The 54972-nt window shown below is 37.3% G+C and overlaps 2 protein-coding genes across 2 annotated transcripts; both read right to left on the bottom strand.

Moving 5' to 3' along the window:
* Positions 1-4374: 4374 nt before the first annotated feature.
* LOC145781671 (solute carrier organic anion transporter family member 1C1-like) lies at positions 4375-28786 on the bottom strand. Its single transcript, XM_082593346.1, has 13 exons — positions 28718-28786; positions 27422-27576; positions 25699-25845; positions 25055-25245; positions 24491-24589; positions 22144-22289; positions 20911-20978; positions 11786-11952; positions 11209-11410; positions 10512-10662; positions 9510-9685; positions 8211-8370; positions 4375-5316 (listed from the first exon to the last, which is right to left on the bottom strand). The coding sequence occupies exons 1-13, from the start codon at positions 28784-28786 to the stop codon at positions 5065-5067; spliced, it is 1983 nt and encodes a 660-aa protein (XP_082449472.1). The 3' UTR covers positions 4375-5064.
* Positions 28787-29375: 589 nt separating this feature from the next.
* LOC145781670 (uncharacterized) lies at positions 29376-49369 on the bottom strand. The gene is made up of 22 exons (XM_082593345.1): positions 48719-49369; positions 47715-47822; positions 46648-46797; positions 44504-44629; positions 44027-44137; positions 43759-43896; positions 42970-43120; positions 42432-42560; positions 41789-41847; positions 41459-41549; positions 40631-40812; positions 40178-40268; positions 39472-39531; positions 39029-39102; positions 38498-38829; positions 38049-38160; positions 37592-37658; positions 37233-37336; positions 36944-37031; positions 36404-36539; positions 35801-36012; positions 29376-35335 (listed from the first exon to the last, which is right to left on the bottom strand). Exons 1-22 carry the CDS (start codon positions 49367-49369, stop codon positions 33006-33008), a joined length of 5502 nt encoding a protein of 1833 aa, XP_082449471.1. The 3' UTR covers positions 29376-33005.
* Positions 49370-54972: the final 5603 nt, after the last annotated feature.

The raw sequence follows: 54972 nt of genomic DNA, 5'->3' as shown, positions 1-54972 counted from the left end.
ATGACGTCAATAACGTAATTCAGTATCCGGATGAATTGAAGCGTAACTTCAAGTCGTCGTGGAAACAAAAAAAATTGAAAGGGTATGATTGATTGATTGATTGGTTTATTTTGTTGTGCAATATTATAACAGCAAAATCATTAAATGATGCAGCACGCTTAACGAACACAATTGAAACAAAGAAAAATAACAAATGTACACTGCATCTTTGAAGCAAGTAATTCACAACGGGAAGCTGCGAAGTGACCATGACGGCCTTCGAGTCAAGCAGCCACCCTCAGCCAAGTCGATGATAAACATTTAATAAACATTACACTAAAATATCTACACTTACAACAAAGAGTCAAGACAAAAACAAACTTGCATCCATGATATGCCAAAATTTCAAGTTCCAATATTAGGTGTTGATAGCAGAGACTGTGTTGATAGTCAACGATTAAAAGCTTAAAGAGTATCGGTCCACATTAGTAAATTACACTGCATTAACTTTAATTAATATTCTGCAATTAGATAGTTTTTATAAAGTTTTTTAAATGAGTCAAAAGATTTTTTTTTAATGTCTAGTGGGATTGAGTTCCATATTTTTACTCCACTATAGGCCTACTTGATGCTTTGTTGAAGTTTTGTAGTAGCATACAGAGGAACAAAGTAATTATCATTTTTGATTGAACATCTAGTTGAGCGATTATGAATATCAGCAACATGCATGTGAATATTGCCCATTACAACTAAACTTTAAGCTACGTTGAGCTAATTTATCTACAAAGTAGCCTACTTTTAAAAATTAGAACAAAAAATTTGGACATTGGTTGGTTGGTTTTAAATCTTTATGCTCGGATTGACAAAGCCTTGATAGGTTGTTTCTGGTAGTTTCGCATACTTGTAGAGGCTCTTGACGCAGGGCCGGTTACCGAGATTGACAGAGTGAAGTTTCCGATTGTTAATGGCAGTGGCGCCGCCAGACCTTCAACGTTGGGGGGGGAGGAATATTGACAGTGCAAGACAGTAGTATAGTCAAAAATTTTGAAAAGGGGGGTGTTGACAGCCGGCGGGCGAAGCCCGATGGCGTGTTCGCCGAAGGCGACACCTAGTGGCGGGGGGTCTGGGGGGCCTCCCCCAGAAAATTTTGAAAAATTACTTTCAGTTTGGTGCATTCTAAGAGCATTTTCAACAAAATTGTGGGTATGAATATTTCTTTAAAATGGTGCTGTCCGGTGGCAGAGCAAAAGGATAAGATCATGTTTTCTTCGGCATTTTTCGGAAATAAAGCTAAGTCTCTATGTTTTCTTGTTGCTAATTCCAGACTGAGATATTTGAATGTTTGGTATTGGCAAAACTCACTTTTTTAATGCAGTTTGGTTTAAAATTAGGCAAACTTTGTTTTAGAGACATAGGTTGATTGCTTTTTTTGCGAGATTATTACAGTTTTATTATTTATCAATTTTCTCCTTGGTTGATTCAAAAAACGATCTTATTCCGGTAAGTCACTAACTTTTATGCTCTGAAGTCAACTCAAAGTTTAGAAAATGTAACGTCATAGAGGTCATACATCTTGATGAGTGTCAAACAAAAAGCTTTGAGACAATGAAATTACTTTAGGCTATTTCTGATATATTCAAGTTTTGTATAACGAATAGCTGTTTAGATGTTAATCTAGATCGAACAAGCGATCTCAGCAGTTGTAGATGGCTTGCATCCTTGCACAGTTTAACGAGAAATTACATCATAGGCTAAAACTTTTCTTGTAAACAATGTATTAACATCCGTAAATTCAATTTGAAAGGTTGAAACCCCGAACCCCCCTCCCTTGGCTACGCCACTGGTGCAAGACATGCAAGACAGTGGTATATTATATATTTTCTCTTGTTTTCTACCAGGGCTGGAAAAAATGTTTAGCTTCCCGGGAATCTGTTTTTTAGAGAAAAAATTTCCCGCGGCTTACAATCACGATAATGAGAACCTTATATTTTACTGATCTCGGGGGCTGACGTAAACCTTAAAAGTCATGTCGACATATTCTTGATGCCCCCCTTATCGAAAATTGTTCTTTGTAATACCGCTTTGAAGGAAGATTACGACTATGAACAAAAGAATAAATTTTAAACTTTATATTTGTATTGAAAATACATGACGTAATGTCTTCCAACCTTATCATATTTTTTTCATAACGTAATATTTACCACCACCAAACCACTTTTGACGATCGAATTTGTTAATTTATTATTCGGTAAAATGTTTAGATGATGTCACGTCATTACGCCGATTTGAGATATAATTTCATTCATGACGTCGTATGGATGAAAAACTTTTACAAGTTTTATACTCTGCTGAGATTAAAGAAGAAACATAAATGATAAATATTGGAGAAATTGAGTCTCCTTTACAACTTAAGAATCGAACAACTCAAAACTGCTGAAACAAAACGTTTTGTTTAAGTGAAAGAATCACTGCAAGCAACTAATGCCAAAATGCGCGCGGAAGAAGTCATGGGAGTGTGAGGTATCAAAAATTTAACAGGTTGTTATTTTTCTACATCAATGTGACGTTAGTTAAAACTTTAAAAAGTCTAGCCTATATCTTTGCTTCTGTAGAAAATCTTTTTATCTACTGTACAATTTAGTCATCAAGGTTTTCCATAGTTTTTTTTAAAGAGAGAGCTTTTACCTCCCCCCCCCCCCCCCCCCCCTTGCAACTTGAGTTGACTTACTTGAGGTTGGGATCCAAATATTAAAAAAAATAATATTAATATGTATTAATAAAAAATAAAAAAATTAAAAAGATGATGCCCAAAACATTGGGGGGGGCAGCTGCCCCGCCTGCCCCCGCCTGCCCCCCCCCCCCCCTGCCGGCACCACTGTTGATGTCAATTATTCCATCCATTACGTGCCGATGAATGGAGAGCAGTCTTTAGAATGCGTTGCTCAAGCGCACACCACGAGAGTCGAACCAGAGCGGCTTAATCTTGAAGCTTCTTCGTCCGCGAAGACACGCTGTAACCAACTGAGCTAGTTCTAACCAACTGAGTTCGCTTTTTCTTTTCGATGATGGTCAATGAGACTGAGATCAAGCTTTTTTTAGTGTGGCCTTTGGTCAGTGTAGGCTACATGAGTGCGTAGATGGCTGGAGAGGCCTATTGGTGCGGTGAAACTTCTACTGCAGGAGGGCCAGGGTTGTTTGAGGCTCGGGCCTTGCGATGTTCTCGTTTTTTTTTTGCCAGCAGATAGCGTGCAATGTTTCTCAGCTGATTCTGCGCCTTTATAAATAAGACTGCGCCATGTTAGTCGTTCTGCGGCTAAGTCTAAGAAAGACAAAAGTAACGTGGTGGAATAAATACAAAAAAGCAAGCTTGCTTCAACACAAAAATACTGTAGCTTACAAAAGTCCTACAACACGCATGGCTCAGTAAACGTAGCAAATGCAAAACACACGAAAACAGCTGCTCAGTTGGTTAAGCGCTCGACTTGGTGCCCACAGAAACACAAGGTCAAGCAGCGATGGTTCGCCTCAGGTTGTTCGCTTGAGCCAAGGATATCTAAAGCAGAGGCTCCACGAAGGTGTTTATTACATCTGACAATTGAAGGGTTTTCGTTTTCCCTAAATAATCTTTGTTTATGATTGGTTTATCTTAGAGTTGGTCGTAAATCCAGAGGTGACTACCGTCTAGTCGACAGAAAAGTGTCGTAAATTTAGAGGTGGGTAGGTAGTAGGGCGCTACTTTTGTAGTTGTGGCCCGCGTTACTTTTGGTCCCTATAGCGCGCCACTTTTTATCGACTGGTAGCGAATAGCGGTAGTGGCCTACCGCTCTTAAAGCATAGCCTATTGTTGCGGTAGCGAGCTATTTTCAAAGTAACGGATGCCGATTTCTGCGTAAATTAGGTGTTTATTGATCTCATTACGTTTTCAAGCAAGCAAACCATTCTTTTTGTGGCAATCATGAAATTTCTAGCCTGCAATATTTTAACTTAACTAAATAGATTTTCTTCATGATACTTCATACTTCTTTATCATACGGTGGCAGTGGGCCAGTGGCACTCTCCTGAGATGGACCAGCCGGGACCATTAGGGTCAATCTTAACCAAATTCGAACAGGAGTATGCGGTGCTATGCACAAGAGGAATTTCGCTTTCTTGTTGGAAAACGCTGAGCGAAGGAACTAACTGTTGAGTCGTGCTGACCGTGTCACTCTTGCATGACCCATTTCCAAAACCACCAAATAAAATATTGGCTGTGGTAGCACTGGATGAAAGTGCACTGATCTGCCTTTCCATAAAAATTGTCTACTCTTGAAACATTCAAATTCAGTATTGCTAGATATGATGTTTCGTGCATCATTTAGCCAAACCACTGACTTTCCAAAATACACTTTTGCGGTTGTTTCCGTTTATTTAAAAACTGTCGTTGAACAATCCAGAGATAGGCTATTCTAAAATTCGGGGATTGGAAATTCGAATAGCCTAAATGTTAGGCATCAGTAGGGTCCAGTTGTTCAAGTTACTACGAGCACGGAAGAATGAGTAAATTTAAACACTAATTAGACTATAACGACTGAGCAGAAAGCAAATAAGAATTCATAGCCTAATAATAACATCGATTCTACGCTCGTTGGCGTATGTTGTTCTATTGGATTGTTTCACAAAGTAGGTTATAAGGTGAGTCCTATAAGGCTATAATAACATAGTTGTCTTAAAAAAATACATTAATAGCCTACTGCAGAAGTTCTAAACTTGAATCATCAACATTTATTACCTGGTCATTCAAAATTAATAATTAAAGCATTGGAACTGTAGTGTACAGCCTGCATAGTGCATATTGTCTTTACCAGTGGTTTTTTTATCTTAATTATTCTTTAGTTCAACTACTTGAAACAAAGTAGCCTAAAAGTTATCCAAGGCGGCAAACAAAATCCATTAAGGATAAAGCACGTAAGTTTGAAATCCAAATAATATCCAATCCTAGAGTTTATGGATGTCTAGAATAATCTTAAAAATCAACGCACAGTAGGCTATGTAATTGCAAGGATGCTTGTTTCATCTTGGTCGCCTATTTTTACCGTTTAGACGTCGTTATATTACGCTTTCTTTCATCAATAAATCAATTTCTTTATCTTCCAGCAGTGATGTTATTGTTGTTTTCTTCTGGTTATTCCTAACATTTCGTTGATTGTTGGAAATTGCCTTGGTTTGTTTTTCTTTTTCTTTCTTTGCCTCTTGACAAGCATATTTTTTATAGAATGTAAAAGCAATTATCGTAGCAACCACTTGGATTGAGCAAAGAAGTCCAAAAAAGCTGTATCGGTATTTTTCATTGTCATAAACCTGCATTGCATAAAACAAAATTATCAAACAACAGATAAGCCAATGCAATAAAAGATGAAGATAGGCAACAGCTAGTGTTGATTTTAGCTTAGTTAGATAAGCCCTCAACTTTGTACAAAAAAAAAAAAAGTCAAGATCAAGCGACGCTGGTTCTGCTCTCACGGTAGGGGAAGGTTTGGTTAGTTGAGCCGGGTAACGGTTGATCCATCCGGTTTTATCGCAACGTCGTGCATGATTAGTCAACCGTTTCATAACGAAAGTATGGAAAAACTTGAAGTCCATCAGCACATGTAGTTTTAGGGATTTTCTACAAGCAGAAAAATTGTGAAGCAGTTAAATGTAAAATGGTAGGTAAAAGTAGTTTTGAGAGAAATAAGAAATGTGTTATTTTTTCCTACGATGTTTCATCGTTGTCTTAATCGAAATTTGGGATAGGTAAGTGTAACTTACTCTTTGTTTTAGTAGTTCTCGTTGCTTGATTAGCCAGTTGGTTATTGGCAATTTTTCATGAATTTTGAGAATGGCGGCGATGTTAACAATTGAGCCACTTGCAATGTTCACGGTTGAGCCATGTCTTTGTCATAAGGAATGTAGTTTATGAACCGATGGTCCTTACGTAGGCTACTGCCCTAGTTTTGTTGTACCGTAGGGGAGAGTGGGGTTAGTTGGAAGGCGGGGTTAGTTGAAAAATGATCATTTTTTTAACTCTCGATAACTTTTTTAAATATTTACTGCCAACATGTGAAGTAGTTTATAAAAACACATAATCCATGTTAGTTTCGATTTGTTGAGTCAAGGTATAGCCTACGTGTTTGGCTGACAATTTTCTATTTTCTTACTTTCGAAGTAAAATTTTTGGCGTATTAAAAAACATCTTATGCGTCGATATCGTTAAAAATAGGCAGAAGTTTTTTGATGTGTGTCATCTGTAGGTGTTCAGCAACACTAAGACATAAACAAATTTTAGTCCAATGCGCCATGCTTGAATATTTTAGGAAAATAGTTTGTCATATGCTAATGGGGCTAGTTGGAAAATATTGGGTGGGGTTAGTTGGAAAGTGGTTTGATAACGGTATGACTATGTAGTACGATACGAGTATATCGTCGTGGTATGATAATAAGTAGTATAAGCTCCGATGTATTTGTTTTAAGCAGGCATACATTGTAAAATTTTAATTTGAATAACTTGGAAAGTGTTATATATACGGCATCACAAGTTTTAACAATGCGTTTATTAAAAAATGGTTTTACGATGATTAGGTGTAGAAGCAAGGTAGAAGTCATTGCATTTTGATTTTAAAGCAGGTAAACATATTTGCTTACAACCCCATGTAAATGTTTGTTGGTTGAAAAAAGAGTATCCATTCATTAGTAGGCATTAAACTGACGTTTTTCAACTAACCCCAGGCATGGAGTTAGTTGAAAAATCAATTGTATGTTTGTTTATTTTAAATTTTCATTAAAAGCTGAATTGACTCAATACTTATTTTTGGTTGTATGATAGAGGACACCATAGATGATAATTTAAGCCACTTCACGTTGTCAGGTTATGCATCAATTGTTTTAAATTTCAATTTAAAAAAAAAATCTTTTAGACTAGCCCCACTCTCCCCTAACTGTAATTGATGCGTAGAACTGGTGGCGTAGCCGGGGGGGCGGTTAACTTCCCCCCTTAAACTTCCATAAAAGTAATTCTTTCTGTAGGCCTAATGCGCCAGTTTGAGGGTAATTTTTTTAGCACTCCCCCATTATATTTTTCGATAGCAACGCCACTGGTTGCTAATGTTCGTTTTCTTCACAAACCTCGCGAAATCCTTTCAGAAAGGTAAAAGCATCTTCGTGCAAAGTTTGCTATTCAATGATTCTCAGTGTTTTCAGTAGTATAAATTTCTGTTCGTTCAGTTTTCACTGTTATTTCATTTTAAGACACTAGACACAATACATAGTTTAAACATTTTTTGATTGTTTATTTGCAAGATGTTTAAGAGAAGAGTTTATTGTGTTTGATGCAGATTGAGCTCTCTTTTGGGATATCTTTTGGAAGTGAAATAATAGCGGATCAACCGTGAACAATGAGTGGCTCAACCGTGAAATTTAGGGTATCATTTGAGCCGGCTGAGTGTCAATTTCAAAATGCCGATAGGAAATGATATGCATCGGGGTCAGTCGCAAACACAAACATGCTCACAAGAACCGCAAAAGACTGAAGTTTATCATAATGGATTCGGATTTTTGATAAAGTTTGTCGTTAAATTTTTATTGCAAAAACATCGATTTCTGGCTCAACTAACTAGACCTTCCCCTATAGGCTTAAGCAACGCATTTCAGGACTGCTCTCCATTCAGGGGTAGGCTACCTAGTAGCTTAGATGGATTAATTCACGGAAAACAACACTTCAACAAGGAAACTTCATTGCGTCGACCTCGGTGACCAACCCTGCTCCAGTTGTTCAAACCCCCTACAAGTATGCGAAACTGCCAAGAATAACCTATCAAATGATTTGTCAGTCCGAGGATAAAGATTCAAACCATCCAATCAATGCAATAAAGTTGATGAATTTAGGTTTAGCCCTGTAAAAATAGCAACTGATTAGAAATGACAAACTTTAAGATCATTGCAGTAAAAGCTTGACTCGTGCAGTATGGTAGTGTACCATTACTACCATAGACAAATAACCAAATACGCTACATGCTTTACGTAACCGTAAAATATCTTATTGATTGGATAAATTTGTATTTTTAGGCTGTGGAAGTAGACTATCAAAGTATTATTCGAAATAACAATTGTGAGTAGGCCTACCGTTAAATTGTAAAGCAGTCAAACACTAGTTACAAAAAGCTCGATATGCTTATTGTAATGTTTAACATAAACCCTTTTAGAAATTGAAAGCTTACACGACAAAGTGTTCTTTTACTGCATGCTCTTTGACTCCAATACAAACATGATTGATCAATCACATGTCCAAATACGATTGGACCTGGAATAAGTGCCAGCACCCGAAATGTAAAGAATCCCAATGCCATTCCAACAGATTTGTCTTTTGGCGTTAGGGTTCTGTTGCAAAACAACGTTGGTTTTAAAAACGTTTTAAATTTTTTAGTGAAGCACCATGGAAATAAGCCTACGATCATACAATAGACTAGAAATAAAAAGTATTTTGATGTAAATTCTTTCTTCTATGGTAGGCAGGGTAGGCTATAGGCTTTTTCTCTTAGCCTGTCGTATACACATGTCTGTAAAAATCAACCGTGCCTTAACGACTCAACGTGATGCAGACGGGGAAACCGGAAAACATGTTTAGTCTACAATAAGCTAACGAGGCTTTGATGAACCTAATATAAGGTCGTCACCGCATTGGCGGATTTAGATAAAAAAATTAGGGGTTTCGTAGTTTCGATAGAAACTAAATAACTAAATTTTATAGAACTAATATATAGAACGAGAGAACTAAATTTTATAATAGAAAATGGAAGATGTCCAAGTTGAGGTTCGATACAGCAGTCTGTTTTAATGGTGAGTCTGGAGAACTTGCCCATCAAAAAGGTTTTGCAAATTTTACCTTGTTTTGATCGTTTTTTTTTATTTATTTTGACAATAGACGCATTTTTGATTGAATATTGTATATGCATGCATATTATTTGCATATTGAACATAGACGCATACCCGATAGCTCAATTGGTTAGCGCGTCACTTCTGAAACGAAGAACCTTCAAGATCAAGCGGCGCTGGTTCGACTCTCGGGGTGTGCGCTTGAGCAACGCACGTTAAGGACTGCTCTCCATTCAGCGGCATCTAATGGATGGAATAGTTCCCCGGCAACAAGACTTCAACAATCGGAAACTTCACTCTGTGAATCTCGGTGACCGGGCCTGCGTCAGTGATTCAAAGCCTCTACAAGTATGCGAAACTGCCAGGATTAAGCTCTGCAAGAAGCATTCCCAGTCCGAGGATAAAGATTCAATCAATCAATTAACCATAATGATTAAACAAAAGATATTTCTTTAGACGTTGCAATTAAAACCATTGGTTTAAAGCTGAAATTAGCCTAAGGAAATTGTGAAAAATGAAGTTTCTTGGATATGCAAATTGCAAATGAATCTGATATGATCACAAACTATAAAGTGATCTCAGTTAAACCAACGAAAAACCTAAAGAAACTTCACCACAGTTGGCAAAGTCATAGCCTACTTTACCTCATTACAAGAATTGTTAATGGTGTAATGTGTAACCCTGCAAACCAGGCTGCGATGGCCATCAAAGCAACAGCCGTTACAAAAGGGCTGGCGCAATTACTTTGTTTACAGTGACCAAGAGTGACGGAGGTGTTTCTATGGCTATCTTCACCAACACAGAGGCACGAGGTATAACCCTGCAAGTAAACAGTTAAATAGCAATTACAATAAGTGAAATCAAAAAGATCAGCAACGTTTCAAGCTTCAATCTAAATATGCTTGAGACTTGAGGGGTTGCTGATCTTTTTATTTTCACTTGCTTTTTTTTGTCGTATCCAGGCTTATACCCAGTAGTTGAAGATTTAGATTAAGTGGACGGGAAGGCAAGGAAGCCAATCTTCGTGTCCACCTTCAGGCATGCCTTTAAGTGTCCTGTCAAAAACACAGCCACATGCTCTTGAGCGGTGTCGAACCGGCGACCTTTCGATTGCCGTTCAAGGGCTCTCACCACTCGGCTATGCAGCCGAATTGCTAAAATTATATAAGTCAGTTTGTATTCTTTGTGGATCCTTCTCTTGCTTTATGGGCCAATATGACAACAAGGCCTACAACAGTTCTTTTTCTAATAATTTTAATTACAATAGTTCATCCGTAACAGTAAAAATATATCAAATAATTCAAATGTCCTCCCCGTTAGCTCAGTGGTTACTCAAGGCTTAAGCTCAAGCGGCGCTAGTTCGACTCCCATCGGTGTGTGCGCTTGAGCAACGCATTTCAGGACTGCTCTCCATTCAGAGGTATTTAGTGAATAGAATAATTCCTCTGCAACAACACTTCAACAATCGGAAAACTTTATTCTGCCAATCTCTGTAACAGGCCCTGCGTCAAGAGCCTCTACAAGCATGCGAAATTACCAGGAATAACCTATCAAGGCTTTGTCAGTCCGAAGATAAAGATTCCAAGCCAAACCAAACAACCATTTCACTCGTTCAAAGGTGCTTCAAGTAGGCTACGTGTTCTTACGTTGACTTTGCCAAATTCGTTACTTGCGAAATCAGTGCACCCAGCGTGACAAGGAGTGAGATACGTGACATTATTAGGCCCGCAAACCGGCGTGTAGACGTCTTTACAGTTACAATTAGAATTGCAATTATCTTTCGATTCAACATCCAAACTGAAAAAAAAACGTTAATTGTTGATATCAAATCATTCAAAATGAGTTCTCGTTCTCCAAAGTATGTAATAACTCATGTTATGCTTGAAAAGCAGCTCCTGTTGTAGTAGCATACACTACTGTAATATCGTAGTTTAACTAAAGCAACCTTAGTGCTAAGATGTCTGTAATTTTGCTACCGTAACCTTATAGGTTAGACAATTTTGAAAAATGGAATAGCCTTAAAGCAATAGCATGTTATAACTTACAGTTAATTACTTAACTTAGAAAAACAAGTCAATACTTTAGCTGGACTGAAACTTTTTAATTCAAATTTTCAAAAAAATGATAGACTTGATTCTTTCAAAAAGCATTTGTTCAATTTAACTTAGTCACTAAAATGTATTCTTTTCCGCAATAGCCTACTTCATTCTGATCATGCAATAAATACAGAGCTCCGGAGTACGGATTCGAAGAACTCAGCCTTTCCGTCAAATTCAAAGATAAACTCGAAAAACAACCGTTTCTAAACTCGAAAAGAATCGATGTTTTTTAGGGGTAGCCTACCTTCCAGTTGGATATGGAACAGTCAAACCTGCAACTTCAGTCGCGTTGCAACGAACAAACATAATGGAAAGGAAAAGAATAAAGGAACTTCCAACTGAGATCAGCACTAAACGTGTAATTCCTCGAGTATCTAGTTTCCAACGTTTTATAAATAAACTTCCTGAAACAACTCCCAAAACCAAACAAGGAAGGCACGTAGTTCCTAAATATTTTTATACGTTACCTTAGGCCTAACATGGTTTGTTAAGTTATTATTAAAGCCTTAGGTAAGCTATGTAGGCTATTGCACAACGCAGCTTACAGTTTAAGCTAGCTTACATTACTTACTCGAATGAGATACTAGGCCTACTACTACCGTATTTGTTCGATTTTAATTCAGTTTCTGTTTATTTCTTATTTCCAGCCATCAAAGCGAAAATACAGTATTAGCCCACAGGCTAATTATAGCAACTCTGGTTGTTTGTACAGACAAAATGTTCGTTAAACAAAATAACTCCTTAATTTTTTTTTTATGTGAAAAGCATCGAACTTAATCGTAATCTTTCCTGTTGCAGAAGAACAAAGTAGGCTCACTCACCAATAAGAAAACTGGTCTCTGACGGCGATTTTCCAAAGGCAACTTCAAAATACTTCATCGAAAAAACGCTAAGTCCAGAAGCTCTGAAAGCTTCAACGGTCCACAAAGCAACAAGGATGAGATAACGCTTGTTCGCAAAAAGTCGCTTAAACACAGACAGCAAGTCTCTAAATAACAGTAAATAATAAGTTTAAATTGACTAATGTTGTCTTTACTTTGTCTGTAATGTACATTTAGATTCAAAAGTGTAGCCTAGGTTCTCCTATGCCTATCTACATACTGTAAGTACAATAAGCTACTTAGGCTTATGTAGCCTACAGTACTGTAGTCAAACAGAATACTGTACATCGTGCAGAAGGAGTTTCGAACGGTATTTAAAACTGTTTATTAAGTCTATAATGAATAAAAAATCATAGAAAGTATCTTGATGTGATGATCATGATGAATCATGAATTGAATAGGAACACCTTCACAGGTAGCCTAACATTTCGACAAAGTCAAGTATCCTACCAGTCAGGGGCGCCGGAAGCGGGCCCCCCCTGCCCTCAATTTTTCTGCAGATGGAGGGGCAGGGTGGGCAATTGTGCCCTTTTAAAGTCATGTAAGCTACTGCACATTTTGCAATATAACAACTTCTGCCATTCGCTTTTAGCCTAATTATAATCTTTCATTTTTGCCTCAAAATAATACGGCACAAAATTTTGCAACACAGTAGGCCTTCAGGCCTTAAAACTCGTTTTTTTTTCGGCAGCCATCGTGGCCTACCGGGAGCTCCTTCTCGGCGGCCAAATCTGCGTGCTTGGAGGCCAAAATACAAAATAAAAATAACGATAGCACAAGTAAATAGAATTAAACTTGCAACAATGCTAAAATGATCACTTAGCGTTGTTGAAGTCTGGGCCTAGGCGACGTCCTACAATAAAATCGTTGCACCACGCAATAACTGCTTTATCGGGATTGTAATCCAGTACTGCGGGACCATCTAACGCAGTGGTTCTTAAACTTTTTGAGACACGCCTCCCTTTTACAATTTTAACAAAATTCGCGGCCCACCTGGTTTCAAAATCATTAAACATTAAGCAGAACAGCAATTTATTTCCAGGTAAGTTGCATTAATGCGAAGAATGTAACTTTTTTGTGGATACCTTCAGTTCAATATGGTGTTTTCTCAAGGACAGTATCAAGGTTGGAAAATGAAGCTGCGTTTCCTTTTTGAACTCGTCGATGCCACAGCCTCAGTTTTGCTATGAAAGCATAGATGGCATCATAATTTTTTATGCGATTTGTATTCTTGCCCTGCAGGAGCAGATTTAAATTATCAAGGGCTTCGAAAATGTCCACGAAATAAGCCAACTCGACGATGCCAAATTCTGAAAGACGCTTTTACAACTTCCGCCGACAACGATTGGCGAAAGCACTCGCTACTTGCGATCTTCATTTTTTTAAAGAGTCGTTCTTGCATTGGAAAATAGCTAAAGGTTTACTTTGGTAGTCAAGGTGTTTTTTTTTCATGATGACGCTGCGAACGAGTTGGTCTCAAACCGTCGTTGCTCAGATTTTAAATGATGCATTGTAGCCAACAGGGTACAACTTGGTCATTTACTATAGCATTTATAAAGCCAAACTTCAGATAATTTTTGTCATACTTTTTCTTTTTCCCCACTCATTTTATGTCAATAGAACTGATTAATTAAAAATAAACCTAATTAAATCAATGCTAAAATTAAAAATATAATTTTCGCATGGTAGGCCTACTATCAGAGTTGGGGATATTGTTGTACTTCTAGCCTCTGTCACTTGTTGGTCAGTCGTTGCCATTATTGTTTTATTATTACAACTAAAGCTCGAGGCTGCTGTGTCAGAAAGCCGTTGTGTTACGAGGGTGTCGCGCAAACATTTAGCAACGTCTAAAACATTACAAAGAATACGAGATGTGACAACAACACGCTCTACAAACATACTGTGCCACTGCAACACAAAGTGTCACCTTCAACAATTGACTGTCCACAGTGTCCAGCGTAGTTGTGAAGCCATGTTTAGTTATAATTCATGCAGAGTTTTTCAATTTCTCGCGCCCCCTTGTGAGCCTCACACGCAGGGATGGAGGAACCATTTCAAAAGTAGGTGGGCCCTAAGGCGTAGTAGTCAAAGTTAATCAAACTTCTGGGGGGCGAAGCCCCCCAGACCCCCCTTAACATTGTTGCATTCCAAATACTTTAAATAGTTTATACCAGGGGTCGGCAAACTTTCTGTAGTACTGGGCCAAATCTACAAACTTCCGGTAACGTGCGGGCCGCATAAATTTCAACATATAAACATTATCCTTACATTATCCTTAAAATCATGGCGCACCTGCAACCCCTGTTCCTGTGTCTATTGCACAATGAGACGTGTTTGTTGCCGTTTCATATTTATTATCAAACACGTATTAAAACGCAATGCATTGTTTTTATTTACTTATCATTTATCAATGTGAAGGATGATGTTGTTTCTGTGTCATGGCCAAGGTGTTTAAATCAACTGACAACTTTGTTGATGATATTTGCAATACGTAACTTAATTCAAATGACGATCTGACAGGCGAGTGCGAAGTTTATTCTTTGCGTAATTCATTTTTGAAAAAAGCTGCTCACAGCAATATGTGCTTCCAAACATGCACATTACACGTTTTGCATTGTCATACAGATGAGGATAGGTGGATTTCTGGACATATTTTTTATAAAAGTTAGCAATTGGAACTGAATCGTATTTGGCCTTCAATATGTTGGATGATTGAAGTTCAATTATTTCCATTTGCATCTCATGTGGCATAGTATTGACATCCATTGAAAATGTAAGGCAAATAAATCGAATCTGTTTTTTTGATTTTTCAAATCGCAAAATCGAGATTCAAAGTTAGTTTCAGTGGAAACGATAAGTGATATGTACTTATCAGGGTTGGAAGGTTTACAAAGGCCAAAATTTGGAAAATGAGCAAAGTTGGAATTGATTAATTGAGTTTCCCAAAGACGTAGCTTGTTTACGAAGGCAGTAATATGATCATACATCTGATTAATAAATTGCTCCTTTCCTTGTAGTTGTACGTTTAGCTTGTTCATATGAGAAGTGAAATCAGTGAGAAAGGCTAAATCTGTTAACCAATCAGGATCACTAAGTTCATCAATGCCGAAACCTGCATTCTTTTGTTTCAAGAAAGTCACTATTTCCTTTCGCAAATCATAAAACCGTTGTAACATAGCATTGCGACTTAGCCATCTAACCTCGCAAAAATACACCAGATCTTGATGCACAGCATTCATCTCTTCAAGTAAACTTTTGAATTGGCTGTGGTTAAGCCCTCTTACCAAAACAAAGTTGATTATTTTAACAACAGTAGACATTGTTATGATATAAAATAAATTCATGCGTACATAATGATGAAACTTTAGTTTATGCACTAAAAGTAAGATCGTTGGAGGGCCGCAAAAAGTTTGTCCGCGGGCCGCATTTGGCCCGCGGGCCGCAGTTTGCCGACCCCTGGTTTATACATTGTGTTTTCATGATTGCCTTTTGTGCCAACCAGCGAAAAATTTCCGTTTTTAGGCCCGATTTGGCAAAACAAATTACAAAATTGTTAAATTGCTTTATAGCACTCTACAAAATATGGCGATGTACACACAAATAAAAAGGCAAAATACACACACAGTTATAGGTTAATACCAACTTGGGAGAAATAATCTGCAGCATTATACCGTAGGCCTACGTGCAGTCGTGCATGCACTGCATAATATGTAATGTTATCATTGTTTTAACCTTAGAGAACAATTAGATTGATTTATAGATTACTTCACCAATCACACGCAACCACACCCACATGTGCTGCTCATCAACAATTCGGCTCAACAGAAAAGTTTGAAGATTAGATTTCATCATTCACAGGCCAAAAAAATTTTTTTTTTAAAAGGCTCGGCATGTGAGAGTCATTTTAGGGTATTTCGAGGCCCCTGATTCCGAAAATGCACTTGCTTTTTTTTCGAATTGTCTTTAGTTTTTGAGATAGCCTACAGCAAAAACCTTTTTTTTGCAATTTTGAGCCGCTATAGATTTAACGTCGTATCGTTTATTACATAGACAAAACTGAAAGTAATCCCAGGCACATTTCTGAGTTTTATAAACGCTATTTGGAACCAATCACGTTGATTACACCCAAACAAACGGTTATTTAACGTTTACTGGCCTAGTAACAATCATAATACGACGTGAAGCAAGCTTTAGGATACAATATTAAGATGTAGAATATATAACTTGTGCTTTGCGTTAATATATTTGTTGACTTCAACAGTATCAGACTTACTAATTAAGCTTCTAAGTACAAACAACAAAATACATACTTTGTTTTGCTTAACAAACTAGACGAATAAGCAAAAAAAAGCCATCGATGAACAAACGCAATTCTTTATTATGGTAGGCCTACTATGCTGAGCAACACCCATCAAGGTACAAAGGCCATTTATATAATTACAGAATAGAAAGTTGTGTTCTTCAATAAAGTACCGTAGCTGCTTCAAATTTTATCCTTTTTTTTTTTTAAATTTTATCCTTGTTTCGGAAAAACGTAATCTTGGTTCGAAATTCAATTCCTGGTAGTTTCGAAATATCGAAAAAACTAAGTGCATTTTTGGAATCAGGGGCCCTGAAATGCTCTAAATTGACTCTCACCTTTTGTGCCAAAATTTTTTTGTTGGCCTGTGTAATCAAACTAGTGTGTATGAGTGAAGAGCTTTTTTTGGAACTCCTTCTCTAATTTGCCGTTTTCGCTACCTTTTCAAAGAAATTTGGCTTTCAAAAGTGGGTGGGCCAGGCTCACCCAGAAAATAAAGTAGGTGGGCCTAGGCCCACGAGGCCCACGTGGTTCCTCCATCCCTGCTCACACGCCCCCCAGTTTAAGAACCACGTTAGATTCTAACGACACTCGCACGAGTGTCTCCAATGTAGCTGATTTTAAAGAAGTTCGCCACTCCCCTAGAATTCTTTTTAGTAACGAAAAACAACGCTCGACATGTGTTGAAGATGACGGCGAGGTAATAAGTATTTCAATGATGCGAAGGACATTACTAAAAGAAGCATAATATTTGCGAAATATGATCAAAAAATGTTTTACCCTTAGATGTCAACTTACCTAGTTCTTCTTTTTAACAACGATTCAATGTCCGACAACATCGAATCGACATAAAAGCGACAATATTGCCAGCCGATGTAAATTAGCACTTCGGATTAACACTTTGTTAAAATAAACGTCGGGAATTACAAACAAGACTTACAGTGCTGGTGATCGCAGATGGATATATTCCATCAATACAAATATTCCCGTACAATACAACAGTGGCGATTATGACGCGCTGACCTAATTCTGCGTCACTCTTTGATACTACATATTTTCGACAGTTAATCCACGATCATTCTATTGCGAAATTAAATAATTGGCTAGAAGAGACCGGCGGCCAAACTTGGCCTATTGAGGAGGTAGCACCGGCGGTCATTTAAGTACTACTTAGCGGCCATGGCCGCCGGCTGCTTTAACCTGTTAAGTGCGTAAGACGACAATTGTCGTTTTCGTGATCGCAGCTATTCATGGCGCTTTTAATTTCGCTTTCCTCTATTCGCTTTGTCTGGAAGGCGCAATTATGACGTGTGAAGAAACATAGATGCATTGTTTACACTACAATAACGATTGCAGCCTGACGGAAATCATTAATCCCTAAATTACTTTATTACAAAATTTGGTAGCTTCTGCACTCACCTACAATATAACCACAATTACAAGAATAAAAAGATTTCATCCTAACTGTTTTTTTCTGAAATGGCTTCCTTCCGGTGTATAAAATTCGAAGCACATCATGCGCGTTCAGTCAGTGTGAAGTCATTTTGATGTAATGTTGCAAGCAGTTTCAGAAATATTTTGTGTTCGAAAACATATTTTGTAACGTATAGTCAACAAAGCAATAGGGTTTTGTGTTGCTGCTAATGTTAGAACAAGCGTCAGAAAATGATACAGTTTGAATATTTCCAAACTAAACTTACGTGTACTTTGCTCAGTGTCCTATAAATGCTTAGAAATTATTCTGTTCTGTGAACTGATGTATTTTTTTCTTCATAATAAACAAATAGTTCAATAATGTCACAATGGTGAAAAGAATAATCACTTGAGAGTAATGCGATTACACTAGAAAACAATAGTCCAGCCGGAGACTTCTCTGCAATAGTAGATGAAAAGGTAAAGCAATAGACACAAAAGGAAATTGAACAAAAGCGTATTGTGCTACGTCATGGGGGTTCCCCAATACCCTAGCAAGCAATAATGCGACGAAAAATACTGCGAGTGATCAAATACGCACAGTAAAGAGAGTTTCGAAAAATTAATTACGCACTTAACAGGTTAAGGCTTGACAGTAGGTTACATGATTATAACATAGCATGATGCCTTTCTTTGTATACCCACACTTTTCCTGTAATCTGGAAAAACCTAGTAAGTCAAATTTTTGGAAAAAATCAGTTAGGCCCTTATTTGGATTTAGTAGGTCTTTCCCCATCTGTTGATCCAGTTAAAGTGCAAGAAACGCTTCTCTGTTGGTAGATTTTCAACTGGAAGAACTTAGCAAGTCATGTGAGTGAGGTATAATGCTTTAGAAAAACCTTTGATTTCTCAAATTTGTGTTCAACAGACTTACTAGGTTTTTCCAGATTACAGGAGACTTGTAGGCTATTATTACTCAATACATAGTGAGCTGATAGATTAGCATTATCGCTATATCTTAACTTAAAACTTGAAAAAATTTGCTTTTTAGTAAACAAAAGTGCCCTTTTTTCTTAGTTCTGCCCCCCCCCCCAGTCAAAAATCATTCCGGCGCCCCTGCTACCAGTTGTGTACGGTTGCATGCGTAAGTAACCTAGTAAGTAGTAGCCTATACTGTTTATCAGAGCTGGAATAACAAAACCCTCTTAGCCTATCTTTCGTAATGCGCGCTTGAAGAAATGAATAGCCCATTTCTAAGAGCACCTGCTTGTTTGGTGACAGAAAAACCCCAACAAACTAACTTTACTTATACAGTATATGGAAATCTAACAAAGTAATATTATCAGATTCGGCAAGATTGTAGGTTAGGCTATAATTTATCGATAAAGCTTTAGCCATGTGATGGGCGACTTTTTCTGAAAAAGCACAAATAAGTAAAAGCATAAACACTAACCCGTAACCAGTGAAATCAACTAAGCTAACGCTGTCCAATTGCAGTATTTCAGAAAAGAACTTTTTAACATAAATTTTTTATCTTGCAAAACTACATACAGTAATATTTATTGAGAAATAAGCTTACTTACACCGTTAAACTGATTAAAAATCAGATCCGGTCAAATACCGCACTGTGCAAAATTTGTTTTGTAAACCAATGCCAAAAAATATCAAATCACTCTGAGTAGGCTATAAAAAGAGCCTAAAATGTAGAACTGCAACCTAGTCGATGGATCCTTGTATATTATTATTGTAACTGTCTCCGCCGCCAGTGTAGCCAAATCGTTTGGCATCCGCTGGCTTCGATCAGTCTTTCAACAAGGTTGATAGGATCTCCATTCTGTTTTGTCCTTTGCGATGTTTTGCAATCGATGGAGATGTGGTGTGCTGAGCAAGGATCCCAGGCCAGCTTTTCTGATGTCAGATCTCAGCAGTTGTAATAAGTTGGTACGATGACGTCCGGTTCGGCCTTGGTACTTTTTGCTGCCAATTATTGCAAATTCAAGGGCTTTCTGGGGAGGTGAGTCCTGGTGAAGTCTCAGAATGTGTCCAAACATGTTCCATCTCATGGTGGAGATCTTGCAAGACAATGGTTCACTGTTGCATATTTTGTAGAGGTTTTTGTTCGAGATAAGACTGTTTGGCCAAGTATGACCAGTTATGACACGTAAATGTCTTCGATGACAGGCATCCAATCTTTCAAGACTTGCTTTGGTAACAGACCAGCTATTACAGTTGTAGATCATAATTGGGATGCAGTACGCGTTGTACAATCTTAGTCGCAACTGTAATGGGATTCTCGATCTCTTGCTCCATAGTTTCCAGTGTGATCTGAAAGCGACATTGCCTAAATTGCAGCAAGATTTGACACCGGCAGTGCTGCACAACAATGATCCCAAAAGTTTGTGTGTACGCCATTTTTCGTTTCCTCAAATCGGTAGGCTATCAGCATCAGTTTCATTTGTGTCTGCAAGAAATATGTGGTGAATTCAGTTTTAGTCTCATTCATGAAAAGATTGTAGTTTTTCAGGTTCTTTGTTGCAATAGATTGTAGCATATCAAGTGGCTGTCTTTCCTCATCCAGAAACTCAACATCGTCTGCATACTCCATTTCCAAAGGCATGCATGTGTCAGATATAGGGGGGTTTGGTCTGGAGGACTGCTCTCGCACTGAGCTCAATGCTGCAGATAGGTAGCAGGTGAAGAGTATTGGGGAGAGGCTGTCTCCTTGAGGGGAACAAAAACCGATGGTTGTCTCAAAGTTTGCGGACATTTCGTTGTTAATGCGCACATACAGTTTCGTGCCAGCTAGCAGGGTGCGGGGTAGTCGCAGTTCATTTTCATCACAGCCAGCTTGGTCTAAAATTTGAAGGATTTTTTTGCGTTTGATGGTGTCAAAGGCTTTGGACATATCTATTCCCATTTTGTGGAAGTTCCATTTTCTAGCCATTACCACTGAAACGAGCATACGTTGTGCCCAGACAATGTCAGCACAGCTTCTGGGCACAACGTATGCTCGTTTCAAAAATCCTTGTATAACCAATATAATAATTTTCCGAAACATCGAGAGGCGGGTAGGCTACAGGTTTCTAGAGACATCAGCTTCTACGTTATGCTTATAAATCCCCAAACCTTAAAAATATAGGCGGTCTAGTGAAGTTCATGTGCAAGTGCATAAAAATATTCAATTTGATTCTGAGATGTGTTTCTACTTTCCCGTTAGCAAAATCTATCCTTTTGCATTCATTCTACGTGAGCAGAATATGATACGCTATGCTTGCTGTCTGCCTACGGTAGTTTGAAAAGTTTCAAAACTGACAACGTGAGGTTTGTGAGATAAACTAATTAAAATAAACACCTTTTTTCGAGCTTTGGGCTTGATTTAATGTTTCTGTGCTCTTCTGGGTTTCCTTTTGTGGATTCCTTCTGTAAAATGTCAACAACAATTTGCTAAGGATATCCGTTGAAGTAACAAAAAATTATCAAACCCAAAATGACTCTTATGTTATTCTTGAATGCGTGTCTGTTATAAACAATTTGTTCTTTTGGCAATAACAGGATTTTCTGACAAGTAAATCACAATTTATTTAGCGGAAGCACGTGTTAGCGACTATAGCGCTGTTCCTTTTTTTCCTATCTTTTCAGGAGGCAAGCGTGGGGACGAAGTGTGCACGGGACGAATTAGGTTTCTTCCTTCCATTCCCCTTTAACACATTCTTGGTCCGACAACAGTAAATCATATTTAACCCTTAGTAGCCTACAAGCTATTTTCGTACGCGGAAAGTACGTCACGGGCTATCTTAGCCCCGTGCTAATTAATCGCTAATAACCGGAGCTGTGAAAATCACAGAGCCAAAATATTTTACAAGATAATAGCCATGTGCGTATAGAAATTAAATTTTTTCCAACAAATTTATTAAAATAAAGTGTTTGAGATAAAAAAAACGTCAGAAAGTCAGTTTTTATCCTATAATTTCCCAAAAATAGCTTCAAAATCGATCGTTTGAACGCATATTTTTGAATTATAAGATAGAGTAATGCTAAACTAAACAAAAAATTACGTTTGCTCAAAAACATAAGGCATTTTTTGGTGTTTTTACATTTCAAAGTAATTGCACTAACATTTAATAGCTATATGCACTACATTATAGCACTAGCTATAATATAGGAAGTTTCATGAAAATGTCTAGCCACCTGAGGCGAAATGCTTATTGTGAAGGGCAGGAAGGTAGAAAAATGACCAGTTTAGGTTTAAAAAATTCACAAAGAATAACAACTAAAAGTCAAGAAATTTAACATTTTTAGCATATTTCCTTCTGTGAAATATTTCACTACTAAAGTGAGGCGTCCTCATAAAACGCCATGCCGCTACAGATAGGGTTAAACTAAATCATCTCAAAAGAATTTAAGTTAGCCCATACAGAAAAGTCTGTTAACAGAGTAGGCCTGCCTATATTAGTTTATCTAAATTTTTTCGTTTATCAGCTCACAGTAAAAGTCATATGATAGTGTGTAGTTGGCATGAAGCTAAACACATCTTAAAAATAACAGTTAAACAGCGAAAAACCAATTGAATTGAATAACCACTTACTTCTTCGTTGTCCAATTTTTCACCCATCTTAGCAGGAAAAAAGCTTAAAGGAATAGTTAATAATACGAGAAAAATAATTGGAATAATGAAGCCTATCCACCAAGCTCCAACCCATCCAGGATGCTTTGGAGATATACTGATAGTGGCTGAAAACAAGTTATTATCATTGAAGTTGAAATTTTGACATCGGCATATGTTATTTGTTAATGTTTCGAAACAATTTCAATTTCTGGATTTGTTTGCTTATTTGTGTCAAAGAAGCTGAAAATTTAAATGGATTCAAAACTCGCTTGAAAACATTCTATTTCACTGAACATTATGACTGAAAGTACCGTAGCTTGCGCTCAGGAGCATAGTTTGCACTGTGCATGTGGAGATATACGTATAAATGTTGTTATTATTAATAAGAACGCGTGTTTTTACATAACGCTGTGGCCAGTACTCATCATATAAGTTAGCCTACATCATATCATGATCATATACATGATGCTTTTAGCCCTTTGCATTGTCGATCGTTTCACCTCAGTCAGGTAGTAACGCTGTCAAGTATAGTGTATACAATAACTTTAAATTGGTTCGTCCAATGCTACGTCCTAAACTAGAAGTCTTTCATTCATACAACCCATGACTAAACCAAGTATTGAACCGCCGTCTACAGACTCAGAGGTGGATACATAGGGCTCTCCAGGGCCGTGCCCCTCCCCTACTCCCAGTTCCCCAGCTGGGGGGGGGGGGGGGCACAGCTGATTAAAGGCTCATTTTAGTCTGCCTAATGTTTTTCGACTGTTTAAAAAAATAAAAAATTACTACAGAAGCTCAATAATTAATCAATAGCTAAATTAATTCATGCAAGGCCGTATTACTGCTTTCCAATACCCCGACTGAGGGCTTACCTCTATAACCAGGGGCCCACTCACATTTAGTTCGTGCAGAGTTTTTCGGCTTGTAATTTTATTTTATTTTTTCTATTTTTAGAAAAAAAATTTGCTTACTTTGCTTGCTCGATCACATTTCGTTCATCTTGGCGATAATGGACAAGCATAGTTGGGGATTAAGGCAGTGAAAAGTTTTTTTTGTGTTTAAAAAAAAACTAACAAAATGATGCAATATTTCGCAGTAAAAACTGTTCACACAAATAACTTAGTTAATTATTAAGTTAATAATTAAATTGATAAATTTCCAGATAGTTTAAAGAAGCCAGATAGGCTATATGAAGTGAAAATGTTATCTGTGACTGTGGGGACACCTCAGGCAAAATTTTCAAAGTTCTAGCACACTAGGCTTAGGGGAATCCTTCTGTGGTTACAAATAAACAATTTTTTAACTGGTAGCCCGTTTTAATTTTATAAATTTGGTTACATACAAAGTGTGCATCTTAATAAAAAAATACTGCTCCTGAAAATGCCTAAAAAGTGACCAAATCAAGATTATATTTGTCAAAATGTTTTGGAGGGCAAACCCCTCACACCCCTTTCTGTTTCATTTATTTGGACATTAAGTTTTGCATTGCATTGTGTTTTCCCATTAGGTCCCATTAGGTCATGACGATGTCGCCGCCAATGTGCGGGTTCAACTATGGCAGGAGAGACTGGCAGCCGGACCGACATTGGCCAATATGGAGCTCACACCCATGGAGAGCCTTCCTCCCAGAAAACGTGAACCGTGGAAGTATTGGCGATGCCTCAACCGCTTAAGAACTGGTATTGGCAGATGTAAAACCTTGATGAGACACTGGGGGTATTCCATGGGGAGCACAAGTTGCAAATGCGGACAGGAGCAAACGATGCAACATCTACTCGAATGCCCTGACCTAAAAGCAAGGTGCTCTGCACAGGATTTGGCCGAGTTCAACGATAGAGCAAGAGCCTGCGTGATGCTCTGGGCTACGGCCGTGTGACACACGATGAAGAAGATTGCATTGTTCATTTATTTATCTTATTTTTATTTTGTTAAAACTCTGGTCCTTTCCCAACTTTTTCTAGATCCCCTTCTGTATTGTTGGCATAATCTATTAACTAGTTTTTTCTGTAAAATGTTAAAAGTTGTTTACTATTTGCTAAAAAGGTGAATGTTAATTTTTTCCCCACGTTAAAAGAGTTTGCCGCCCTAAACGATTTTTGGTCCTATTTTTAAAAGCAATCACTAAACATAGGGGCCCAATACTGGATTTTAGGGTGGGGGGGGTGGGGCGAGGCGCTCACATGGCCCTGGGGCTCTCTTACTAGTACCTTGGTCATGGGTTAGCCATCGTCAAAAACGCGGACACAAAGTATCGAATTGCTGCCTTTTTAACCATGGTTTTACATTACTACGTTAGCAGAAGAGTTGAATAAAAACATTTACGTACAGGTGTCGACCCAACCAAAATCCACCCATATCTTTAATATGAATGAACTGCTAACAAATGACAAGGCAGGTCCAATTAAAGCCATAGAATTGAGAATCCCTGTATAAAAAGATTAAATATAAAATTACCGATAGTCCTACTAATAATAGAAGAAGTAACTTGAAGAAAAATTAAACAAACTTGCTAAAAAAAAGTTATAATAAACAAAGTGACCTTCTATTTATACGCTGCTGGCTGTTATGAATAGATAGGCACACATACGACTTCACAAATACGGTGACGTTTGTTTGTTTGTTTATGTTGCAGCACTACATTGGTACACTGGATCTACTGTATTCTTTAATGTCTGGAAGTCAATTGTATGTCTTGAAAGAGTTAGGATAAGTTTTTGCGAGGTTAAACCAATTTTACTGCAGGTTTAGCATTCTTTGCTGCAAAATTGCCGCTGTCGTGATGCACTGAGATGTTAGCAAGAGAAATAAATGATAAGCTGCATCTGAAAATCTTTTTTGATGAGAATTTTCTAGTTGTGAAATGTTTGGACAACATTCATGTTAAGTTTACCTATATACATTGCACTGTTCTGTTTACTGGCGTGATCATCGATATAGGAGAGGCCAAGAGGCTGTAAGGGAGAGGAGCCTATTCCGCAAATTACGATTCCAACAAAGATGAACCAATACACATCGGATGTTGAAGTTATGTTTGCACCGTCATCACTACAATCAAAGGATTGGTTGGAAGCATTGGCAGACCTGCGCAGAGAAAGTAGAAAAAAAGTTAACATAAAAATCAAAACTTTGAATAAAACACTTTGTAGGCAGTCGCAGTTTAAGTCTATAGTCGAAAGGGCTCCACTCCTTAATCGACTGTATACCTTTAAATGTATTACAAAAACAACCACATGCTCTTAAGCGGTGTCGAACCAGAGACCTTTCGAACGTCAAACCATGGCTCTCACTACTCATCAATGCACCCGACGCAACGGATACAGTGTCATATCAAAACACACGTTATTATTATGAGAAAAAATATGATAAAATGCAAAAAAAGATCTCCTGATTTTTGTTTGTATGAAAGACTATGCTATGCTAGGCCACTTTTGGAAAAACTTGAATATGAGGCTATAAGACCTTGTAATAGTTATAAAAGTAAAAACTAGCTTGTGCAGTGTTGAAAACATAAACAAACTAAAGCTGAAAACCCACAAGTCACATGTAATTGGTCCATCCTGTGTTGCAGATGCATTGAGAAATATGTCTGGGAATTCATAGCGATTGCCAATAAATTGTGGTATTATCACTAAAAAGAAGCCAAAAGCAATCAAAATGGTTCCCATCGCAATAGTTCGTGGTCTGAAACAAATAGATAGGTCATCAGAAATAAATACACCAAAGGTACCGACCGTTATGGCTACAAAAGCCCGTTAGATTTCTCTGAACATGCTTGCTTTTAACAACAGGGTGTCCAAATGTATTCCAGGAGAACCAGATTTATAATGCAGAAGTGCCGAATAGCCAACGATCCCTAGTGATGTTAGTTTGCACAATAAAAGAAGCATATTGACATTGTGTTATTTAATGCTGTCATTTTTACACAACATGCAAGCTGAAACATTTGTTATTTACATATCACCGGATGAGAGTTATCTGCATTTTAAACACAAAATGAAACATTCCAGAAGCTTTGTAAAACACAGCCGTCTGCTGTGCTGCTGTGAAGGATGAAACTAACGGCCGCTACTGTTTGTGTACATTTGTGCCTATTATTTTCGTGTATTTTTTTTTCGATTATGGACATTCTTGTCTGATGCAAGTAAATAATAATAAATACCCACGTCAAGTCTGGTTCGTGAGTAGTAGTAGTAGCAGTAGCTAAGCAAAAAGTAACATGTAGGCCTAGGCCCACGTGGGAGTCTCGGTTTTGATCTCAAGCGACTTTTGTTTGAGTTCATAACCGAAAAACGTTTGTTCACACAAACATATTGAACCGTACAAGCTTAACACTTTTTTTTAACAAAATATATTAACTTAGTTTGAAAAAAAGCGCATTGAATTGGTAGCCTATGATTTATGTGTGTCTACAAGTCAAAAATAACACATATGCAACAATTTACTGCGTCCGCCCCGTTAGCTCAGTGACTTCAAGCGCACTCAAGATCAAGCGGCGCTGGTTCGGTTCTCGGGGTATGCGCTTGAGCAACACATTCTAAGAACTGCTCTCTATTCAGCGGCACCAAATGGATGAAATAATTCCTTGGCAACAACAATCGGAAAACTTTAGGCTATTTTGTCAATCTCGGTAACCGGCCCAGGGTCAAAAGCCTCGACACGTATGCGACACTACCAGGAATAACCTATCAGAGGCTATGTCACTCCGAAGATAAAGATTCAAAAGTCAAACCACGTGCCGTGTAAGAACACATCGCTGGCCCTAGGTGGCCCGCGATGCCTAGGGACACCGATGAGCTGCATCTTTCTGACGCACCATCTTTTCTTTTTTCAATATAAAGAAATGCGAAGAGCCAAATATTTCATCACGCATTGTCGATTGAAGTTAATGTTTTGTGGTATGTTGTCACACAGGACTGACATCTCTTTAAAATAAATTGTGACAGGTAATTTTTTGTGCCATTCTTTTATCCTTTTAAACTTGCTTGACGTAGCCTACATTGCTTTTATCACATCACTAATTACTTAGATTAGGTCCTAAAATAAGTATTGACTTACAATCATATTAAGCTATACTACACCAGTTATAGTGACTGGGTCCGCATTGTAGGCTACAGTAGGCTATAGCTCAACAGCATATTTGTCAAGTGAACTGCTGAACGCTCTTCTTTAAAATACGCACCCCGTCACTAGCGATAGTTGACTCACATTGATTAGTTTGAACTATATGTAGGCTACTTTATACTAAATAGAAGCCTACCTGTGATAACGACTTCCAAAATAAGAAACCAAAATCAATACAGGAGTGCTTCCAATCTGAAAGCTGGACGATAGGAGAGCTATCGTTGTACTTGAAAGAACAAACCTTCGTTCCAATGTTGTCAGGATGCTTTTGAAATATCCCATTCCAAAGACCTTGATAAAAAAGAACTAAAAATTAGACAATTTGGTCGTCGATTGAAATAAAACTAGGCTAAATTCATTTTACGGATGATTGTAAACTAAAAGATAGCCTAATCTTTGGTTTAAGTGGCCATTAAACTCACAGATGAGGTTTAATAAAAGCCATAAAAGCAAAGCTTTGGTCAAGACTGATAGAAAAGATCACAAAATAGACATTACATCATGTCAATTTGTAGGCTAATGACCTCCCGCAAGAAGAGAAAGTGCCCATCTTAAAAACTTACTTGGGGTATTCAAAAAAAAACCCATGTTGTGAGAAAAACAGTTCTGCAATGAACCTAGGCTACGTTCATATCCAACAGCCACATCCAACAGTAGCCTAACAGTATACTAGAATGGGTCCAATGCATGGCCTTGGTCTAATGCAGGCATGTGCAACGTTTTTGTACTCGCGGGCCAAATATGAAACTTTGAATGATAACGCGGGCCACATCAACTTTTTTTTTGAAGAAAATTTATTATCATTTTCTAATGACAGTAGGTTATTGCGTAAAAACAAGCTCAAAATACGCAGGTCAACAGAAATTGGTGTTTTTTTGCAAAGTCAAAAGTGATCTCTGAAAACCAGATTTCACCAACATCATTTTTACGTGTATAAACTGTTGTAAGGTTATCTACACAAATGAAAGAGGTGTAAGGCTTCGCCACCACCCGTCAGAGAAGGTTTATATACGCCCTGCCTTATTACAATTTCTGTTGCCAAAGTCCTCAAAACTTCCCCAAAAGGGCGGTGGCATGTTCTTTGCACCACAACAGCAATACTGTGACGAATTTTTACAGGGAATTTAGTAAGCTCACTTGCTAACTATGTCCCTAGTTTTCACGCAACCATTATATTGAATTCAAGAAAATTTGGGAAATCGCGGAATATTGACTACAGCAAAACATTCTCTATTTCAACCTCAAAAATATTAAAAAAGGTAGGCCTACTTGGAAAAAAAAAACAAGCAACTCTCAAATCTAAAAAAATGCAAATTTATAAAAATAGAAGACCAAGTTTACGGGAAAACCACAAAGTTGGAAACGCTGTTCTACACACTTTTAAGTGCTAAACTTAAACTTTTAGGTATTACTAGAATGGATTCATTCTTACTTCTGCAAACAGTATGCATCCGATCCAGGCAGTAAAACTTCGAATGTTGATGCAAAACGTTGAAGACATTATTGGTTTGCCAGAAAAAATTATTCAGCTGAAAATCATACGCTACTTATTTTTCATAACTTCTCGCTAATCTTCCTTTAACAAATGTGTTATTTAATAAGTTAATTATTAACCTTCATGAGTAACTGCTGTCTATGTTTGCCTATTCACGAAAATTCAACTGCATCGAACAATAACCCTATTTATGTAATCAGCTTATTTAGCTTTATTTTTATGAACAGAAAACAGCTTCTAACGTTTTGTATCAAAGTTACAATTTTCTGAGTAAGCTACAGTCAATAAGCGCACTAAGGCTGACATAGTCTCCTTGCAAGTCCTAACCGACCTAAGGCTGTAAATAGGATTTAGTTTGCAAAACAGAAAATGGTTTCCAATTATTTGCATGAATTAAAATGGAAGTGTAGGCAGAGAATCTTCGCCCTGTCACATCAAATGTCAGGCGTGTGGATCTGGACATTACTTAACGTGGGTTTACGTTATAGCCTACTTCCACCAGTCGAAACGCCATCTCTGTTGATGTACCTTGACACTTCAACTTCTATGGACTTGGAGTTACCCTATAAATTCACGACTCTGCTCATTTAGGAGTTACTTTATTTGATAAAACAAAAAAATAAGGTCAAATAATATGAGATGTTCTACTGGTGCAAATTAAGCTGAACATCTCATATTATTTAATTTAATGCCTGGTGAACAGCCTCATTCAATTTTCAAAATAAGGTCAAAAAAAGTTTGGTTTTTAGTCAAAAATGCCAGGCGAATGCAATATTTTTGACTTTTGTTTCTTCCAAACATGATTTTTTAAGATTTCGCGAATTCAAGTTTTCAAAATATTGTAAAAATGAACCGCTCAAACGTTTGCATGATTAATTTATAAATTCTTTTCTTTAAAGTTCTAAGATATTGTAGAGTTATAGCTTTTCCACAAAAGCATCGTAGGGCTTTACAAATCAATCACGCAGACGTTTGAACGGTGTCAAACCTTTTAAAACTTGGCTTCTTATTTCTGCCTCGCTCACGCGCCAGTTCGCCTTTACTGTTTTCTAGCTATCTGCTGTGTTTTGGCAATTGGTCTTGTGTAACTTATTTGTTTTCATTACTGATAGCCAGAAACAAAAACAAGTCGAACCGACATACGTGAAATATCGTGTCCAAAGATAGATAGCCTACATCAAACGTAGACTAAAGTTTGCAAGATTAAAACACAAATCCAGAAAAACAGAGATTCACCAAAGATTACCTCAGCTAACCTCTGACTAATCAAAACATGATTGCATTAAATTGTAAATAAAGTTTGCCATTTAGCCTATTAATGTTGACTTGATATTGATAATTTGAAAGCGGATTGTACCAGAGCAGTCGATCTTCAAACATTATTCACGTGTAAGATGTGTTGAGAACAAATACAGTACAAAGTGCAATCTCAACCCCACAAAAGTCATTGAGGTACGCAACATTTTACTAAAAACTCAGCAAACTTGTTCGCATTTTTCAGTTACAAGCGAGTGATTGGAGTAAACAAAAGTGGCAGTGGTGCGCTGTGCACTAGTGCGCAGGTTGAATTGTATGTTTTGCACTGGTACATTCCTGATTGTATTCAATTTGTGATGTTAAATATCATTTTCGTACTTTTAACGTGACGTCAAAATGAATCAAACAGGTGATTTGAGTTTGTTGTGCGCTGAGGTTTAGTGAATTTTGTTTGCTTCAACACTAGCGCTGTTGAAGCTGTAATCAATCAAATTACTCGGCTCTCAAAAACCTGTTGTTACACCAGGCAGCAACCTAAACAGCAAATCGTCATTTTGTACATTGATTCAACGTCTGTAGACGTGATTTGCAGTTTTGCTGACTTGCTGCCTGAAAAAATTATCAGTTGGGGCAACGCCTGTTCAGAGAGAATTGCGGTCGGTACAATTATTTTATTCTTTAATTTTGTATTAAAAACTTTAAAAACAAAGGAAGTGATGTACCCGTAACGTGATTGCCAGTTGCACCCAAATTCAAGCAACACTTTTGATTTTTACGATTCATGCAGGGATGAAACCAATTCCTAATTTAAAACAAATCTTCACTCAGCAGCTTTGCAGGTGCCCGTTCACAAACAAAACTATAATCGTGAAAGCGCGATATGAAAATATGCATCATCATAAACTTCTTGCGTGTAAAACTTACTTACAGCGATACTAAACGAACCCATGCAGAAATTCACATAAAAACGATGATGAAATACATTAAAACAAACACACAAACTTTGACAGTTTCTCCGATTGAGTAGCCTACCCAACTAGAAAAAAAACGTTATTAAATTGTTTTGATCAATGCAAAAAAGAACTTAGTGGCTGGGTATTCTAAGAACTACACGGTCATGGATGTTTTTTGTTTGTTTGTCGTATCCAGGTGTACGCCCGGTGATTGAAGATTTAGATAAGTGCACATAAAGGCAAAGTGCCAATCTTCGTGACCACGTTCAGGTATGCCTTTAAGTGTCGACACAGCCGCATGCTCTTGAACGGTGTCGAACCGGCTCCTTTTCGAACGTCGTTCCAGGGCTTTCACCATTCGGCTATGCAACCATTCGGCTATGCAGCCGAGTGGTGAATGACGTCATGGATGTCAAATGTCAATGGCCGTCATGGATGAAAAGGCTTAATTAGAGGAAAAGCAGCATCAGCAAATTCATTTTTCAAGCGATGGCAGACGAAAGTACATCAAGAATGTGGATAATGAACTGTCACAAATTCAGGTGTGCTTAAAATGTGTAAAATAATCGTGCACACTTGATCGACGTATACCATCAGGAGCATTGCAAGTGGAATTGCTTGGTGAGTGTATCGGTGCATTCAGTTGCACTGATGAGTTGAAAAATCGGTTTGAATTCGTTTTGTTCAGTTTTGCAAATTCTAAGCTGGTTTTGGGCTACAAGCAAAGGTTTAAGCTATTGAGAAGGAATTCTCAGTATACGCTATCCTAGACATGATATACAACTACTATTCTATTATTCGTTCCAGCCAAACTTTACGCATGAAAAAAAAAATTTTTGGATCAAATGCCTTTGGTAGGGAGTTTCGAATTCCTTTTAAAATTATTGGCTCGAATGACATTTAGCTTTAAAACAAAAAGCGACATCAAAAACAAAGCTGATGAAGTTGTTTGTTCTTCGCACCACAGTTTGTACTTTTTATAAACTAGGATTTCATTGCCATTGTAAATCGTTCAAATTCCGTGAGACGAATGCAACCCATCAACCACATAAATCCGACCATGATTTGCAACTTTTTGACATCTGAAAACATCAAATACACATTCCTATTTCCAGGCGTATGTGCATCAACCATAGGACTTGTAAACTTAATTTTTTGGATAAGTGGAAATTCGACAACAGCATAGGGCACGTCTCCCACCCCCAGAAAATGCGAACGATTTGAAACAAAAACGAACAAGTTCTTTTAACGCATGCAGCAAATATACATTGCATAAATATAATTCAGTAGCCACAAAATGCATCAGTGCTACTTGGTTACTTGGTTGAACGTCTGCAGACGTTGAATCGATGTAACAATGATGGATTTTGTATGGGGCGTTCATTTAATCAAAAATTGCACCAAAGCTTACAAGCATGTTTACAACGATGAATGCGCTCAAGTTTTAATCGGCACAATGATGGCAGAGCGCATGCGAAGTACTATCAAATCAGTTGAATACAACAGGGCTGCCAGTGTGAAAGCTTACAAAGTTATCAAAGCATTCGTTCTCTGCTCAGCTGCAGTTGTTTAAAAACACTTCTGGTTTTTTAATCAAAAAATAAAAAGACCAAAATGCAGATAATAAACTCACGTTCAGCAAACATTTCGAAAACTAAACTGTGTTCATCTTCGTTTTGTTAGGAATACATTACAGGATTAGACGCAGTGCCTTCAATACATTTTTAACTTAACCTTCTAAAAGAGCAATGCAATCAGTAGTTTGAATAGAGAACAACTTTGTACGTTACAGGAGTTGGTAACAATTTTGAAGGTAACCAGAAAATGCTTAAAAGAAAAATTGAAAAGGCTGCAGAGAAAACGCTTGGCCTCAAAACTTCTGGTTTTAGATGTTAGTTCTGACATGGAAACGCGATTCACAGAACGTAAAATAAACTTTTTAAATTTGACGCATAAAGGAAAACCGGTCGTTTTCGCGTCTGCAGACATTGAATCGATGTGAAAAGGACTGTTTTTCAACGCGTTTGAGGTTCAGATTTTGGAGTCACTGAATCTTCAGTTTCCATGGCCTCAGTATTGTGGTCGCTTTTTTCCTCAGCGGGATCGACTTGCTTTGTCGATGCTGTGGTTCTTTGCGGCAGCGAAGAAAGATACGGGTCAGTGAACACAGGAGAGGAAACGTCACAAAGCATTGATGACGTATCAGCTGCAAAAGGCGAAGATGGAGAAACGTCACTTGGAGCATTTTCACTTTTCTTCTTGTCCTCATCTCCGGATGCATCGACGTTAGCTTGGTGAGACAAAGAAGAAGAGGAAGCAGGTGTAATTGATACGGACTGAGTAACAGAAGGAGCAGGTTCTGCGCTAGTTGGTATCGGCGTGGGAAAACCAGGGCTTGAACAAGCTGCTGGTGCTGCTGTGGAAGGTGATGCTTGCTGCTTTGTGACTTCTTCTTGCTCATTGGGACTTTTTTCCACATTTTGTTTCGTATCCTCTCGTTCTTTTGGACTCTTTGCTGAAACTTCCTCCCCAGGTTTATCCACATTAGTGGCTTTAACCTCAGGAGATGGTACGAGTACATCATCGGATGAAGTTTGAGAAAGTTTACCCGATAGTTCAGGAGCTGGAGAAAAATCTGAGCCATTTTGTGTTTTAGAATCAACTTCTGATATTTTCTTTTCAGATTCAGCGGTTTCTTTCCGCGTTTTATCAATTTCTGATATTTTACTTTCAGATTCAGCGTTTATTTTCTGTTTTTTATCAATTTCTGATATTTTACTTTCAGATTCAGCGTTTTTTTTCTGCTTTTTATCAATTTCTGATATTTTACTTTCAAATTCAGCGGTTTCTTTCTGCGTTTTATCAATTTCTGATATTTTACTTTCAGATTCAGCGGTTATTTTCTGCTTTTTATCAATTTCTGATATTTTACTTTCAGATTCAGCGGTTTCTTTTTGCGTTTTATCAATGTCTGATATTTTACTTTCAGATTCAGCGGTTTCTTTCTGCGTTTTATCAACTTCTGATATTTTATTTTCAGCTTTAGTGGTTTCTTTTTGCGTTTTTTTGTCATCGTTGGCACTATCAACAACTGCTTTTACTTCGCAAGATACTTCACTTTCAGCTTGACTGTCTTCCGGCATAGTTTCAGTTCGAAAACTTTTTTCAGTGTCTGTCGTCGATGTCGCGGCTGCTTTACCAGAAGACGAAATGGAAGAAGATGTGGCGTCAGTTGCAATGGAGACCGAATCGCTATCGGCAGGTTTAGTTTTCGCCTTTAAAAGTCGCTCTCCGATCGCGCTAACCTTGGAGCCAGAAGAGTGGGCTTTGCTTTCTTGTGAACTACCAGTGGGCTTGTTTGGACTCTTGGAAGATGTCTTATCAACGTTTGCGAACGTTGTGGTGGGAATTTTGTTACTATCCGTTGTACTTGTGGTAGTCGGAGACGAAACGCTGTCGAGAATACTTTTCAATGAGGCAATACTTGGCGTGTCCACTGGTGGAGTTGGCTGAGCATCGGTGGATGGGATATCACTTGTTTTGTGAACTTTCAAAAATATGTCATCAATTAATTTCGAAGGCACAACTTTGGTAGGTGCCACATTAGAGGCTGTAGACACGCTTGGGGATGTTGATCTGAGCGGTAAATTTTTAATTTTAGCCTCACTAGCGAGCACAGACACTACGGAGAAAGGGCGAATAGCACTCGAGGTTTTACTGACGTTAGCATCGGGTGGAGTTTCTGGTGAAACCGATTTCGCAATCGTTGAAGCAGATGAGGTTGTATCTGTCTCGGTCTGCGTCACAACCGCCTCTGACGTCACAGTTTTCTTACCAGAGTCGGCTTCAGCTTCTGGAGACTGAGGTGACATTAACTCAGCGGCGGGGTCGCTAACTTCCTTGTGAACGGTCTCATCGATTACCATCATGTCGGTATCGCTATGATCGTCGTCGTCTTCATCAATCATGGGAACGTCTTTTGGGTCAGGTTTAGACTCAGCAGAAGGTTTAGGGATTGACTTTGACTCCATCGTTTTCGGAGGTGATGTAGGAGTGGGTGGAACTTGGATTTTTTGGCCGTTTGGTGCAGTCGCACCCCGGTCTCGGGTCTGGGAACATGTCGGCATATGTTTCGGCCAGTGCAGCTGCTGGCAAGGATAATCACAGTAGCTTGTATTCCAGCAGCAGTAGAATATCGCCTCCTTGCCACAATTGGCGCACCATTGCTTCTTTTTTGCTTCTTCAACCGCCTTTCCCTTTTCAGCGTCATTTTTCCGTTTGGCAACGTCGATGAAAAGCAGTTTTTCATTTTCTAAGCTTTGACGAATTTCCGCAATCGTTAGATCTGCAAATAAAAAACAATAACGAGAATAATTAAACCAGACCAGCAACAACCCAGATAGACGATTCTAAAACACAACTCTGCACAAAAATTTATAGCTCGAGACAAACTTCACCACAAAAATCGACGTGAATGTTCCGCATTTTGGTACAACATTTCTTTAGGCGCGTTTCACGGTAAAACAAACTATGCGGAAAGAGCAGCTTTTGCTAGCCCGAAGTGAAATTTCCTTTATTCGCGATGAAAAACGTAACTTTGGTCAGTTTTAAAGTTTTTAGCATGTTAATAATTGTCTTAACGCATTGCGTTGTTAACTTTTCCACAAAGAGTATGTTTCTATTCTACAAAACGCAACATAACTCTTTGAAAAGCCAAAAAAATTAGTTATTAAAATTTTGAACAACATACAAACTGGGAAACCAGTCAGCTCCAGATGCAAACATAAACAGCAAAAAAGTTTCGACGCACCGTGATTATGCTGCAGTTCGGCCATCTCCTGCTGATGCATCCACTTGAGTTGTTCCAGCTCTAGCCTCATTTTCGACACTTGGTGGCTGGCACTGACGTCAGCAGATCCCACAAAAGCTGCGGGCGGGTTGCCGCCATGTTGCGTGGACTGGAACATGACCACCATGTCCTCGTAGACGTCAGCAAGCACTTCCTGCATGTTCTGCATCACCCTGTTAATGTTAGAGACAGTGACGAAAGTAAGAATCTTTCCATTTTATAGCTAAATGGAACTTTTTAACTTTAAAAGGTATTCAAGGCACATTATTATAACTGTATTACTATGACAGTAGTCCTCGCTTATTAAGCTCCATTTTGTTAGGTCCGAAGTTACTGAATGTATAGAAGTGACAGAGAAACGCCCCCGCTTAGTAGGCTAACATTAACTCAGCCCCGCTTAATAAGCCCAGAATTGTCCGGTCTAGAGGTGGGGCTAATAAGTGGGGATTATAGTCGAAGTAAAAAAGTAGTTAACTTGTAAGCTACAGCTACACAACATTGGGAAGTGTAAAACAGTTTTTGTCATGCCAGTTCCAATCAAACATGCCTCAAGGGATCTCTTACTTATCACTATATTTCTTTAACTTCTGCATTGGAAGGTCAATCGCAGGGACCTTGGCCTGGACGTTTGAATCACTAACGGGTGCAGCTTGGCTGGCAGGTGGATCGATGCTCACTTTGACACTGAGCGCCGGTGGATCTGTGGACGACAGTTCGAGTTTTAAAACCCGTGATGAGACGATAAAGAAAATTCGAATTTTACAAGATTCCAAAACTCGAGAATTTCTTAATGTATAGTTTCGAAATGATGCATGTTGAGATATAGATGGACGTGTCGGCTTTTCCGCCAACACACTTCAAAATCAAATCATTTGCGAAATACAAAATTTGTACCCATGTAGAAATTTTAACATGGTTTACATATTGACGGTGGGAAATAATGCCTAAAGATTTAATTCAAATCAACAGGACATTGGAAATTGTGAAAAAAGAGCAGTGATGAGACATTTAATAGAGTAAGCAAGTGGGCGCAGTCAAAAATACATTTATTGAGCAATGAGCATTGGATTTCTTCATGAGAACGTTTAGCTAGGCAGTATTTACCGGTTTCCGTAGTTGCAGTTGATGGCTTATGTTTGGGGATGGTGAATGATGATAATTTCTTAGCAGCAGTTGCAACAGGCGGTTTAACCTTTGAAATACAATGAATGGTGTGGATTAGTTGGTGCACATTCCAACTTTTACTTTTTTATGTTAAAATATACCGTTTTACATCGTTCTAACGTTTGGTTTCAACGATATAAAAAGGGAAAGTTATTGGAGATATGTTAAACAACAAAAAATAAAGGTAAAACTTTCTTGCAAAACCATACACCTGTTAGTGATCACATACCACGGGCTGGAGAATGCTTTTAGGCTTCCCCTGCACCATCCCTTGCTTTCTCGTCATCACTTTTCTGGCCAACAACTTTGCGGCAGACTTTAAATCGGGTTTTTCTAGGAAAAGCAGGTGGGATATGAATACGGAAATCTCTACTGGCAAGTTTTTCAAAATTGTTATTATGACAAAACTAAGCAGAAAAATTTACTTAGAACGTATCAATGAGTCGGCGGCAAAGAGTAACGTTACTTATACAAGTTTACTTGTTACAGTTTTTACCGTCGATAATACCAACAAGCAATATCGCTGGCCACGCAGTAAACTCAAACAGCAAGCATGAAATAATGAACAGGACAATATTCCATATTCACCTTGATCGTCGTCGTGGCGGGTTTTCATGATGGTTATTGAGCTTTGGGGTTTCTTGGTCGTGGAAGCCTGATATGTGTGGCAAAAATTACGATTTTGTTACTTACAACCTTAACAAATCTATAATCCGGAAATGTTTGGATGCAACGCCATGGTGATTTTCGGCATGGCTGACAATTAGAAGGTTGGAGGCCGAAAGCTGCCACAGCAACCCGGGAAGGGAGAAGCAGATGGACAATGAAGTGAAGAGATTAAAACAGAACTGATAATTGGATTCGAAAAAAAAAAATGAGACAGACTAGAAAACGTAGCGACAGCACAACCTCAATAAAGCCGCAAAAATGCAAGTATTGTATTTCAATTCTACATGTTTACTTCCATTTTGCAGGACAAAAACGATAAAATTTTAGATACTGAGCTTATGATTTAAAATGCTTTTGTGAAACACAAATGCCAAACCTCCAAAGGATGAACTTTCTTGAGAAGGTTACCAGCAGACAATGAAAGGTTGCCAGCCTTGATGGGTTTTGACGAAGAATTATCAGGCTGCCTTTTCGTCTTGTCGTCACCCCTGCAAAGATGGGAGTTTTATTTCAGCATTGAAAAGCAAATTTTACAATTGGGACAGATATCTTCATGATCTGCATTAAGTCAATGACGCATCCATCAGCAAAGATAGGGAAACAGATCAATAATTTATATGTGGGTAAACCTAAGTTAAACCACTGAAAGAATATTTTCTGCTTTTGTGTGTTATATTTTTGTGTAATTAATTGATTATGAAACTAATGCCAAGTTAAATCGAAAAATTTATATATATCCGAAGTTAAGGTGCCTACATACCGCAGAACGATAAAAGGTATCGTTTCTTAGTTTTTCTTCAGCGATATCACACCAACGATACGTACAAATTGTATTTTTTCTTTTCTTTGAAAGAAGATTGGATCTTTCCAGCAGCTTTCTGTGACGTGGGGTTAGCTCGGTCAGACTTTGCCGCGCTCGCTGACGTATCGACTTTACGGAGTTTATTGCTTGACGCAGCAGCCTGAGGGGAATCACCCGGAAGCTTGCGCTTGATTCCTAAGCTTGCCATTGAGCGAGAAACGGTTGCTTTCTTGGGCGAATCTGTTTCCTTAATCAACAATATGGACTTGGTCTTGGTGCCAGTTTTAAGGGGGACTTCTATACGCTTTTTCACTTTAATCAAGCCTTTCTCAACCAGTCCAGAAAGGGGCGTATCCTGAAATTGCAAAAATGCGAGTTGAGGTGGTTGGTATTCACATTACACCTAGTCGTTGCCACATAGAAACAGTGCTAACATATGCTGCAAAAATAAGTTCATCTTGGTTAGATTAGTGTAAAACTTTAACATAAGTCTTTAATGAATGCTTTATACCAAGTTTGTGTTAGTTTTGTATATCAACGTAAATTTATGCTACCTTTTTCTTAGATGCATTTTCATTCCCCGGTTCATCAATGACAAGCTTTTGGCTAGCTTCTGTCAAATTTGAGCCTGAAATTCCCAATTATAAACTTTACACTTAGTATTTTAATAATATGGCAAGACGCCATAGAAAATTTCATGCACAGTTGTTTAGTTTTACGTGTTTACAATGGACAAGTATTTGCAACAAAACTTTTCTTTTGCCTGCACTTCCTGCCACCAAAATCTGATGCAAAAACAGCCATTTTTGCTGATTGGATAACTGCACCGAACAAAGTACGATTTAAAAACGGTTTGCCTTTGGTTGCGCTCACACTAGCAGGGAGTGCCACGTAGCCAAAGTGGAGATACAAAGACTCTAACAACACGATTCAGACATACCAGATAACATTTTACATGACTGTTCATTGAAGCTATGCGTTTTCACAAGGCACTTGCCTTTCTCGGTTGGCTTTTCGGTTTTCTCGTCAACCTTTTTCGAACCCAGTCCCTTTCCTTCTGTTTGTAATAATAGTATCATGTTGAGCTGACATTGCCAACGCGTCATACCGCTTGTTAAACCATCCAACCAAAGCATAATTATAAATTAACCAAGTGATTTGGAGCATTTAGTTTCACTCACAATACTTGCGTTCATAAAAGATCATAACAGAATCAATTAATAAATTAGTTGATTTTAAGCTTACGTCCACTAGTGAAAAAGTGTATAACAAAAGACACGGTTTCGTTTCTAAAGTGCGGGTCTAACTGTCCTCAACAATATAATTATACATTGATTGTCATAAACATAAAAAATATAACAAACGTAAAAGAGCTAACGTCTTCTTGGGTTGGTGTGACCATGCTAACACGTCACGTGAACCCAGAAGAGAATAACTTGACATTTGCATTTGTCATTACGATTGTTTTACTACCCCGTCATCTGAGAAATGAGATGTAAAACAAAAAGAAAAATTAGGACGGTCGCCTAAAAAAATAAGCCCTTTAACTGCTTTGCTCAATGCAACCCTTTCACACGTCACCAATTCTCTTATCTAGACAGACTGACAGTGCGATGTGCAATTCGCACACAAATGGACACAGCACTGAAAGCAGGTTAAGCAACTTCATGGCTAAGTTTGGAATACGTTCATGCACCGCGTACCTTTGTCAGGAGTGGACTTGTCTGTGGCGACTGACTCGCTTTCAGATTCAAAGCTAGAATCGGAGTCAAAGGTCGAGTCGTCGCTTTCCTGCTAATGGGAAATAATCTTTGATAGAGTCGTTTGTTATTATTTGATTCTAGCACAGCACAAGTTATCGATGCACGTCGTATTTCGCCCATACCAGCTGACAAAAATTGCCGTTTTGACACCGTTTCAAGGTAGCCAGGCCGATAACCTCCATTTTGTCGCCGAGATCAGTTTCTACTTCTAAAGCATGACTTGCAAAAATTCAATTCCAACGTATCTTTTCATGTAATTTAGAGATAAAAGAACTAATCAAATTTAAGTTGTTTTAAGAAAAAAAATGTAGGAAGAACTTGCGTTGCTTAATTTGTACGAACACCAAACACGTGAAGCTAAACATTCAAAGTAAATCCATCAACCACACTCACGCTTTCCACAGTATCTCGGAGCGAGGCTTTACAAGACTCAATTGTTTTTTCCAACAGAGCAAGCGAAGCCTTCTTCTTCGGCGTGTACGGCCGGCAACCTTTCTGGGGATGAGCGCCACTAGTGGTAACAACTTTTGACTTTTTCGGAGGGACACTAACTGTTGTCAAGTTCACATTTGTGGCTACAACATAAAGAGCAACGTCTGATTAAAAATCGCAATAATAAATTTGTATCATCAAAATTTGGTATTTCACGTCGTTCGATCGGATGATTTATATTGGCAGGTGTGTGAACCGTCAACAATTGACGTGTTGCTGCTTTACTTGCTTAAGAAGCGGGTGGATTTTCCAACTATTGCTAGAAAAGTAAATAATTCTGACGAAGGTCCTCCCTTTTACTAAGTAAAAACAATCGACATTTAATAGACATAAAAAAGATTTATTTCCAGCAATGATTTCTATCAATGTAAGTTCAGATCGATTTGCCAGGACAATTTTCATCTGGTTAAATTGTTACCCTGTCGTACCATTTTAAACACGTAAACTATCCAAAAAAATGAAAGTTAGAAAATGAGAGTTTTTATAATGAAAAAAATCATACCTTGTTGCTGATTTTGTTTGAGAATTATTAAAATAAAGTTCAACCAGCCTCATGTTTAAAAAGAATATATATTTCGCTACATAATGAGCATCTTCAGTTCTTATTCAAATAGAATCACTTGTTGCTGATGTTATAAATTCATATCTTGTTATAACTGTTGTTGAACTTGTTATTATATCTTCTGCATTACAGAAAAAGCTAAAGTTGATATCTACTGGATTTCTTACCTATCTTTAAGACACGATCACCTAAAGCGGATTTTACTGATGAGTTTGTTTTTTCTTTCTCTTCTTCGAGCATTTCTTTTTTGACTGTGATCTAAAAAATAGCAGATTTGTCAAGGCGTTAACCATATTTTGTCATAACTTATGCACATGTAATATTAAAAGGTTAATTTGTAAAAAAATTCAATAACCTTGAAAGTTTGAAGTCCATTGAGCAAAACAATTTTAAACAAGACACGCAATGAATAAGAAAACACTCCTCGTCATACAAACACCAGTAAGACATGTGTATGACTATCTAGCAGAAACAACCTTTTTTGTAAGCAAACTAACCGATGAGGCAGATACGGGCAGCCCTTGACTGGTCGACAACTTCGCATGGACTTTTGTTCCTGAAACACAGACCGCGTGGTATTTTTCGCAGATATGAAGCGATTTTACAGCATACCACGTCACGTCTTGCAAAGCTATTTGGTTATTCTTTGTAGCGTGACGACATGAATTACCTCGCAAGCGCATACAGCATTTACGAACAGTTTTTGATCTAGATTCTACAGTAAAATAAATTCAGTCTTTCTACTTCTGCAATTTCACACTTGTGTCCGTTTATGGTTACGTAACAGCAAATCATCTGTTACAATTGATGAAAAAAGGAAGACTAAAGAAAACATAGGAAGACACTGTGCAGGATGACTTGAAAAAAAGAAATTTGGAGATGCCAATGATAGTGAGTAATGGAGAGTCACTGCAGACAACTGGTCGACCCTGATGTTTCGGGATGAAGACCAGGCTTCTTTGAAGCAAAATGGAGAGAGAATTGCGTTATTTTCACATTTGATACACTCCTTAGAATCTAGACGTTGAAAACTCAGTGTAAGTGCAGCAGGGTGTCACGTTTACACTTCGATTAAGCAACAACATGACAATGACATGACATCAGGTGAAATGTTTTGATACATCACACGCGTGCTCATACCGGTAGGTTTTCTGCACATATCCAGATGGGTGAGCGGGGTCCGGGGAGGGTTGTATTCGAAGGTTCCAGTTTTTCGAATAACGTTATCAATGTAACACTGCATCTCTTGTAACGCATTATCGAGCCCACCTAAGAAGCAAGTTGACTGGCTGTTACTTTTGCACCGGGTATGTTAACTTTATTGGTGATAAAATAGAGGCTGCTTTCTATTCAAACCACATGTCAACTAGGCGACTACTAGAAGTGGCGAAACTTGAGATTCGCCCAGTTTCGGTGACAAAACATTTCCTTGCTTGTTGTTGAAAATCTTAACAACGCTTCAAAAATTTATAAACTTTTATTATGAAGTTGATTGTTAATCACGGAAATATCATTAAGCTTGAAACACGTTTACAATTACTGATTTACTGTTTTCTCATTATCAAAGTAGGCAACACATGTTTAAAAATCGTACAAAATACATTACAAACCAAGCAAAAAGTTCAGAAAAGACTACTTATTGTGGAGGAAAATTTAAACTTCAACCGTCCAATTTTACCTTTTGCACCAGGGCCTCTCCCCTTTTTCTTATTCTTGACCGGATGAGGCATCTCTTTCGACATGAGATAACATCCGGATACAGCGACCCAAGCGCGATCGTGCTGGCCGAAAAACCTGACGTCAACTGCTCCTTTTTCTATTCGCAAAGCCTGTACAAGAAAGCGAGGATACTTTGAGCAGCTGTGAATTTGAACCACAACGAAACAAAGGCTGCAATAGAATCGACTCGTTGAGATGGAAAGCAGTATTGAATGGAAAGATCGATGACTTCACATACAAAGTAGGCTACTCAAGAGTCAACTGCATGTAAAGGTGGTCCAATACTTGATTCAAGTGTTGGTATGAGAAGATAAGTTTCTCGTACTAAGCCCTCAGGACTAACAAGAGTAAGGTGGCCACCACTTCCTTGAACGATGTTCTTATTGTTTTGATTCTTTCGGCCGCCTTTCCTTCAGCAATTATGCCCACCCAATTTATTATACCCTGGGTACCTGGGTAGAGGTGAGCAGTGTTTTTTAACAACTAGCTGAAGCCGGGAGTCGAACCAGGTTCACATTATTGGAAAGCCAACGCCTTATCCGTTGCGCCATCCCACCGCCCTCAACTGTATGGCCCTAAAATTAATACAAAACAAGACTCATTCATAGCTTGTCACGTCAGTGTCGAAGCCAGGTATATGAGCTTGTTTGTAACGCTTTTTTATGTCGTTGTCGTCACAGAAAGGGCTAAGGGAGCAGTTGGTGAGGATGTGCTTTATTGTCTGATTGTCTAAACAAGGTTAACATACTTTAGCAGGCCAGTGAGGAAATCCTTGTAATTTAGCCCACACAAGAATGTGAATATCTTTGCACGGCTCACAAAACCACTTTTCACGTTTCCGGCAAGCATTCAGGTAACATTCCGGACAAACTTCTATCTCGTTCATCTAAATAGACAAAAACATTGATCTTATCGACGTCAAAAGGCAAAGATTTACAGAATGTACATCAATATGAGTGACCTATCTTCATATAAATACTTTATTAATGTATAAACAAACAATGATTGTTCTATACCTCGTGTTGAGCTATTTTAGTTATAGTTTTTGCAATCTGAGTGAGCTTGGTGTTGTGGCCATTATATATGATGCAATTGTGCTGTATCCATTTGACATCAGCAATGAAGGCCTGCAATAAATAATACCAACTGAATATATGGAATGAAAAACAGCAATAAAGCGACCTGTTTTAAACAGTCAAGTGTAAGATAAAAACAAAAGTCACAATGCTGATATATAGAGTGTATGACATATATTGATTGTACTAATGTACTATTCAGTTTTTATTGAAAACGTACGGTTCAAATAACTTTATGTTAACGGTCATTATGTTCAGAAAAAAGTGGAAGAAAAATTAAACATTTTCTGATTGAACTCTTTCAATTTTTTCATTAACACTTTAGGTTTTTCAGCAAATATACGGTCACAAAAATGAAGTTGATAAATACTAATTACATTATCAACAACCAAAAATTTATAGTTTCACTATCACAACCTCAGTGCATCCATATGTTCTCTTTTTGATGTTCTTTTCTAACGTACTAATGTCCATAGGATGAAACACATATCCAAGATAATCTGGAAATTCCTTGGTGTTGACAGGCTCAAGGAAAGGTTCACACTGAAAATATATGGTTAATTTTAAGTAAAATTACAAATATGCAACGACAACTTACAAACTTTCTGGCACCAAGATCGAACCAGTAACAATTTAAAGATACGATTAGTTTAAATTGTTTTAAATAAAAATTACGTGGTTTAAATGGTACATACTTAATGTTTTGTCATAATATTTGATACTGTGTTAAAGTAACGGAGTATATGATTATATATATATATTTTAAATAAAAATTATGAGGTTTAAATGGTACACACTTAATGTTTTGTCATAATATTTGATACTGCGTTAAAGTAACGGAGTATATGATTATATATATATATTTTAAATAAAAATTATGATGTTTAAATGGTACATACTTAATGTTTTGTCATAATATTTGATACTGTGTTAAAGCAACGGAGTATATGATTATATATATATATTTTAAATAAAAATTATGAGGTTTAAATGGTACACACTTAATGTTTTGTCATAATATTTGATACTGCGTTAAAGTAACGGAGTATATGATTATATACAGGGTCATCAATATTTAGCGTTACAATCTATTTCATCCATCGAGGTTCTGGCTAAAGAGTCGAGAGTGTCGTATGGGACCATGTCAACTTTACTCCAAAAGGACCTGAAGATGTCTCCATTCAAGCATGCCAAGAAACAACAACTTTCTGCTCAAGTTGTTGATAAACAACTCCAAAGATCCTAGATTCTTCTTTCCTGCATTCAGGATGGCATGCTACCAATCTCGTTTTCAGTGATGAGAAGAAATTTGATGTTGAACATCACTTTAACACCCAAAACGATCGGGTTTGGTCGAGAGATGGGGATGAAGCATCTCAAGTGGTGACAAGGAAACCATGTGCCGCCTCAGTGATGGTCTGGGCAGCCGTGACAGAGTCCGGTAAAAGACCCCTCTTTTTTGTTGACCAGGGGGTGAAATTGAACCAGCAAAACTATCGAGATGACATCCTCATTGGCGCATTGTTGCACTGGGCCCAGAAGCACTTCAAAAAACGTCCCTGGTCTTTTCAGCAGGACTCTACACCATCACATGGGGCTAAAAAGATTCAGGAGTGGCTTTCCGAGAATGTCCCGCAGTTCATTCCCAAAGAGGAATGGCCCCCATCTTCCCCCGATCTGAATCTCCTTGGTCATACCTTGAGAGCAAGGTCTCGGCCACTCACCATCAAAGTTTGGAAGCTCTGAAGGTGAAACTGCAGAAGGAGTGGGCCAAAGTCCCTCAGAAAGTAATTCGTGACACATGCAAGGCTTTTCCTAAACGTCTTCAACTAGTTATTGACGCAAATGGAGGACATATTGAATAATATTTTGTGTATTAACTCTCTATTGCTTTTTCCACAATAATACATTTGCAAAAATTCTAAATTTTCTTTCATTTCATAAATCCAACCAATTTAAGTTGTAACGATAAATACTGATGACCCTGTATATATTTTTTAAATAAAAATTATGATGTTTAAATGGTACACACTTAATGTTTTGTTATAATATTTAACACTGTGTTAAAGTAACGGAGTATATGATCATATATATATTTTTTAAATAAAAATTATGAGGTTTAAATGGTACACACTTAATGTTTTGTCATAATATTTGATACTGTGTTAAAGTAACGGAGTATATGATTATATAATTACTTTTTAAATAAACATTATGAGGTTTAAATGGTACATACTTAATGTTTTGTCATAATATTTGATACTGTGTTAAAGTAACGGAGTATATGATTATATAATTATTTTTTAAATAAAAATTATGAGGTTTAAATGGTATATACTTAATGTTTTGTCATAATATTTGATACTGTGTTAAAGTAACGGAGTATATGATTATATAATTATTTTTTAAATAAAAATTATGAGGTTTAAATGGTACATACTTAATGTTTTGTCATAATATTTGATACTGTGTTAAAGTAACGGAGTATATGATATATATATACATAAAACACACATTAATACAACTCACGCAAATAACTCAAAACTTGTTCGACGACTTACCCCAGTTGTTTTCATTCTTTGCAAAGCATAGCGTAAATGCAGAGCGAGTTGATCAATGCTAAGCTGGGCCATTGCTCGTGATTGGGTTTCTTTGCATTCAGCAACCATGATTTTCTCACATTCAGGACAATACCAGTCTCCTTCTGGTTCCTGCAATGAAAAAATGGTATCTATTGCAAAAAAAAAATCGTAGTGCTAAAGAAAGATTAAACTATATATATATAATATAGTTTCGGGAGAGAGTTTGCTTTTTTATACCAAAGACAGGCAAGACACAACAATACCACAGGGTTGAGCATTACAACAGTATATATTTTTTACATATTTACAAAATAGTTTAACATTCAAACGTTTTCGGCTTAACCTAAGCCCTCATCAGGAATCTGAAAATACTGATAAAATGCAATAAATTTCAACTTCTTGAAGGTAACTAGCTAACCGCTGCGTATTTCTTGATGCTTACAATTAGTTAGCTAGTTACCTTCAAGAAGTTGAAATTTATTGCATTTTATCAATATTTTCAGATTCCTGATGAGGGCTTCAAAGGTTAAGCCGAAAACGTTTGAATGTTAAACTATTTTGTAAATATGTAAAAAATATATACTGTTGTAATGCTCAACCCTGTGGTATTGTTGTGTCTTGCCTGTCTTTGATATATATATAATTTCTCAGTTTTTTTTTCCGGTTCTAGTTCTGATGCATTGTATTTAGTTTGCATAGGATCCTTGTTTTTTTGTTTACAAGAATAAACATTCAAAAAGTTAATTAATCAAAAATCCAATAACTGGTGAGCTACTCAATGCGTCGGTCACCATGTATAGCCCTTCAAACAGACCAACTTTTATATTTCCTCCATTGTTTAAATTGCTTCGACTGCATGTGATAGCAATTGTAAAATTATACTTTTAGTGATTAGCCTACCAAATATAAAGTGGAACAAATTGCGTACTAGTACACGTTATGTTTTGATTTATATTAACTAAAACCAATACACTGAAATTGAGATGATCCAAAATTCAGCAATATAACAATATAACATGTAGAATATGTCAAAGAAATGCACTCACTGAATCCATATTCAAGCATTTAGCATGCACTACTCGAGGGCACAATTCACAGCATAAAACCTCTCCTTCTTTGTGACATATCCAACAATAGAAATCATTCTTATCATGCTGAAAGAATTTTGAATCAAAAATTATTTCAAAGGTAAGGCTTGTTCAAATTGGCCACAATAAACTGAAATAGGGCAGTAATTAGGTTAATCTTCGAGAACTGGCTCAAATCAAAGTATTCATTTTTTTTAAAAAGAAAAAAAATATGTATACACTTTATTTACAAAAGTTGAAATGGTTTTGTTGTAACCCTCATGAGCTTGACTTATGTAGGCTAATCAATAATTTTTTATGAACATGACTCAAGACTACCCAGTTTAAATTGTATCATGTGCCCTGTCATACACATAAATTTTAGTTTGTTTTATGTTCAGTTAACAAAACAAAATTACTTTTATTTTACATTTGAAACAAAATGAAATAGGCTACTTCATACTTCACTGAAAAAACTTAATTTCAATAAAACAAAACCAAGATAACCAATTTTGCATCGGACCAAAATCCAGCAAACTGTTTGTGATTGATGAATAGCCTAGTTAGTAGTTAGTCTACATTGCAAATATCATCTTATTTTAATATGTCATTCTCAATTTTATGAACACAAAATGCATTTCATTTCCAATTCGGAGCATTTTCAGTTTCAAGTAGCCTATATAAGTAATGGAAAGTAGTAAAAACGGTAGGTTATTATCGTAAGTTCAAATAAAAACAATAAGAACATATATATATATAATCTTTAAATTTGCAAACAAGAAAAATAAACTTCCACGACCCACATACATCTTCAAGTTCAATTGTGAGTTAATTGAAAGTCATATGTTGTTACAATGATTCAGCACAATATTTTTTTTCTATATTATACACATTACACAACTTTGGAATCCACATGGTCTTCATGAATGATAAACCACAATTACACTTTGGAAAATAGGTAAATTATTACATAATAAACTCACTTCTCTTTCATCTATTGGTGGAGGCGGACGCTTTTTCTTAGATTTTATCAGAGCTGGACTGAGTTGACTTGCAGACGACTCTTCTTTTAAAGACTTAGGGGAACGAGATGAAGAACGAGAATGATAGGAGTGTGCAATGGGCGAAGGATCTAAATCACCTTTAATTCTTACTGAACCATCAGATGTTTCCATCAGTTCAATCGGCGATGTCTGTTCGAAGTTTTCACTCAAAGGAGTCAAGCTTCTAATGGGAGAATTAAGAAAATCCTCCTTATGCAATGGGGTTCTTGTTTGAATTTCTGCAGGTTTATTAGGAGTTTCAGTGGTCTCTGCAACCTTTGTGTTTTCTACTTCCATTGTGGATGTGAGTGGTTCTTTTGGTAAAGACTTATCATCACCAGATGGAACAACATCCATAGAGATTTCAGGTGTATCAGCAGGTTTTGTTTCCTTAGCAAAGCTTGGGTTCTCTTTCTTGTCTGCATTGCTCTCATTTGACTCTGACACATCCATTGTATGTTCAGGCAGTTCAGCCTGTTTTTGTGTTTGATTATCACTGGTAGCATTTTGACTAACCAAAGAAACAGGGGAGGCTGGTGTATGTTCAAGATTTTTTGGAAGCGGTGGGCTGTCTGCTGAAGTTGTTTCCATTGCTGACTGCTGTCAATCAAATGATGAAAAAGACAAAGTGGTGATAGTAATTGGTGAGTAGTAGAAACTTATTTAGGAAGATATACAAATCATGAGAATTAATTACCGTACTTTTAACCAGAAGATATCCATATCTAAAAACAAAAATTTCTGAGTTTATTATATACAGTATATTTATCATTACTGTTAATATCTTTAACTGATTGCCAAAAACAAGCATTGACAGTTCTTACATACAAAAACAACTTCTTGAACTCAAATTTTAAACTTTTTAACAATTGTCTAACTCTGTAATATATTTCATAGACTGTTAACTTTGAACTGTGTTATACATGTCATTAAAAAATCATATTTCAATATAAAGTTATAGGTCTACCTGTACATTTACACACTTTTAAATAGCCACTGACATTGTTGTTTACTTATGATTGCATAATACCAGCCTACTATTTCGCAACTTTTGTTTTCACAAAAATTGAAAACTTGTTTTTTTGTTCTGTTGTTTTTATTAGGCCTAAATCCAATAATAATAGCATTTGTATAGCAGCACATTCATAGTGCAAACTATGGTCTTGGGAGGATGCAACCTAATTACCACCGTCATTCTGGCAGAATAGTTTTTCCGCTTTCCGCCTAAAAAAGTCATCCGTGAATAAGTGCGAGGCATAAAATGCGACCTGACATAGCTTCGAAAAACCTTAAATAAAACAATAACTCGCAACACGTGCCACTTAAATTTTACATGCATCGGATTCAGTATTAAATTACCTTTCCAGGGATGTGCACCAATAGGTGGGCATTTGGAAGGAACTCCCAGCAGAACGCTTCAAAGATGGAGGATATATTTACGATAAACATTAAAACAATACGATGTTTGCATAATGGACACCACTTCAAACATCTTCAAATAGAACTTTAATCCGCAACACGTGCCACTTAAATTTTGCATGCATCGGATTTAGTATTGAATTACCTTTCCAGGGATGTGCATCAATAGGTGGGCATTTGGAAGGAACTCCCAGCAGAACGCTCCAAAGATGGAGGATATATTTACGATAAACATTAAAATAATACGATTTTTGCATAATAGACACCACTTCAAACATCTTCGAATAGAACTATAATCCGCAACACGTGCCACTTAAATTTTGCATGCATCGGATTCAGTATTAAATTACCTTTCCAGGGATGTGCACCAATAGGTGGGCATTTGGAAGGAACTCCCAGCAGAACGCTTCAAAGATGGAGGATATATTTACGATAAACATTAAAACAATACGATGTTTGCATAATGGACACCACTTCAAACATCTTCAAATAGAACTTTAATCCGCAACACGTGCCACTTAAATTTTGCATGCATCGGATTTAGTATTAAATTGCCTTTCCAGGGATGTGCATCAATAGGTGGGCATTTGGAAGGAACTCCCAGCAGAACGCTCCAAAGATGGAGGATATATTTACGATAAACATTAAAATAATACGATTTTTGCATAATAGACACCACTTCAAACATCTTCGAATAGAACTATAATCCGTAACACGTGCCACTTAAATTTTGCATGCATCGGATTCAGTATTAAATTACCTTTCCAGGGATGTGCACCAATAGGTGGGCATTTGGAAGGAACTCCCAGCAGAACGCTTCAAAGATGGAGGATATATTTACGATAAACATTAAAATAATATGATTTTTGCATAATTGACACCTCTTCAAACATCTTGAAATAAAACTTTAATCCGCAACACGTGCCACTTAAATTTTGCATGCATCGGATTTAGTATTGAATTAACTTTCCAGGGATGTGCATCAATAGGTGGGCATTTGGAAGGAACTCCCAGCAGAACGCTCCAAAGATGGAGGATATATTTACGATAAACATTAAAATAATACGATTTTTGCATAATAGACACCACTTCAAACATCTTGAAATAAAACTTTAATCTGCAACACGTGCCACTTAAATTTTGCATGCATCGGATTTAGTATTAAATTACCTTTCCAGGGATGTGCACCAATAGGTGGGCATTTGGAAGGAACTCCCAGCAGAACGCTTCAAAGATGGAGGATATATTTACGATAAACATTAAAATAATATGATTTTTGCATAATTGACACCACTTCAAACATCTTGAAATAAAACTTTAATCCGCAACACGTGCCACTTAAATTTTTCATGCATCGGATTTAGTATTAAATTACCTTTCCAGGGATGTGCATCAATAGGTGGGCATTTGGAAGGAACTCCCAGCAGAACGCTCCAAAGATGGAGGATATATTTACGATAAACATTAAAATTATACGATTTTTGCATAATAGACACCACTTCAAACATCTTCAAATAGAACTATAATCCGCAACACGTGCCACTTAAATTTTGCATGCATCGGATTTAGTATTGAATTACCTTTCCAGGGATGTGCATCAATAGGTGGGCATTTGGAAGGAACTCCCAGCAGAACGCTTCAAAGATGGAGGATATATTTACGATAAACATTAAAATAATACGATTTTTGCATAATAGACACCACTTCAAACATCTTCGAATAGAACTTTAATCCGCAACACGTGCCACTTAAATTTTGCATGCATCGGATTCAGTATTAAATTACCTTTCCAGGGATGTGCATCAATAGGTGGGCATTTGGAAGGAACTCCCAGCAGAACGCTTCAAAGATGGAGGATATATTTACGATAAACATTAAAATAATACGATTTTTGCATAATTGTCACCACTTCAAACATCTTGAAATAAAACTTTAATCCGCAACACGTGCCACTTAAATTTTGCATGCATCGGATTTAGTATTGAATTACCTTTCCAGGGATGTGCATCAATAGGTGGGCATTTGGAAGGAACTCCCAGCAGAACGCTCCAAAGATGGAGGATATATTTACGATAAACATTAAAATAATACGATTTTTGCATAATTGACACCACTTCAAACATCTTCAAATAGAACTATAATCCGCAACACGTGCCACTTAAATTTTGCATGCATCGGATTTAGTATTGAATTACCTTTCCAGGGATGTGCACCAATAGGTGGGCATTTGGAAGGAACTCCCAGCAGAACGCTTCAAAGATGGAGGATATATTTACGATAAACATTAAAATAATATGATTTTTGCATAATTGACACCACTTCAAACATCTTGAAATAAAACTTTAATCCGCAACACGTGCCACTTAAATTTTTCATGCATCGGATTTAGTATTAAATTACCTTTCCAGGGATGTGCATCAATAGGTGGGCATTTCGAAGGAACTCCCAGCAGAACGCTCCAAAGATGGAGGATATATTTACGATAAACATTAAAATAATACGATTTTTGCATAATAGACACCACTTCAAACATCTTTGAATAGAACTATAATCCGCAACACGTGCCACTTAAATTTTGCATGCATCGGATTTAGTATTGAATTACCTTTCCAGGGATGTGCATCAATAGGTGGGCATTTGGAAGGAACTCCCAGCAGAACGCTTCAAAGATGGAGGATATATTTACGATAAACATTAAAATAATACGATTATTGCATAATAGACACCACTTCAAACATCTTCGAATAGAACTATAATCCGCAACACGTGCCACTTAAATTTTGCATGCATCGGATTCAGTATTGAATTACCTTTCCAGGGATGTGCACCAATAGGTGGGCATTTGGAAGGAACTCCCAGCAGAACGCTTCAAAGATGGAGGATATATTTACGATAAACATTAAAATAATACGATTTTTGCATAATTGTCACCACTTCAAACATCTTGAAATAAAACTTTAATCCGCAACACGTGCCACTTAAATTTTGCATGCATCGGATTTAGTATTGAATTACCTTTCCAGGGATGTGCATCAATAGGTGGGCATTTGGAAGGAACTCCCAGCAGAACGCTCCAAAGATGGAGGATATATTTACGATAAACATTAAAATAATACGATTTTTGCATAATTGACACCACTTCAAACATCTTCAAATAGAACTATAATCCGCAACACGTGCCACTTAAATTTTGCATGCATCGGATTTAGTATTGAATTACCTTTCCAGGGATGTGCACCAATAGGTGGGCATTTGGAAGGAACTCCCAGCAGAACGCTTCAAAGATGGAGGATATATTTACGATAAACATTAAAATAATATGATTTTTGCATAATTGACACCACTTCAAACATCTTGAAATAAAACTTTAATCCGCAACACGTGCCACTTAAATTTTTCATGCATCGGATTTAGTATTAAATTACCTTTCCAGGGATGTGCATCAATAGGTGGGCATTTCGAAGGAACTCCCAGCAGAACGCTCCAAAGATGGAGGATATATTTACGATAAACATTAAAATAATACGATTTTTGCATAATAGACACCACTTCAAACATCTTTGAATAGAACTATAATCCGCAACACGTGCCACTTAAATTTTGCATGCATCGGATTTAGTATTGAATTACCTTTCCAGGGATGTGCATCAATAGGTGGGCATTTGGAAGGAACTCCCAGCAGAACGCTTCAAAGATGGAGGATATATTTACGATAAACATTAAAATAATACGATTATTGCATAATAGACACCACTTCAAACATCTTCGAATAGAACTATAATCCGCAACACGTGCCACTTAAATTTTGCATGCATCGGATTCAGTATTGAATTACCTTTCCAGGGATGTGCACCAATAGGTGGGCATTTGGAAGGAACTCCCAGCAGAACGCTTCAAAGATGGAGGATATATTTACGATAAACATTAAAATAATATGATTTTGCATAATAGACATCTCTTCAAACATCTTGAAATAAAACTTTAATCCGTAACACGTGCCACTTAAATTTTGCATGCATCGGATTCAGTATTAAATTACCTTTCCAGGGATGTGCACCAATAGGTGGGCATTTGGAAGGAACTCCCAGCAGAACGCTTCAAAGATGGAGGATATATTTACGATAAACATTAAAATAATATGATTTTTGCATAATTGACACCTCTTCAAACATCTTGAAATAAAACTTTAATCCGCAACACGTGCCACTTAAATTTTGCATGCATCGGATTTAGTATTGAATTAACTTTCCAGGGATGTGCATCAATAGGTGGGCATTTGGAAGGAACTCCCAGCAGAACGCTCCAAAGATGGAGGATATATTTACGATAAACATTAAAATAATACGATTTTTGCATAATAGACACCACTTCAAACATCTTGAAATAAAACTTTAATCTGCAACACGTGCCACTTAAATTTTGCATGCATCGGATTTAGTATTAAATTACCTTTCCAGGGATGTGCACCAATAGGTGGGCATTTGGAAGGAACTCCCAGCAGAACGCTTCAAAGATGGAGGATATATTTACGATAAACATTAAAATAATATGATTTTTGCATAATTGACACCACTTCAAACATCTTGAAATAAAACTTTAATCCGCAACACGTGCCACTTAAATTTTTCATGCATCGGATTTAGTATTAAATTACCTTTCCAGGGATGTGCATCAATAGGTGGGCATTTGGAAGGAACTCCCAGCAGAACGCTCCAAAGATGGAGGATATATTTACGATAAACATTAAAATTATACGATTTTTGCATAATAGACAC

Source organism: Aplidium turbinatum, chromosome 13 (assembly GCF_918807975.1).
Source record: "Aplidium turbinatum chromosome 13, kaAplTurb1.1, whole genome shotgun sequence".
Classification (NCBI taxonomy): domain Eukaryota; kingdom Metazoa; phylum Chordata; class Ascidiacea; order Aplousobranchia; family Polyclinidae; genus Aplidium; species Aplidium turbinatum.
Note: the sequence above shows the minus strand (reverse complement) of the source record. Positions and strands in the feature narration are given on the sequence as shown.

Bases quoted from the DNA above. Each gene is read 5' to 3' on its own strand.
- LOC145781671 (XM_082593346.1), bottom strand. From the start codon at position 28,786: ATGTCTTCAACGTTTTGCATCAACATTCGAAGTTTTACTGCCTGGATC. The intron at 25,846-27,421 runs GTAGGCTTCTAT...TATTTGTTTCAG, and splicing joins TTTGGAAGTCGTTATCACAG to ACCACGAACTATTGCGATGG. The intron at 11,953-20,910 runs GTGTTTATTTTA...ACTGTTATTTAG, and splicing joins AGCCCAAAGCTCGAAAAAAG to AGACTTGCTGTCTGTGTTTA.
- LOC145781670 (XM_082593345.1), bottom strand. From the start codon at position 49,369: ATGGAAACAACTTCAGCAGACAGCCCACCGCTTCCAAAAAATCTTGAA. The intron at 41,848-42,431 runs GTATGAGCACGC...TCTGTGTTTCAG, and splicing joins TATGTGCAGAAAACCTACCG to GAACAAAAGTCCATGCGAAG. The intron at 41,550-41,788 runs GTTAGTTTGCTT...GCTATTTTTTAG, and splicing joins TGCCCGTATCTGCCTCATCG to ATCACAGTCAAAAAAGAAAT.